Here is a 70281-nt window from a genome sequence, read left to right as displayed (position 1 = left end):
GTCTCCTGCATTGCAGGCGGATTCTTTACCAACTGAGATATGAGGGAAGTCCTCTGTGTCCTTTATATAAATGGAATTCCACAGTATGTGCTTTTGTGCCTGGTTCTTTTGCTCAGCAATATCTTGCAGCCCCTCCATTCTCCTTGCTGTGCAGTATTCCACGGTAGCACTTTACTACACTTTATCCATTCCCATCACCTCTTTTGGGCTTCCCTGGTGGCTCAGATGGTAAAGAATCTGCCTGCAATATAGGAGACCCAGGTTCAATCCCTGGGTCAGGAAAATCCCCTGGAGAAGGAAATGGCAACCCACTCCAGTATTCTTGCCTGGAGAATCCTCATGGGCAGAGGAGCCTGGCAGGCTGTGGTCCACGGGGTCATAAAGAGTTGGACACGACTGAGTGACTAACAACATCATCTCTTGAACTGAGTAGGAATGTCTCTCCCTGGCCTTTAAGGCCCTCCGTATCAGGCCTTCCTTCACTTTCCTCTATTTCCTGCACGTGCCCCCACTCTAGCCAGACTGGACCCCTCTGGTTGTTTCACTGAGCGCTCTTCTAGGCAGTGTGGAAACAAAAGTGGAGATGACGCGGTTCCTACCCTGGAGGAGTTCACTCTCAATAGAATGTGAGCTGTTCCCTTGACTTTCCAGACCTTTGCTCCTGCTGCTTCCTTGTTCTGGAAGGCTCTTGTCCCTCAGCCTTTGTCCCATGTGTACCTCAAGGTACACATCTCAAATGCCAGATGCTGTGTGATGACCTGGGGGGTCTTGTTTGAAGAGTCTGCCCTCTCTCTGATCTCTCAGCACACTATTCTGAACCCTCCTGTAGCACTACCTGGAGGTTACTTGGCATTTTGGGAACTTACCCGTTTCCTTGTGCTTGACTGTCCTTTTTTTGAGGTGGGGCTGTATTTATCTTTTTAAAATCAATCCCTCATATCTTATATAGTGACTTACACCTAATTTGTGCTCAGCAGTTGTCAAGTTGAATTGAAGGAAAAGAAGGGAAGCAAAATTGTTGAAACTTGGAAGGCAGGGGCCTCCTGGGCAGGCAGGGCAGCTGTAGCCACGAGGCTATGTTGCAGAACCCTGGCCTTGGAGCCACACGACCTGGGGCTCCTCTCCTTTATTTACTCACTTCATGAACTTGGGCAAATGGTCAACCTTTTGAAAGGTCGGTTTCTTCCTGTGTAAAACGGGGCACAGTCATTGCTGTTTCACGGGGTTGGAGAATGAGGTAATATCTGTGGACCTGCTTTATGAGCCATAAAACTCCATGGGATGTGAGGCAGTCTCAGCTGCCCAGTGGGCCGGCCCTGCGGGTGTCGTCACAGCGTCCACGGGCCTGCCGGGCCAACAGCTGCCTCACGTCTGTCTGCTCAGCTTTGTTTCCTGTGCTCTTTTGCCCCACCCGTGGCAATTTCTGGTTGCTCTTCCTCAGAAGGTTGTGGGTGCCACACCTGTCCCCCACACGTGAGACCCTCAGGGACGAGGCAGCGAGCTCTTCAACCCTGGCCTGGCCTTGGTTTTGTGAAATGATTGCCAAGTGAATGACAAGCTTCACTTGGCTACAGCACTCGCTGTCTCGTGAGCTGATCATTCCCTAGGCTCCTTGCTTCTGGCCCTGGATCCTGACTTGAAGGAGAATCACACCGGAAAGGGTCCTTGGCAGGAGGCCTCTGGCTGTCTGCCCGCTACGACAGGTGTGTCTCAGGTCATCGGCCGACAGACAGCTCAGGACCTGCTTTACCTCCACCCCGTGCCCCTTGTTGTTTTCCAGAGAAATGTTTTTGAAAAGACCAGACAACATTCCAGAATTTGCCGCAGGTGAGTAAGGCAGCATCCCTTTGGGGTGAGTGATCAACGCGCACCAGGAGTGTTCCTGTGAACTGCGACTTGGACAAGGCAGAGCCTGGGCTACCACTTCACCCGATGTCTCCCAAGGGAGCTTTCTTCAAAACGCTCTTTCCTCCATATTATTTCCTCAGAATGAGGACAGATAAGAAATGAGGCAGAACTTCCTCGTGGTAAAGATGGTTAAGAATGTTGAGATTCCCAAAAGGACAGACAGGCAGCTCTTTTCCCGGGAATCTTAAAGCAGGGTTCTCAGCCCAGGCTGTGCATTAAAGTCACCTGGGGAGCTTTTAAAAAATACCGATGCCCGGGCCCACCCCAGGGTTTTATTTAATTAGTCTGGGGTGGGGCCTGGCATCCACTGTTTTAAAGGCTCCCCAGGTGATTCTAATGGGCTCCGCTGCCCTGAGAGGGCTTGAGGTCAATGGTATTTAAAGGGAAGGGGTTAGGCCGACTGATTTCTTAGGTCCGTTTAGCCCTGGGAGTCTGTTACAGCCTCACAAGGTTCCTGATTGAATCTAAGTACGTCTTTGCTGCCACAGCAGATGCTGCCTCTGATTCACATTATGCCGGGTGTATAAAAATCCTCCTTTGTCGTCATCCTGCGAGAGCCTGGCCCTCCTTGGAGAGGATATTCTCAGAGAGGGCGTGATGTCTCAGACAGGAGCCGGCAGGCCGAGTGGAGACAAGAATAACACTTGGTATTTATTTGGGCCCCAAGATGGGCCTGGAGCAGAAAGCCAGAGACTCGTCAACCCTCTGACGGCTTCCTGTGCGTCAGCAAGCTGATAAGCCAGTGGCAGGGTGGTGTGGTGGGGACCGGGGCCACCCCGTGTCCCCCTTCCCGGGAACACTGGAGCTGGAGGCTCAGAAGTGCTGGGGGTCGGGGCAGTGCAGATGGTGACCCTGGAATTTGCTGTGACATCTCATATTACATCGTAAAACTGGACTGCAGGAACAGTCCTGCCAAGACAGAGCTGTCCCTAACTTTTTAGCAGAGTGAGCTGTCTCTCCCCTCGTCTACTTCCCCTTAGATTTAGATGATTTCTTCTTTTTGATTCTCATCCCAGACTATTTCACGGATCCAAGACTTCCCAACAAGATTCACATGCAGCTAATTAAGGAGAAGAAAGCGGCTTAATTAGCAAAATCACGATGCTCAGCTGTTGAGAGAGACCAGAAAGAATCCAGCCTTTGGTGGGTGTTAACCTCACTTACAGACAGAGGCTTCTTCACTCCTGTGAAATAAGCACTGGCTCCTCGGCCTGGGGTGTGAAAGAAACCAAACAGTCTGCAGAGAAGTTTCTGCAAGTGTTGAGTCTTCCTGACACCACCTTGGGGAATTAGGGGCTGTGAAGAGAGGCCCAGGGTTTGTCTGGCGTATCTGTGGCAGAGACATCCGTCTTCTTAATCTAGTGACGTGGTTGAGAGTGGAAGTTGGAGTAGTTCTGGAGGAAAGAGAGGCAGGGAAGCGGGGGTGGGATCTGTTGCCACAGGCTTCCTGCGAGCTCCTGTAGTGGCCTTTCCTTGTGTCCTTGGTGGTGGGAGTGGAAGGGCTTCCCCGCTGCTTCTGGAAGGGGTGGAGGCCGCTTCCCTCGCAGCATTTGGATTGGGCATGCCCCCACCCCCATCGTCAAACCAGGCTACCCTGTGAGGGCCAGCACACATTTTCCAGGCAGGCTTTCTGAAATGATGTGGAAGGTTGGGAGTTTTAAATGTGAGGTGGGCAGAAGCCACACTCCTGATTTAGCAGCACCATTTCTTTTTTTTGCAGGTCATCTGAAAGCCAGAGAGCTGTGTTGCCCTCAGTGTGGGTTTCCAGGCTGCCCTGGGCTGCGCCTGCTGTTGCAAAGGCTTTTAAAGATACTCATTAAAAGCAGACCTTCCTGTGCTCTCTGCTTTATTTCAGTCAGGAGGAGGAAGACATCCTTCATGGGAGGCTGCTCTACCCCTCCTCTGACCTGGGAGGTAGCAGGGCCTGTCTCTGTGTCCATGGCAGAGGCCTCTCAGTTCAGCCAGTGGGCTGGCTGCCCGCGTGTGCTCCCTGCCCCTCCAGACCCTCCCTCCCAGGGCCAAGACTAGACAGAAGAACAGTGGCGAGTATCTGGAGAGGACCACAGCTGGCCGTGGTGGTACTCAAATGAGCGGAGTCCCCGCTTCCGAGGTGGCTTTTGTTTTTTATCTTACCTCCGGGGTTACTGTACCGAGAGTACAGGTGATGATTAACTTTTATTTCCATAGAAGCAATAATCAGAGGAATTGGGTTGGAAGAACAGCAAGAGTGAATGAGATTAGACATAGAAAACCCACTCAGGCTCATGCATAAGAGCGAGGGACTCAAGAGGCGGTGGACTTTGGTTTTGGGGATTTTTAGGAACAAGCTGCCCAGCCATTTCGTTTTCAGTGTTAGAGGCAGAAGAGTGGGCCCGCTGGCCCTATGGAGTCCTTTCTAGGCCTAGGAGGCAGGAAAGTTTTGCACGTATGTGTCTGCGTCTCTGGCTCCACAACATACTAGCTCCGCTGTGGGAAGGACCTCTCGCTTGGGTGTCACTTGTCAGCCTCACCATGGTTACAGAAACACCAAATACTAATAATACAGACTGAAGCAGGGGGCTGTATTCTTATTTGCCTTGTCTCTGCTGTCTTGTCCCCAGCTACTGAAGTAGTGGAAAAGGCAACCAAATGGGGCAGTCAGAGAACAGTTTGTCTTCCCTGGTGGCTTAGACGGTAAAGAATCTGCCTGCAAGGCGACAACGGACCTGGATTTGATCCCTGGTTGGGAAGATCCTCTGGAGAAGGGAATGGCTTCTCACTCCAGTATTCTTGTGTGGAGAATTCCGTGGAGGAGCCTGGGCTACATACAGACCATGGGGTCACAAAGAGTTGGACACGACTGACTGACTAACACAGAACTATTAAAACTGCAGATAATAAGCTATGTGATAGGAACCTGAGGAGTTATTTTAAGTGCTTTCAGAATCGCAGTTTAGCAGCCACGGATCTGATAATGAGCTGTCCCTGTTTAGAAAATCCAAACGAAGCCATCAGCCAAACACACATCCACGAAGGACCCCTGATGTGAAGTGTTACATCAGACATTCTTGGAGCCTTCTGTGGGAGAAGAGACCTGCAGCAATGTGAAGAGAGAGCAGAGTGTTGTTCAGGGCGCTCGGATGCATGATTTAATACTGCGACAGTACAACGGCCCATGCTTGGGGAGTTTCCTGGTAAGAAGAAATGCGTTCCACTGAAAATACATTTGAAAGCCATTCTGAGTGAAGAATCGGAGAAGGCAATGGCACCCCACTCCAGTACTTTTGGCTAGAAAATCCCATGGACGGAGGAGCCTGGTAGGCTGCAGTCCATGGGGTCACTAGAGTCGGACACGACTGAGCGGCTTCACTTTCACTTTCCACTTTCATGCATTGGAGAAGGAAATGGCAACCCACTCCAGTGTTCTTGCCTGGAGAATCCCAGGGATGGGAGGCCTGGTGGGCTGCCGTCTATGGGGTCGCACAGAGTCGGACACGACTGAAGCGACACAGCAGCAGAGGCAGAGTGAAGAATGCACTTAACACAGGTCATAGTGTGAGACCTGTGCCAGGTCCTGGGGGTAAGGCGGCGATCGCCCTCCCTGTAAACAGCTCAGGGTCTGGGAGACTGGCCGCTTTACTCCCTAAACCTCAGCTGTCTACCTACCTCACCTTTTAGATCAAAAACTCCACCAGGGCAGAGGGACCACACCTAAAAGGCGATCTTGTTCACTGTCGAGTTTCTGACTTCCTATCACTGTGTCTGAATACAGCAAGTGCTTAGTGTGTGTTTGTGGAGAGCATGAATGCTTGTATAGTTGAGTGACCAATCTTGTTGTATACCTATGATGGAAGCAGGGGCGTCATGCCCGAGGCGGCAGAAGAAAGAACACCCGGTCTGCCTGTGGAGTGAGGGAAGCCTCAGGGAAGCTGGCCTGTGATGGGTAAGAAGGGGTTTGCCAGGCAGGCGTGAGGGAAGAGGCCTGGGGCAGTCAGGGTATCTCGGTGCTTCTGTTCTGCTCAGCAGGGTGCTGGTGGCCTGCTGATGCTCATCACCCCTTTCTTCCTTGCTTCCAAAGCAGAAGAGGGCAAAAGAGGAGGGCAGGGGAGCAGCTTTGGCTCAGTCCCCAAGCAGTGTCTTCTGGCCCCTTCCTCCCTGACTCATTTTCCACACATCGCAGCTAGAATGATCTTTTAAGAAACTTAAATAAGTGTTACTTTCCTGCCTAAAACCCTTTGGTGGTCTTCCATGCACTTAAAATCCAGCTGCGTTTCCCAGCTACGAAGCTTCACAAGTCCCTCCACCTTCTAACACGTCTCCCGCTCTGCTCCCTTCCTCCCGCCGCACTGGGCTCCCGCCACACCGTCGTTCCTCTCCTCCTCGAACACGCCAAGGTTGTTCCCACTGTAAGGCCTTTGACCTCTGCCTGGATTTCCCTTCCCCAGAACCTCATAGAACTAGTGATGCAAGCTGGGGTGCTTTGTGCTGGAGGGAAGAGTCTGCTGAACAGGCAGGCCACGCTTTGCTCACGGAGGGCAGCTGCCAGAGCTGGTCCAGGGGCCGCCCCACTGCGGCTCCCCCCACGGTCACAGGAAAAGCAGGAGGACCTGAAAGGGACTTGCTGGTGGTACTTGCCTGTCTTTTCAGAAAAGCAGAAGCTTCCTCAGGACCCCCTTCACCGCCCGCCCCCCCCACCTTTCATTACCATCTTGGCCAGAACTGTGTACGTGGCTCCCTCTTGAAGGGTGGCTGGGAAGCAGGGTTTAGCTAGTGAACACTGCCCTTAGTAGCTTCTTGTCACTTCCTCAGAGAGTCTTTTCCTGGGGATCCAACTGAAGTAGCTCCCCCAGACATTTAAAAGTCTTTAATTAAGAAAGTATCACATCACTGTTTGTTTTCTTTTCAGGACCTACCACTGTCTGATACTATCTTTTCGGCTCGTTTTCTTGCTGCTGTTTGTGGCCCAGGAACGTGAGCCCGGGGGAGCAGGCCTTGCCTGTCGTGCTGGTCACTCCAGGGCCAGCACCCGCAGCACTTGCTTGGATGGGTGGATGGTGGTTAGAAGCCTGACTATGTCCCATGAAGGCTTGATTGAGGCAGTGGCATGAAGAGAAATGAATCCTAGTTGTCTTTAGGGGGAGGAATTGCCTGGGCTTGTGATTTGAATGGGGTGGAGTTATAAGGGGGGGTGTGTGGTAGATTCTAGACTAACTTCCAGGTTTCTTGTGTGGACAAGGAGAGGGGTGAGAGGATCATTTACTTATGCAGAAGGGCTGTATAAGGGGCAAAGGAAATGGCGAGATGGATTTCTTTTTGGCTGTGCTGCGTGGCTTGTGGGATCACAGTTGCCTCGCTAGGGATTGAACCCGGGCCATGGCAGAGAAAGTACTGAATCCTAACTGTTAGACCACCAGGGAACTCCCCAGGAGTTAAGACCAAAAGGTTTCCACCGATGTGTAACTGGGTAATAACCATGGGTAATACCGATGGTTAGCTTCAGTGGGGTTGACAGGAGTTTGACTGCCGTGGACGTAGTAGCGATTGTGAGCTGAGGATGTGGAAGTGGATGTATGCTCCCTATGGACACGACCTCCTAGGAACATGGCCGGGAGGAGAATGGAGGAAGCGCAGTAGGTGGAGAGGCAGTGTCAAGGATGGGCTTTTGTAACGGGAGATGCTGAGCATCCAGGGATCTGACGTCTTCCATTGCTGCAGGTCTGTTTTAGGCTAAAAAATGTTCGGAGCATCTTGGAAACGTCAGATGGGCCCTGACATCCAGAAGTAATGGGGACTAATGGGCAGGCCTGACTTTGCCATCATGTGACCCAGAGCGAACTCCGTGTCGGTTTTCTCATCCTCATAATTGGATCAGAAGCTCTCATGGGCTTGCTCTCCTCACCTGGTGGGAAGGCAGGGCTGGGCCAGAAAGCTTGGGCTCTCATCTCACTGGATGGGCCTCTGCTGCCCTCTCCTGGGCGAGACGCCGCTCGGAGAATGCCCGCTCCAGGCCCAAGTAGTGAGCAAGAGGAAGGGGAACTGGGCTAGGAGTTGGGACCGTGTTCACACATTCCCAGATCCCTATAATAGAAAGTTTTTCAGAAGTTGCGAAATCCAGGGCCTTATCTCCAGCAGAGCTGCTTCATGAGCTCCTTTGACATCTCCTTAAAAGTGTCAGAATGAAAGGTTGCAAGGTTTTTATTCATTTATTTGTTCACTTACTATTCAACAAATACTGCCGCTGCTGCTGCTAAATCGCTTCAGTCGTGTCCGACTCTCTGCGACCCCACACACAGCAGCCTACCAGGCTCCCCCATTCCTGGGATTCTCCAGGCAAGAACACTGGAGTGGGTTCAACAAATACTAGGGCATATTATATAATCAGGATGCAAAGTTTTGGAAATAAGACACACTCTTTCCTCAAGGAACCCATAGTCTAGAGAGTGCCCATGGATTCGTGGATAATTATAATCAGTTTCAAAAGTGAAATGATAAGAGAAAAGGGCAAGCCGCTGCAAGCAAACCGTTGGCAAGGAGGGGTACCGTGGCCAGAAAACATTTCCCAGCATGTGGAGCTACATGCTAACAGATGATCAGGTATCGACAGGCACCAAGTTGCTGCGCAATATCATATCTCCCCATTATTAAACCTGAAGGGCAAGTCTTGTTTCTTCCAAGCAGACTTCTTCCTGAATTCTTTCCTCACTCTTATCTCTGTGCTTAACAGTCTTGTAGGCCCTCGGTTTTCCATATCTGTAAAAAGTGGGACGTGCTACTAGATTTGACCTTTGAGCACAGTTGTCATCATGAATCTGAGTTCTATGGATGCTAACATTTGCTTTGTAGAAACAACTTGGGAGCATGCTAGCACATTCATTATAGACATACAAACCCAGAAATTTTTCAGCATCCACGGGAGGCTTCTGCTTTACCAGAAAGAACCAAATGTGCTTTGCATACAGTAGCTTTTCACTAAATGCTTGTTGACAAAAAACAGGCTGTTGGCACTGATAAAGTATTCCTGTTGTCCCCTTGGGTGCTGAGTTTCTTCATCTCTAAGGGGGATAGCATGTCTCTTGTGGACTTGTGTGGGGTGCTGTTGCACTTGCGGGCAGCGTGCCCATGGTAGGGCTCTGTAGGTAGCAGTGCTTGTTTCAGTGAGGTGGTAAATTGAACCTGGGACAGGGCATGGTTACTGAGAAGAGTCTCCAGGGGAAGAGGGAGTAAACTAAAATGCAAGTTGATATGTTGCAGTTTAGGGCTATGTGTGGGAGACTGAAGACTCACAGCTTTCTGGAGAAAGCTTCTTCAGGGCCCCACACAACAGCAGTAGTCATACTTTGGACCCATCTCACACAGGCCCCGGCTGGCCTGGAATCTAAGACAGGCCCTTCAGGAGCAGGACTTCACAAGGTGGCCTATACTTTGGTCACTGAGCTGGAGAAGTGACAGCATAGAGCACTCGAAGAATTACAGTGATAAGTGCATCTCTGGGAACTGGAAGAACAAAACCCAGATGGTTGTCTGGTAGCTGTACTCAGTTCAATTGTTTAGTTGTATCCAACTCTTTGTGACCCCATGATCTGCAGCATGACAGGGTTCCCTGTCCATCACCAACTCCTGGAGCTTGCTCAAACTCATGTCCATCCAGTCGGTGGCCATGCAACCATCTCATCCTCTGTCGTCCCCTTCTCCTGCCTTCAGTCTTTCCCAGCATCAGGCTCTTTTCCAATGAGTCAGTTCTTCACATCGGTTGGCCAAAGTATTGCAGTTTCAGCTTCAGCATCAGTCCTTCCAAAGAATATTCAGGACTAATTTCCTTTACGACTGCCTGGTTTGATCTTGCAGTCCAAGGGAAAGAGTCTTCTCCAACGCCACAGTTCAAAAGCATCAATTCTTCAGTGCTCAACTTTCTTTTATAGTTCAACTCTTCACATCCTTACATGACTACTGGAAAAACCATAGCTTTGACTAGACGAACCTTTGTTGGTAAAGTAATGTCTCTGCTTTTTAATATGCTGTCTAGGTTGGTCATAGCTTTTCTTCCAAGGAGCAAGCATCTTTTAATTTCATGGCTGCAGTCACCATCTGCGGTGATTTGGGAGCTCAAGGAAATAAAGCCTGTCACCATTTCCATTGTTTCCCCATCTATTTGCCATGAAGTGATGGGACTGGATGCCATGATCTGTTTTCCAAATGTTGAGTTTTAAGCCAACTTTTTCATTCTCCTTTCACTTTCATCAAGAAGCTCTTCAGCTGCTCTTCGCTTTCTACCATTAGGGTGGTGTCATCTGCATATCTGAGATTATTGATATTTCTCCTATCAATCTTGATTTCAGCTTGTGCTTCATCCAGCCTGGCATTTCACATGATATACTCTGCATATAAGTTAAATAAGGTTTATTGACTACCCCAAAGCCTTTGACTGTGTGGATCACAACAAACTGTGGAAAATTCAAGAGATGGGAATACCAGACCACCTAAGCTGCCTTCTGAAAAATCTGTATGCAGTTCAAGAAGCAACAGTTAGAACTGGACATGGAACAACGGACTCGTTCAAAATTGGGAATGGAGTACAACAAGGCTGTATACTGTCACCCTGCTTATTCAACTTATATGCAGAATACATCATGTGAAATGCCAGGCTGGATGAAGCAAAAGCTGGAATCAAGATTGACGGGAGAAATACCAATAACCTCAGATATGCAGATGATACTACCCTTATGGCAGAAAGCAAAGAAGAACTAAAGGGCCTCTTGATGAAAATGAAAGGAGAGTGAAAAAGTTGGCTTAAAGCTCAACATTCAGAAAACAAAGATCACGGCATCTGGTCCCATCACAAGTAGATGGGGAAACAATGGAAACAGTGACAAACTTTATTTTGTTGGGCTCCAAAATCACTGAAGCCATGAAGTTAAAAGCCTTGCTCCTTGGAAGAAAAGCTATGACCAACCTAGACAGCATATTAAAAAGTAGAGACATTACTTTGCCAACAAAGGTCTGTCTAGTCAAAGCTATGGTTTTTCCAGTAGTCATGTATGGATGTGAGAGTTGGACTATAAAGAAAGCTGGGCGCCGAAAGAATTGATTCTTTCAACTATGGTGTTGGAGAAGACTCTTGAATGTCCCTTGGACTGCAAGGAGATCCATCCAGTCCATCCTAAAGGAAATCAGTTCTGAATATTCATTGGAAGGACTGATGCTGAAGCTGAAACTCCAATACTTTGGCCAACTGATGCCAAGAACTGACTCATTGGAAAAGAGTCTGATGCTAGGAAAGACTGAAGGCAGGAGAAGAAGGGGACGACAGAGGATGAGATGATTGGATGGCATCACCGATTCAATGGAGATGAGTTTGAGTAAATTCCGGGAGTTGGTGATGGACAGGGAGGCCTGGTGTGCTATAGTCCATGGGGTCGCAATGAATCGGACACGACTGAGTGACTGAACTGAACTGGTGTACTCTTTTCCCAATTTGGAACCAGTCTGTTGTTCCAAGTCCAGTTCTAACTGTTGCTTCTTGACCTGCATACAGATTTCTCAGGAAGTAGGACAGGTGGTCTGGTATTCCCATCTCTTGAATAATTTTCCACAGTTTGTTGTGATTCACACAGTCAAAGGCTTTGGCATAGTCAATAAAGCAGAAGTAGATGTTTTTCTCGAACTCTCTTGCTTTTTTGATGATCCAGCAGATGTTGGCAGTTTGATCTCTGGTTCCTCTGCCTTTTCTAAATCCAGCTTGGACATCTGGAAGTTCATGGTTCATGTACTGTTCTTGGGGCCTGGCTTGGAGAATTTTGAGCATTACTTTGCTAGTGTGTGAGATGAGTGCAGTTGTGCAATAGTTTGAGCATTTTGTGGCATTGCCTTTCTTTGGAATTGGAATGAAATTGGGATTGGAATTGCCTTTCTTTGGGGTTAGAATGAAAACTGACTTTTTCCAGTCCTGTGGCCACTGCTGACTTTTCCAAATTTGCTGGCATATTGAGTGCAGCACTTTCACAGCATCATCTTTCAGGATTTGAAATAGCTCAACTGGAATTCCATCTTTGTTCTATCCAGCTTTGTTCATAGTGATGCTTCCTAAGGCCCACTTGACTTCACACTCCAGGATGTCTGTCTCTAGGTGAGTGATCACACTGTTGCGGTTATCTGGGTCATGAAGATCTTTTTCATACAGTTCTGTGTATTGTTGCCACCTCTTCTTAATATCTTCTGCTTCTGTTAGGTCCATACCATTTCTATCCTTTATCGAGCCCATCTTTGCATGAAATGTTCCCTTGGTATCTCTAGTTTTCTTGAAGAGATCTCTAGTCTTTCCCATTCTATTGTTTTCTTCTATTTCTTTGCGTTGGTCACTGAGGAAGGCTTTCTTATCTCTCCTTGCTATTCTTTGGAACTCTGCATTCAGATGGGTATGTTTCCTTTCAACAGTGTGAAAAGCTAGTTGTAGGGTTTACATCAATTAAGCTGTAGGGTACATCAGTTAAGATGTACCTGAGAACAAAATCTGATGGAAAGAGGCTAAATGGGTTACTGTGTTTTGTTTCCACACTTTAGAGAAATGAAAACTAAAGGGAAGGACTGAATCATAGAATTTCTTCAAGCAGAAATTGCTTTGGAGATCAGCCAGTCTTACTTCACAGATGGAAAAACGTACCCACACATGACAGTGTGGCACGGGGGCTAGCCCTCTCCTGATTCAAAATCTAATGTGATTCCAGTATTTCACACTGGAGAAAACTACCTAGACTCGTTTAGTTTGGAGAACAATAACTAGATGGCAGTTCAGGAACAAGGACGTGCTATGTGTCCATGGATAATTAACTTACTCTAACTGTAGGTGAGGTCAGAATCCATTCATTTATCAACAGACATTTTGAGCGTGCACCAGCTCTCTCTCATTCAAGGTCACTTCCGTCTCCATGCTTTTCATTTTTCAGTTCTGTATATCATCTTGCACTAGATGTTATGGGAAGGCCTATCGAGTGTAAAGAAAGGTAGCTCACCCCTTAGAGAGAGGGCAGGATTCACAGTGTATTCTTTTTTTTTTGGCTGAGGCACGTGGAAACGTGCTAGTTCTCTTACCAGGGATCAAACCTGCTCCCCATGCAGTAGAAGCATGGAGGCTTAACCACTGAACCCCAGCATGTAGTCTTCTGTGTCCAGCTTACTTCGCATAGCGTATATTTAAATCCATCTGTATTCATTAGTTTGTTCCTTTATCTGCTAGATAGTAGTCTCTTCTTTATGCACCAGTTGATGGCTGTTTGGGTTATTTCCATTTGGGGAAATAAAGCTTTGATGAACATTAAATTAATATTATTAGTAACTTTTCATTTCTCCTTAGTAACTGTCTAGGAATGGGACTGCTGAGTTAAATGTAAGTGTATATTTAAGGTAGTAAAGAATTGCCAAGTTCTTTTTCATAGTGGCTACCCCATTCTGCATATATATTGTGGCTCAGCGGGTAAAGAATCTGCCTGCAATGCAGGAGACCTGGATTTGATCCTTAGGTTGGGAAGATTCCCTGGAGAAGGGAAAGGCTACCCACTGCAGTATTCTGGCCTGGAGAATGCCATGGACTGTATAGTCCATGGGGTTGCAAAGAGTCGGACACGACTGAGTGACTTCACTTACAGCATTTTACATTCTTAGCAGCACTGTATGACCAGTTTCTCTGTATCCTCACCAGCATTTGGTATTGTCACAATTTTTTACTTTAACCATTCTGATAGGTGCATAGTAATATTTCCTTGTGGTTTTCATTTGCACTTCTCTGGCTAATTGTGTTGAACATCTTTTCATGTGCTTCCTGTCCCTCGTTATTTCCTTTTTAGTGAAGTATATGTTCATGCCTTTTGCCCATTTTCTGACTGCATTGCCTGTGTCTTTTTTTTACTGAGAGCTAGTTTACTTAGATATGTAGATAGATGATTTGCAAACATTGTTTCCCAGTAGTCTGTCTTTTCATTCTCTTCACATGAGCTTTCAAAGGAGCACACACTTTTAACATTGATGAGATCCAAATTCTTGATTTTTCCTTTTGTAGAGCATGTTTTTGTTGTCAAATTTAAGAACTCTTTGTCTAATCCTAGATCTTAAAGATTTTGTCCTTTAAAAAGTTCTATAATTTTACAATTTACACTTAAGTCTGTGGCCATTTTGATGTTTGAATAAGGCGTTACACTTAGGTTGAATTTCGTTTTTGGCCTATGCTTGTCTAATTGCTCCAGCATCATTTGTTGAAAAAGCTATCTTTCCTCCATTGAGTCACTTTGGTATCTTTGTCCAAAAAAGGAGTAGAACATATCTGTGTGGGTCTGTTTCTGACATCTCTATATTTTTCCTCTTATTGATGTGTCTGTCTCTCTATCTATAATACACAGCATTGATTATTGTTGCTATATTATTAATAAAGTTGGGTAGATTTATTACACTTCATTGTGGTTTTTTTCTAAAATTATTTTAGTTCTAGTTCCTTTGCCTTCCATATAAATTTTGGAACAATACTATATTTGTCAACAAAAAAATGTTAGGATTTTGATAGTAAATTTCATTAAACCTGCGTATCAATTTTGGGGGAAGAATTGACACCTTTACTAAGTTGAGTCTTCTGATCCATGAACATAGAATGTTTCTCTCTATTTAGATCTTTATTTCAATGACATTGTATAGTTTGTATTTGTTTTGTTATTTATACCTAAAAGCATGTTTTGAGCAATGATAAGTAGTATTTTTAATTTTGGTGTCCACATAGGGGTGTGTGTGTATTAATGCATTGTTGACCAGAGACATTAATACATCTTTTGTTACCCAAATGTTATTGACTGGAGACATCTCAGTATTCACTTACATGATAATTCCCTGGCCACAGGCATTAGTTTCTGCAGAAATCCCCCAGTCAATAATGTGTTAATTTGCTTCTAGGAGTTTTTTGGTAGATTCACTAAGATTTTCTATGTAGAAAATTTGGGGACATCCGCAAATGGGGACAGTTTTACTTTTCTTTTCAAATCTGTTTGCCTTTTAATTGCCCTTTCTTGCCTTATTGCCCTGTCTAGAACTACTAGCACTATTTTGAATAAGAGGGATGAGAGCAGATATACTTGCTTTGTTCCTGATTTTAGGGGAAAAGCACTCACTGAGACTTTCAGCATTGAGTATAGTGTTAGCTGCAGGCTTTGCAGATGTTCTTGTCAAGTTTGAGAGATTTCCGAATTCCTATTTTCCAGAGTCTTCTATTTTTTTTTTAAAATCACGAGTGGGTGTTGAATTTTGTCAAATGATTCTTTGAATCAATTGATATAATCATGTGATTTTCTTCTTCAGAGTCTTAATATGGTGGATTACATGGGTTGATTTTTGAATATTGAACCGTACTTGCCTCCCAGGAATAAACTCCACTTGGGCATGGTATATAAATCTTTCCATACATTGCTAAACTGTATTTGCTGATGCTTTGTTAAGGATTTTTAGATTTATATTCATGGGGGATATTTGTTTGTACTTATCTTTTTTTTTTTTTTGTACGGTTGTAGTCTGTCCCCTCTCCCCATCCCTGGGTAATATAGCTTCATAAAATGAATTGGGAAGTATTCTCTCCTCTGCTACTTTGTGAAAATGATTATATAGAATTGGTGTTAATTCTTAAACATTTTGTAGAATTCTCCAGAGAAAATATATGGGCCTCAAGAGGTTTATGCTTTTTTGGTGGTTGGGGAGAAGGGGACACTTTAAAATTACTCAGTTTTCTTAATTGTTATCAGTTCACTTCAGTCCCTCAGTCATGTCTGACTCTTTGCAACCCCATAGACTGTAACACGCCAGGCCTCCCTGTCCATCACCAACTCCTGGAATTTACTCAAACTCATGTCCATTGAGTTCGTGATACCATCTAACCATCTCATCCTCTGTCGTCCCCTTCTCCTCCTGCCTTCAATCTTTCCCAGCATCAGGGTCTTTTCAAATGAGTCAGCTCTTTGCATCAGATGGCCAAAGTATTGGAGTTTCAGCTTCAACATCAGTCCTTCCAATGAACATTCAGGACTGATTTCCTTTAGGATGGACTGGTTTGATCTCCTTGCAGTCCAAGGGAATCTCGAGAGTCTTCTCCAACACCACAGTTCAAAAGCATCAATTCTTCGGCGCTCAGCTTTCCTTATAGTCCAACTCACATCCATACATGACTACTGGAAAAACCATAGCCTTGACTAGACGAACCTTTGTTGGCAAAGTAATGTCTCTGCTTTTGCATATGCTGTCTAGGTTGGGCATAACTTTTCTTCCAAGGAATAAGTGTCTTTTAATTTCATGGCTGCAGTCACCATCTGTAGTGATTTTGGAGCCCCCAAAATAAAGTCTGCCACTGTTTCCACTGTTTCTCCATCTATTTGCCATGAAGTGATGGGACTGGTTGCCGTGATCTTTGTTTTCTGAATGTTGAGCTTTAAGCCAACTTTTTCACTCTCCTCTTTCACGTTCATCAAGAGGCTCTTTAGTTCTTCTTTGCTTTCTGCCATAAGGGTGGTGTCATCTGCATATCTGAGGTTATTGATATTTCTCCCAGCAATCTTTGATTCCAGCTTGTGCTTCTTCCAGGCATGCGTTTCTCATGATGTACTCTGCATAGAAGTTAAATAAGCAGGGAGACGATATACAGCCTTGACGTACTGCTTTTCCTATTTGGATCCAGTCTGTTGTTCCATGTCCAGTTCTAACTGTTGCTTCCTGACCTGCATACAGATTTCTCAAGAGGCAGGTCAGGTGGTCTGGTATTCCCATCTCTTTCAGAATTTTCCACAGTTTATTGTGATCCACACAGTCAAAGGCTTTGGCATAGTCAATAAAGCAGAAATAGGTGTTTTTCTGGAACTCTCTTGCTTTTTCGATGATTCAACGGATGTTGGCAATTTGATCTCTGGTTCCTCTGCCTTTTCTAAAACCAGCTTGAACATCAGGAAGTTCACGGTTCACGTATTGCTGAAGCCTGGCTTGAAGAATTTTGAGCATTACTTTACTAGCTTGTGAGATGAGTGCAATTGTGTGGTAGTTTGAGCATTCTTTGGCATTGCCTTTCTTTGGGATTGGAATGAAAACTGACCTTTTCCAGTCCTGTGGCCACTGCTGAGTTGTCCAAATTTGCTGGCATATTGAGTGCAGCACTTTCACAGCATCATCTTTTAGGATTTGAAATAGCTCAACTGGAATTCCATCACCTCCACTAGCTCTGTTCGTAGTGATGCTTCCTAAGGCCCACTTGACTTCACATTCCAGGATGTCTGGCTCTAGATGAGTGATCACACCATCGTGATTATCTGGGTCGTGAAGATCTTTTTTGTAGCATTTTTCTGTGTATTCTTGCCACCTGTTCTTAATATCTTCTGCTTCTGTTAGGTCCATACCATTTCTGTCCTTTATTGAGCCCATCTTTGCATGAAATGTTTGCTTCGTATCTCTAATTTTCTTGAAGAGACCTCTAGTCTTTTCCATTCTATTATTTTCCTCTATTTCTTTGCACTGATCACTGAGGAAGGCTTTCTTATCTCTCCTTGTTATTCTTTGGAACTCTGCATTCAAATGGATATATCTTTCCTTTTCTCCTTAATTGTTATAGGTTTGTTCAAATGATGTATTTCATATTGGGTTGTTTGTAATGTTTTTCCCAAGGATTTAATCTGTTTTGTCCAAGTTCTCAATTTTATGTGTATAGAGTTCATAGTATTCCTTTATCTCTTTAGCATTTGTGGGGGTTTTAGGGATCTGCCGTGTTTCATTCCTATGTTTTAATTTTGTCTTTTTCTTGTCACTCTTCCCAGGGGGTTGTCAATTTTATTGATTTTTTTCCTCTCAAAGAACCAGCTCTTTGTTTCATTAATATTCTCTATTGTCTTTCTTTTATAAGTTTCATTGATTTCTGTTCTGTTTCCTTATTTTTTTTTTTTTGTTTCCTTGCTCATACTTGTTATGGGTTTAGTTTGATCTTTTTCTAGGTTCTTGTGGTGAGAGTTTAGATGACTGATTTTAGATGTTTCTTTTCTAATGTATGCATTTAGAGCTATAATTTCCCCTCAGTACTGCTTTAGCTGTGTGCCACAAATTTTAATATGTTGCATTTTCATTTTTATTTAGTTCGATATATTAGAAATTTTTTTTTTCTTTGAGACTTCATTAAGCCATAAGTCAGTTTCCAAGTATTTGGAGATTTTCCTCTTATCCTTCTGTTATTGATTTCTAGTTTGATTTCAGTTCTTTTAAACTGGTTGAGACTGGTTTTATAGTCCAGGATATGGCCTATTTTTTATACATAAAAAATATGTATTCTGCTCTTGTTGGGTAGAGTGTTCTGTAAATGTTGATAAAGTCCTGTTGGTTGATGGTGGTGTTAAATTTTTCTGTATCTTTGCTGACTTTCTGGTTGTTCTATCAGTTACTGAATTACTGAAGTCTCCAAATATAATTCTGGATTTGTCTTCTTTTTAGTTCAGTTTATTTTTGCTTCAGTTGTTTTTCACCTCTTTGTTTGGGGCATATACATTTAGGATTGCCATGTTTTTCTTGGTAGACTGGTCTTTGTATTATTATATAGTGATCTTCTTCAGTTCAGTTCAGTTGCTCAGTCGTGTCCAACTCTTTGCGACCCCATGAATCGCAGCACGCCAGGCCTCCCTGTCCGTCACCATCTCCCTGAGTTCACTCAGACTCACGTCCATTGAGTCAGTGATGCCATCCAGCCATCTCATCCTCTGTCGTCCCCTTCTCCTCCTGCCCCCAATCCCTCCCAGCATCAGAGTCTTTTCCAATGAGTCAACTCTTCACATGAGGTGGCCAAAGTACTGGAGTTTCAGCTTTAGCATCATTCCTTCCAAAGAACTCCCAGGGCTGATCTCCTTCAGAATGGACTGGTTGGATCTCCTCGCAGTCCAAGGGACTCTCAAGAGTCTTCTCCAACACCACAGTTCAAAAGCATCAATTCTTCGGCGCTCAGCCTTCTTCACAGTCCAACTCTCACATCCATACATGACCACAGGGAAAACCATAGCCTTGACTAGACGGACCTTTGTTGGCAAAGTAATGTCTCTGCTTTTGAATATGCTGTCTAGGTTGGGCATAACTTTTCTTCCAAGGAGTAAGCGTCTTTTAATTTCATGGCTGCAGTCACCATCTGTAGTGATTTTGGAGCCCCCAAAATAAAGTCTGCCACTGTTTCCACTGTTTCTCCATCTATTTCCCATGAAGTTATGGGACCTGATGCCATGATCTTCGTTTTCTGAATGTTGAGCTTTAAGCCAACTTTTTCATTCTCCACTTTCAATTTCATCAAGAGGCTTTTTAGTTCCTCTTCACTTTCTGCCATAAGGGTGGTGTCATCTGCATATCTGAGGTTATTGATATTTCTCCCGGCAATCTTGATTCCAGCTTGTGCTTCTTCCAGTCCAGCATTTCTCATAATGTACTCTGGTAATTCTTTGTTCTGAAGTTTACTCTTTCTGATATTAATACAACCACTCCCACTTCCTATTGTTTAATATTTGCATGGTATAACTTTTCCCATCCTTTTACTTTTAACTTGACTGTATCATTATTTATATATATTATATATATATGGCTTCTCTGGTGGCTCAGACAGTAAAGAATCTGCCTGCAATACAGGAAACCCAGGTTTGATCCCTGGGTGGGGAAGATCCCCTGGAGAAGGGAATGGCAATCCATTTCAGTATTCTTGCCTAGAGAATCCCATGGACAGAGGAGCCTGGCAGGCTTCAGTCCATGGGCACAGAGTTGGACACAACTGAGAAATTAGCCAGTTAACACTTTTACTTTCACACACACATATATATATCTTTTACACACACACATATATATATCTTCTGGTTTTATTAAGATATAATTGACATACAGCACCGTGTAAGTGTAAGGTGTACAGCATAGAGGTTTGACTTACATACATCACGAAATGATTATAACAATAAATTTAGTGACAATCCATTATCTCATATACAAAATTAAAGTAATAGATACATGTTTCCTTGTGATAAGAACTCTTAGAATTTGCTCTTTTATTTATAACATACAGCAGTGTTAATTATGTTTATCGTGTGCATTACATCCCTAGTACTTATTTATAACTGGAAGCTTATACCTTTTGACTTTTCATCCAGTTCCTCTTCTGCTCATTGTATCATTATATTTCCAATGAGTTCTCAGTAGACAGTATCTATTTAGGTCATTTTTTTTTTTTCACCGACACTGTTGATTTCTGTCTTTAATTGATGTATTTAGACTGTTGCATTTAATATATTTATTGGTATGTTTAGAGCTTAAGGCTGCCATTTTTTGTTTTTATTCAGTTTCTGTATTCTTTTTCCTGCCTTTTGAGGATTACTTGGACATTTTTTAGAATTCCATTTTGTTTTTGAGTGTATCTCTTTGTATAGCTTTTTAAAAAATTGACTGCTCCAGGTATTATATATACATAATGTATCATAGCCTACTGATGTTATCCTTTACCAGTTTGAGTGAAGTATGGAAACCCTACATCTGTATAATACCCTGTTCTCTCTTGTTTATAATTCTTTAAAATATTTCCTCTACGTATCGTTAGGAGTTTCCCTGGTGGCTCAGATGGCAAAGAATCTGCCTGCTAATGGCAGGAGACCTGGGTTTGATTCGTGGATCAGGAAGATTTCCTTGGAGAAGGGCATGGCAACCCACTCCAGTATTCTTTCTTGGAGAATTCCATGGACAGAGTAGCCTGGCGGGCTGCAGTCCATGGGGTCACAAAGAGTCAAACATGAGTGAGTGACTAACATACACATATTGTTAGAAGCAGATCAGACAATGTTATAGTTTTTTCATCAACTGTCAGACATAATTTATAAAACTCAAGAGATCTATTGACTTTACCCATATTTTCACTAACCCTGTTGTTTCTTTCTTCCTGATATTCCAAGTTGTTTTATTCTTTATTGTTTCCTTTCTGTTTAGTGAATTTCCTTAGGCATTCTTTTTTGTTGTTGTTTTGATTCCCCATGGACAAAGGAACTGGGCAGGCTACAGTCCATAGCGTCGCAAAGAGTTGGACATGACTGAAGTGACTTAGCACACATGCATGCTTTTTAAAAAAAATTCATTTATCTATTTTAATTGGAGGCTAATTACTTTACAGTATTGTAGTAGTTTTTGCCATACATTGACATGGATCAGCCATGGGTGTACATGTGTCCCCCATCCTGAACCTCCCTCTCACCTCCCTCCCCATCCCATCCCTCAGGGTCATCCCAGTGCACCAGCCCTGAGGGCTCTGTCTCATGCATTGAACCTGGACTGGCGATCTGTTTCACATATGGTAATATACATGTTTCAATGCTATTCTCTCACATCATCCCACCCTCGTCTTCTCCCACAGAGTCCTAAAGTCTGTTCTTTACATCTGTGTCTCTTTTGCTATCTCGCATAGAGGGTCATCGTTATCTTTCTAAATTCCATCAGTTCAGTTTCAGTTCAATTGCTCAGTCGTGTCTGACTCTTTGCAACCCCATGAATTGCAGCACGCCAGGCCTCCCTGTCCATCACCAACCCCCAGAGTTCACTCAAACTCACGTCTGTATTGGTGTTTTTCTTTCTGATTTACTTTACCCTGTATAATAGGCTCCAATTTCACCCACCTCATTAGAACTGATTCAAATGCATTCTTTTTAATAAATGAGTAACATTCCATTGTGTATAAGTACCACAGCTTTCTTATCCATTCGTCTGCTGATGGACATCTAGGTTGCTTCCATGTCCTGGCTACTGTAAACAGTGCTGCGATGAACATTGGGGTACACGTCTCTTTCACTTCTGATTTCCTCGGTGTGTATGCCCAGCAGTGGGATTGCTGGGTCATAAGGCAGTTCTGTTTCCAGTTTTTTAAGGAATTTCCACACTGTTCCCCATAGTTAGCCATTCTTTTAGTCAGTCTACTGGTGACAAACTTTTAGTTTTCCTTTGTCTTAGAGTATCTTAATTTCCCTGTCATTCCTGAAGGATTTTTTTTTTTTCTAGGTATAGAATTCTGGTCAACAGTCCAACATTTGAAAAATACGGTATCAACTCCTTCCCACGTCTGTGGTTTCTGATGAGAAGTCCGCTGTCATTTGAATTGGGTTGTTTTTCCCTTAGCAGCAGTGTCATTTTTCTCTAGCTTTTTTCAAGACTTTTTGTCTTTAGATTTCAGATTAGTCCTGATATGTCTTGGCATGAATTTCTTGGAGTTTATCTTGTTTGGGGTTTGCTTAATTTCTTGAATCAATATGTTTATGTCTCTTAACAAATTTGGGAGGTTTTCAGCCATTACTCTGTTGTATATATTTATATTTTTAGCCCTGCTTTCTTTCTCCTCTCCTCCTGGGACTCCAATGACAGAAATATTAGATCTTTTGTTATAGTCTCACAGGCCTCTGAGGCTCTGTTCTTCCCCACGCCCCATTCTCTTTTCTCTGTGTTGTTCATAGTGGGGAGTTTCTGTTGTTCTCTTTTTCAAACCTTTCCTCTGTTCTCTTCGTTCTGCTGCTGAGTCCATCCACTGAACTTTTCATTTCCAGTATTACATTTTATAGTTTTAATACTTCCACTTAATTCTTCTTTGTATCATCTATTTCTCTAAAAGCTATTTTAATCCCATTAAAGCATATTCATAATTGTTTGTTGAAGCATTTTTCTCATGGCTGCTTTAAAATATGCCAGGTAATTCTAATATCTCTGTCATCTCAGTACTGGCATCAATTTTTCTTTTTTCATTGAAATCATTTTGGTTCATGGTATGAGGACAGGTTTTTAAAAATTGGAATCTGGACATTTTTGTATTATGAAACTCTGAATCTTAATTTAAAACTTACTTCTGTTTTAACTGACTTTCTCTTATACTGCTTTGGCACAGAAAGGGGAAACAGATCATTACTGCCAAGTATAATTTCAGATTTTACCCCTTACCTCCACTGACACCCAGGCACATGGAGCGTCTCTTTCCCATTAGGTGGGGATGTGAGTTCCAGCTTCCTACATGGTCTCCACTGATACTGCGGTGAATGAGGCCTCATTACTGCTGGGTAATGGTAAAAGTGCAAACTCTCTACTAGGCCTCCTCTGACTCAACCCTGTAGGAAGGCAGAAGCATGCCCCTTTCTGCCAGGTGGGAGTGAATCCAGGTTCCCTGATGACACCAGGGAGGGATAGGACTCATTACTGGCTGGTGGAGGGGGAGCTTGTAGCTTCTTATTTGGCCTTCTGTGGCACCTCCCTGGCAGGCGTGTTGGCCCAGGTGTTATCACCTTTATAGAGGATGAAAGGCTAGATTCCCCTCTCAGCCTTGGCGTGGTGGTGGCAGGGCCACAGTGCTGTCTGTGGTGTTTGGCTAGAGTAGAGCAGTTAATTGTCTAAAAGGTTTTTTGCTAAGGCTGCTCCTTTGCTTTGACTAGGAGCAGGCTTTTACTGAGGCTTATTATTTGTACTTTTATTTGTACCCCAATTTGGCCTTTCCAGGTTGCTGGTTCTTTAAATCTGGGATAAATGAGGCAAAAAGAAAATCCAAGGGATTCACTGCAGTGTTGTTCCTTGGGCCCCACCATTCCTAGGCAGTATGCTTGCTTCTTTCCACTTCTCAGTCGTCTTTGTTTCATGTATAATTTCTAGGACTTATAGTTGTACCAGGAGTGGTGAAAGTGTAGCTATTCTACCTTCCCCAGAAGTAGAAGTTCCATCAGTGTATTTTTCACGTTAGGTATTGTATTCTTCATCTCTGAAAGTCAAAGTCGCTCAGTTGTGTCTGACTCTTTGCAACCCCGTGGACTATACAGTCCATGGAATTCTCCAGGCCAGAATACTGGAGTGGGTAGCCATTCCCTTCTCCAGGGGACCTTCCCGAGCCAGGAATCGAGCTGGGGTCTCCTGCACTGCAGGCAGTTTCTTTACCAGCTATCAGGGAAGCCCCAATAGAAAGAAGTTCCATCAATGTATTTTTCATGTCAGGTATTGTATTCTTCATCTTTAGAAGTTCCATTTGGGTCTTATATTCTCTCTCGCGTTATAGTTTTGTTTGCCTTTACAGCCGTAAATGTCTGAAGCATATTTATAGCTGTGTTAATTCCACCATCACTGTCATTTTTAGGAAAATTTCTTTTGGTTGGGATAACATTTCCCTGACTCTCTCTGTGTCTTTTTTTATGGTAATATTTGATTTGCTGGCTCTGTGGTGAAGAATCCACCTGCCAGTCCAGGAGGTGCAAGAGACGTGAGTTTGATCCGTGTTGGGAATACCCCCAGTATTCTTGCCTGGAAAGTTCCATGGACAGAGAAGAGAAGCCTAGTGGGCTACAGTCCATGGAGTTTCAGAGTCACATATGACTGAGCGTGCATGCGTATTGACTGGGCATCAGACATTGGGAATTTTGTTTAGTGTTATATTTTATGTTTGCTGCATTTCTTTCATGAGTGTTGGTCTTGGTTCTGGCATGCTTGGTTATCAGTTTGATCCTTTCAAGGCTTGCTTTCAAGTTTTGCATGGTGGGTCCAGAGTAGCCTTTATCCTAACGCCCTTTTGAAGACTCCACCCGGTGCTCTGTGCATTGTAAGATCTACCCACACTGTCAGGAATACAAACAAAACATTCCCAGTACTGTGTGTGGGAGCTCGGAGAACTGTTTCTTACTGTCTTTTGGTGTTCCCCACCTCCCAGCCTCGGTTTCACCCCACACATCCACAGATCAGTATTCAGACCAAGGTTTGAGGGGACCCCTCTGCAGATCCTCAAAACTCTGGCCACTCCCTCATCTACAGTGTTCTGTTTCTCAATTTCTAATCAGTTTCTCTTCCATCAACCCTAAGAGACGCCTATTAATAGCAAGGAGGTGCAGCACTGGGTACATGCCCACAGGATCCATGGTCTGATCACACACCGTACCATCTAGAAGCAACACAACGATGGAGCATCTTAGAGACACCAGCTTGGAGACGACACCCTGTAATGATGAGATACCATCCTCCGGGATGGTTTATACCCTTGATCAGCCTAGAGTGCTGTCCCTAACTAAAACACACAGGTCTGGGAAACGGGGGTTGGGTGTAGGAGCAGCCCCCCTTTACCATCACTCTCAGTGACCCACCTGGAAGTTGTGCCTCCAGCTCAGGGCTCTGAATATTTAGAAGTCCTGCTTCACAGAAGGGGAATATTTTTACTAGTGGACACACTAAAAATCTCATTACATTTTAAGTTAGGGCTGTCAGCAGATTTACTTCAGATCACTACCAAAAGACAGTGAGGTTAAGGGAAGGAATCATTAACCTGGCAGGAGTAACTGACTTAACCATCAGGAGGTAAGGCTGCAATTACACAATGGGGACAAGGGAGCGTATATTTGGCACCTAAGTCATCCACTCTTGCCTGATTATTATAAATGGACAAGTGTAGTCATGGCCTGAGACAGTAACCCATTTAGGCCAACAGAAGTATAAACTGAGGGGATGTGGGGGAGAATCTAGAATGGGTAGTCCAAGAAGAAATAGGTATCAGTTGTAGACTTAAGCTACAGCAGCAGGGGCTATAGTCTGTCCCAGATCTTCCTCTTGTTTTCCCAGAACCTGCAGGATCATGTTGGGACTTGAAGCAAATGGGTCTGAAGAGCGCAATAAGTGGACTGTAGTGGACACTGGTGTGCTGCCCAGACTCCTGCCTTCAGCACTGAGGCACTCATTTCCCAGGCTGCTGAGAATGTGTACAGCTCTCATCTGTGTTCCCCCTGGGAACTGTCTGTGCCTGACATCAGTCACCACACCCAAGACCCTCCCCTGGTCAGTGTCGGGTTCTAAAGGTCTGGCCACTTGCCTCAACATGGCACACATCTTTGTAGAGCCATTCCTAGCTTCAGCCTCCTGTGGGACTAAGGCCTTTGCTGAAACTGCATCAGCTCAACTTCTGTCTCTACCTAATCTTCCTTCATTCCCCAACAGGTGTTAATCTAGAGGACTCCCCCCAGTAAACCTCACCCACATCACGGTTTTGCCAAGAACTCACCTTATGACAAGTATTTAAACACTTTTTGAGATTAGCTGTGTGGAATGTTGTCTGTTGCCCAATTTCAGAGAGCTTCAACCTGGTGATGGTGGTAGTATGCAACGATGTGGTGTTAAATGACCTTTCCATTTCAAGGATAGCAGGGATTGATGGCAAATTTGACAGTTGAACAGCAAATTTCAAAGAATACTAGTGCTCGACCTGAGTTATGGAATTCTGGAAAGTGTGACGGATACAGATACAAGTGCTGCAACCACTGATGAAAGAACCCTCACTAGAAGGATGGCTGCATGTGGATGAAAGTAGTTAATTGGCTTGGCAAGGCAGGTGAGCTGCTGCTGCTGCTAAGTCGCTTCAGTCGTGTCCGACTCTGTGCGACCCCACAGACGGCAGCCCACCAGGCTCCCCTGTCCCTGGGATTCTCCAGGCAGGAACACTGAAGTGGGTTGCCATTTCCTTCTCCAATGCATGAAAGTGAAAAGTGAAAGTGAAGTCGCTCAGTCGTGCCCAACTCTTAGCGACCTCATGGACTGCAGCCCACCAGGCTCCTCTGTCCATGGGACTCTCTAGTCAAGAGTACTGGAGTGGGGTGCCATCGCCTTCTCCAGGCAGGTGAGCTCAAACAGGATAAATCAATTTCTCTGAGCTTCTGGTAAGGGTAGCAAAGAGTCAATGGTCTCATCTTTATCCTTCCTAAAAATCTCACATTTGAGTGACTCCGGCACAATTCATTGTTAGGAAGAGTTGGTCTTTCTTCCAGGAAAGAACCTTGAACTTATGCAGAACTATCTACTTGCCTCATCTCCCAATCCATAATTACCTATGAACTAGCCCCACATCTTAACCTTTGTCTGGAAACCAGACAAATCTTTTTCAAAATTTCAAGAGTTCCCTTTTTAAACTTCTTTCATCCCAGCTTTATTTTCTCCAACAACTGTCCTTAGGCCTTATTCAGATCTCCTTAGAAAAGTAGAATCCATTGTGCTTATTTGTATTGAGGACTTTATTAGTATACCTAATAAGTTTTAAGACCATAAGGCATATCAGCTTGTTGAGTAATTTGTCCATAGCAACTGTGGGCTGTAGCCCAAAAAATGTTTTCTCTTTTTCTCCTTTTAGGAGCAAACCCCAGGGGCTTTCCAAGAGGACATTCCACTTGGAAGTCCTGTCCCCAGTCTACTCAAGTCAGTAAACAACACCTAAAAAGAGCACAACCTTTTTATTTTTTCAGAGATACAATGTTCAGTTTGGATGATGAGAATAAGCTAGCTAGCTCTACCATTTATTCCAGTGAATTCCAATGAAGGAAGAGGCTAAATAGGATCTAGACTCTTTTGGTCTGTTAATATCTAGCTTATCAAACCCACAGCCTGTACTTCTGGAGCAGGCCTCCCCAGTAAGGCCAAACGTGGTAACTGTTGAAGATGGAAAATAGGGACGATTCAACACATACATGCAGTCCGGTCTGCTGTTGCTGCCTCCATACGCTCTCTAAAATTCCGTGTTTGGTTCGAGCTAGGAGCGGTACCACAGTGCTGGTCCATCTTTGCTCCACCGTTCCTCTGATTCTGCTTCGCTGCTTTCGAGGGAGAACAGGTTCAGATCTTCTGGAAGCTGGTGGAGGCCATTCCCTTGGCAGCTTGCTGGGCTAACCAGTACTTGTATCTTTTGGTTTTGGGCCTCTCAAAGTTCACCACGGACATAGGCACCCTCACAGTGTCCAGTCCATTTACCTGCCCACAGAACAATAGGAATGCTTAGGTCAGGGGGCAAATAAGGCCAACACGACCCAATCCCAGCTTTCGACCCAGTCAGAAAAAGGAGACCGTATGTCAAACACTCACCGTCACCTCGCACCAGTACTCACCCCTCTGGGTGATGGGCTCTTCGGGCAACTTTAATGCATGTGGGGCAACCACAACGCCAAGCTGCAAAAAAAAATCACAACCAAAAGGAGCTCTTTTTACATGGCTGCCACACTGGGCAATCTGAAGAGGACTCGAGACTTCCCTGTACAGGGATGAGTAAAACTGGGGAGTTTACCCTGGCTGATCCCACGGAAAGGCACAAACCTCCATAAAGAGTGGCAGAGAAACTCAGTCCTGATTTCTCAGGGAGGTGGTTTCACAAAGAGAAACAGGGTTTGAGATCAAAATCACTTCATCCACATAAGTAAAAATTCTCCAGTGTCACAATTCCCTAGCTCTTCCTATCTAGAGAAAATAAATGTTCCCATCTTCTATCAGTTTTCAATTTCTTTGTGACCATCCTTAGTCATTTCCCTTCCACGCCTCTGCAAACCAATCCAGAACACTTTCCCTAAGATGGACAGCCACGTGTAAATTGATGAAGTTAGAACACACTCTCACACCATACACAAAATTAAACTCAAAATGGTGTAAAGACTTACACACAAGACATAACACCACAAAACTAGAAGAGAACACAGCAAAATATTCTGGCATACATTGTACCAATGATTTCCTGGGTTAGTCTCCAAGGCAACAGAAATAAAAGCAAAAGCAAGCAATGGGACCTAACCAAACTGACAAGCTTTTGCACAGCAAAGGAAACCATGAAACAAAAAGACAACCTGCAGACTGGGAGAAAGTATTTGCAAATGATGCCACTGACAAGGGCTTAATTTCCAAAATATACTAACAACTCATATACAACTCAACAACAAAAAAATCAACCCAACTGGACTTCCCTGGTGGTCCCGTGGTTAAGAATCTTGTCTGCCAATGCAGGGGACATGAGCTGAATCCCTGAAGATTTCACATGCTGTGGGGCGACTAAGCCCATGCATCCTAGGGCCCGCGCTCTGAAAAGAGAGGCCACCACAGTGAGAAGCCTGTGCGCTGCAACTAGAGAGCAGCTCCTGTGCACAGCAATGAAGACCAAGTGCAGCTAGAAATAAAGAAAAACTGAAAGAAAAGAAGCCAACCCCATCAAAAAATGGGCAGATGACCTAAACAGACATTTCTCCAAAGAAGACACACACTAGCCAACAGACACGGGAAAAGATGCTCATCACTGCTAATGATTCAGTTCAGCTCAGTCGTGTCCGACTCTTTGTGACCCCATGAATCGCAGCACGCCAGGCCTCCCTGTCCACTGAAATGCAAATCAAAAGTAAATGAGGTACCATCTCACACCATTAAAAAGTCTAAATAGACCTCCCAAGTAGTCCAGTGGTGAAGAATTCACCTGCCAATGCACGGGACGTGGGTTCAATGCCCTGGTCCAAGAAGATCTCACATGCCGAGGGGCAACTGAGCTTGCAACCTGCAACCCCAGAGGCCACACACCACAACCACTGAAGCCCATGCTCTGCAATAGGAGAAGTCACTGCAAGGAGAAGCCCGTGTACTGCAAGTATAGAGAAGCCCCAACTCACAACTAGAAAAAGCCCACATGAAGCAATGAAGGCAGTGTATCCAGAAGTGAAACAGAAGTCTACAGATAACAAATGCTGGAGAGGGTGTGGAGGAAAGGGAATCCTCTTACACTACTGGTGAGAATGTAAACTGGTGCAGCCAGTATGGAAAACAATATGGAGCTTCCTCAAAAAAAAAAAGAATCGCCATATGATCCAGCAATACCATTCCTAGGTATGCGCTTAGTCGCTCAGTTGTGCTGGACTCTGCGACCCCAGGAACTGCAGCCCACCAGGCTCCTCTGTCCATGGGGATTGTCCAGGCAAGAATACTGGAGTGGGTTGCCATGCCCTCCTCCAGGGGATCTTTGCAACTCAGGGTTCAAACCCAGGCCTCCTGCATTGCAGGCGAATTCTTTACTGTCTGAGACACCAGGGAAGCCCACTCCTGGGTTTATATCTGGACAAAACTACAATTCAAAAAGATACATGTGGGACTTCCCTTGTGATCCAGTGGTTAAGAATCCACCTGCCAATGCAGGGGGCATGGGTTTGATCCCTGGTCCGGGAAGATCCCACATGTTGCAGAGCAACCAAGCCCCTGTGCCACAGCTACTGAAGCCCCCACACCTAGAGCCCATGCTCTGCAACAAGAGGAGCCACCACAATGAGAAGCCTGCACACCACAACAGAGCCCATGCTCGCTGCGACCAGAGAAAGCCTGCGTGAAGCAGCAAAGGCCCATCGCAGTCGAGACACGGAAACAGCCTAAATGTCCATCAGCACATGAATGGGTAAAGAAATTGTGGTCCATATACACAACGGAACACGACTCACCCACAAAACGGAATGAAACCGTGCCATCTGCAGCAACAGGGATGGACCCAGAGATGACCATACTAAGTGAACTAAGTCAGAAAGACAAAGACCGTATGCTGTCACTTACATGTGGAATCTAAAATGTGACACGAATGATCTATGAAACAGAAACAGATCCACAAACGTAGAGAACAGACTTGTGACTGCCCAGGAGGAGGGCGCATCGATTTACGTATGGCTGTCCAACTTAGGGAAAGCATTCCTGGCTGGCTTGCACTGTGGGAGGGAAATGACTTGTGGTTGCCAGACTGGGGAGGGATGGATTGAGAGTCTGGGATTAGCAGACTATATATTGCAACTATACAGGATGGATAAACAGCAAGGTCCCACTGTACACAACAGGGCACTATATTCAGTATCCAGTATATTCAGAATAGAATATGAAAAAGGGCACATATATATAAAACGATCATTTTGCTGCACAGTAGAAATATGTTTTAAATCAATTAAAAAAAAAAAGCTTTCCCTAACTTCAGCTGGATGATCACACCCTTTCCTAACAGAGGGATCAATCCTAGAGTAGCTGCTGCTTCCCAGGGGTAGCTTCCATCTTAGGGCTACAGTGGTGTTTGGGAGTACTCACATTTCTGAGAAAGTGGCGGGCAACTATTTCAGGGTTTAGCTCCCATTTGACGTTGTTCTTCATTCCTACCTCCAGGTGGCAACTCCTCAGAAATTTCACTGTCTGAGAGGAATTATAAACAGAGGGTAGGTTAGAGCTGGAATCAAGGAGAGGAAACATGTTAGGAAAAGGCCAAGAGGCATGAAGTCTGAGAGTTCAGGCAAAGCACGATTCCTGCCTCGTAGCCAAGGGAGGTGAGATGATGAATAGGAAAGATAAAAATTCCTATCGTCTCATGACTGACATCATGGAAAGATGTTTCAGCAATGCTCTGGAGGGGAATGCTGCCTGTACTTGGCTCTCCCTAAGCAAGGAGACACAGGCCATGTCAAAGTTAGGCTCATCGACTGTTCATCTCAGGATGGCAAGACTTTCATAGACTGTTTTAACCCAATATTCTGGACCTTCAATCCTACCACTACACCATTAATGATTCCTCCTTGCTTACAGAATGAGGTATATTAAAAAAAAAAAAAAAAAAAAGAATGAGGTATAAATTCATCAGCTGAGGATTAAAGATGTTTTATAAATCATGCCCACCCCACTTTTCAGTCATATATTTCCTAATATACTATTCAAGTCCTCTGCTTTAACTAGGCTGGTCTACTTTCTATTTTAAAACATGCTTTAACTGAGCTATCACTTCACACCTGACATAATGGCGATCATCAAAAGAATACAAGTAACAAATGCTGGCAAGGATGTGGAGAAAAGGGAATCCTTGTACACTGTTGGTGGGAATTTAAATTTGTGCAGCCACTGTGGAAAACAGTACAGCAGTTTCTCAAAAAACTAAAAATATTAGAACTACCATATTATCCAGAAATTCCACTCCTGGGTATATATATCCAACCCCCTCCAAAACACTAATTCAAAAAGATACATGCACCCCAATGTTCATAGCCATGTTATGGACACAACCTAAGTGTCTATTATGAATGGATAAAGATATGGTATACGCAACACACACACACACACATATAGACACAATGGAACACTATGCAGCCATTTAAAAGAACAAAATTTTGCCATTTGCGGCAACAAGGATGGACTTGGAGGCCATTATGCTAGGTGAAATAAGTCAGAGAAAGAAAAATACTGTGATATCACTTATATATGTGGAATCTAAAAAACACAAATCAGTGAATATAACGAGACAAAAACCGATGCACAGGTATAGAGTGTAAGACAGGTTACAAGGATGTACTGTACAGCCTGGGGAATATAGCCAGTATTTTGTAATAACTATAAATGCAGTGTAACCTTAAAACATGCCTTAATTATCTATTCAGACTTTGTCTCCCTTAACACCTTGCCTACCTTCCTGGTCTATCCAAAGCCTATTAATCCCACAAGGCCTAATTCAATCCCATCTGAAAAAAACCCCTCCTCAATCACCCTAATCCATTTTAGTCCATGTCACTCATGATTTATTGTCTTGAGTTTATGTATCACTTTCTCTTGTGTCTGTGTTCTTTCCAGCTTGTCTGTAAACACCCCTGAAGGCAGAGTCTTCATCTCACATTTTTCCAAGGGTTCCCCCCCAGGTTGGGGCCTCCCTCAATAAGCCAGAGCACTTGACCCAACATGTCAGGATCTCCTAGGAGATCTTAATATTAGTATCAGTTACAGCAGCCACAGTACTTCCCCCTGCCCCTACCTTGTGCCTGAAATTAGGAGACTTCAAGGAAATCAAGAAGCCTTTTAGGGAGAGGTTGGTGACTTCTGTATGTGACCCATAAATAAAGATTTTCTGTTTCTACTCACCGCCTCACCTGCCTTGGTCTGGATCTTGTCTAGTTTTCCTTCTTGTCTCAGCTAGAAAAGAAAGTTACAGATTGAAAAGAGAAAAGAGTCCATAGTAACTAACAACAAATTCTTACTATACTGGGCATAGTCTGGGCTTCTGAATTCCTGTTCTTCTAGTCCCTACCTCATTTTCAAATTAAATATTAAAGGGAAAGAAGCTGTTAGAAGTAATGTTCAGGTTTTACTATCTCTTGAGTCCCTCTGCTTTCTTTTTGGGCTCACCAATTTCTCCTCTTCAAACAGCTTCTTGTTTTCAGGAGATGCATACACAGCCAGTCCTTCAGGAAGTAGTCGATTACGGCCCACAGACTTTTTCACTGAGACCAGGTCACCTCGGACTCCAAGTTCTGCCAACAGAGAACAGAGGCACAGGATCAGAATTATCTAGCAGTCCCTAAAGAGGAGATGATCAAAGAAAAAGAGACCTCTTATTCTCTCACAGTGCTTATTCCTCCCAGAAGAAATATTAGTATTCACTAGGAATAGCACGATTTCGAATTCATTTCTTTAGGGTCTGATTGAGAAACTCAATATTCCATGTACAAAGTGAAGCACTGTCCCATCACAGAGATTTCAGTATGTGGTGCCTACTGTCAGGCCTTTCTCCCCACACACTGTTAAAGATGCCGTGCTAAGTGGCTTCAGCCCTGTCCAACTCTTTGCGACCATGTGCACTGTAGCCCGCCAGGCTCCTCTCTCCATGGGGAGAATACTGGAGTGGGTTGCCGTGTCCTTCTCCAGGCGATCTTCCTGATCCAGGGATCAAACCAGTGTCTCTTAAGTCTCCTGCATTGCCATGCGGGTTCCTTACCACTAGCGCCACCCGGGAAGCCCACGCATAGGGAAACAGTCAAAATGAGGCCTTCCAAGACTCTGGAACATAAAATTAGATGATGCTGCATTCATATTCTAATTTTCTATGTAGGAAATCAATGTCACAATCACAGTACTTTTTACCCGCTTCTTCTCAGTAGTGAAAGGGCAGAAAAAAGTTGATGCCGAACAGAACCAGCCTGAGAGAAGTACCTCTCCCCGGGCCTTACCGTCCACCGACTGGGTGAGGATGAGCTCCAGGTTTTCTTTGGGCCTGTGTTTCGTATCTTCCACGAGCTTGTAGACGCGGTGTCGCCGGTGCAGGCGCGGTTTCCGGCCTTCTCCCGCTAGCGGCACCTTCCACCAGCGCTCTACAATGACTGTGCCCTGGAGGCCGGGGGAGCGAGGGTGAGCCTCCTCCACTGGCCGCCGGCACCTCAAGGAGAGCCCACCACCCTTGATTTGGGGCCCACCCGGTCTCAGCGCGCTTCTTAAAACAAGCCTCGGCCATAACTAGCTCCACCAGAGGCAAGGAGCCCCAGGACTCAGACCCAGCCCTCACCCGACTGTGAGACAGGCTGAAGTCGCGCTCCGAGCCGGGGGTGCTCCCTGAAAGTCGCGGCCGGAGGAGCTCCCGGACCCCTCCTCGCAGCAGCCGCTCAGTGAGCACCCGCAGCTGAACTCCCCGCGGGACCGCAAAAGCAGCCGCCGCCATGTTCTCGGGCGCGGAGGAACGTCCGCAAGGCGCAGGCGGCAGGAAAGGCCCCCGCGGGCTGCCCGCGGCGCGCCTGAGCCGGCGCGGCTCTGTGCGCGCTGAGCTTCCAGGAAAGCCTGGCACGGATTGAGCTGCGATTTGGGTGTCTGGAGACCAGAGATCTGGCTGGGATGGGTGCTCCACGATTCAGCATTTCCGCCACTCCCTTTTCCCAGTTTCTTCTCGGGGGAGGGACACCCATAGCCATTGACCGATAGTGGAATGACTGTTAGGTGCACTGACACCGGGAGACACCCGCTCCCTCCCTTGGCTTCACTTGTCTTTATTAGTCTCTATTACTGGGGGCTTTTTATTTAGCTCCAGTCGCTCTCTGAGGTCGCTTCCAGTTCTGACGTTCTGTGATAGCTGGATGCTGAGAGGAGAGGGTACCGCTCTCCCTTTTCCTTACTTCAAATCTATCTAAAAGTGGTGGAAGGATGGAATCCTTTGGAAAACTGCCAACCTCAGGATCGTCTCTTAATCGTTACACTATTTAGTCCTCCTATCCTGGAATAAGATACTATCTTCCTTCAGGATTACTGCAATAGTCTCCTAACAAATATTTAAATAAGTGTAAATCACGAGGGAGACAGTTCCCTCTGTGGAGGGTCTCAGTACTGGGGAGTAAACCATATAAATGGAATGAATAGGGCCTGTTTGGCAAAAGATTTATGGAAAGATGCTCTGAGCATCATGTTGCTGCTGCTAAGTCGCTTCAGTCGTGTCCAATTCTGTGCGACCCCATAGACGGCAGCCCACCAGGCTCCCCCGTCCCTGGGATTCTCCAGGCAAGAACACTGGAGTGGGTTGCCATTTCCTCCTCCAATGCATGAAAGTGAAAAGTGAAAGTGAAGTCGCTCAGTCGAGTTTGACTCTTAGCGACCCCATGGACTGCAGCCTACCAGGCTCCTCCGTCCATAGCAGGAGGAGCATTTTCATTTCCTCCATCCGTTTTCTAGGCAAGAGTACTGGAGTGGGTTGCCATTGCCTTCTCCGAGCATCATGTTATTCGACCTATAAACAGCCTTTAGCCAGCAGTCCCTCGTAATTACACTTTCTTTAGGTAGCTTCCAGGACACCCGATTTATTTTTCTCCTTCTGGTCTCAACATGCTCCCAGAAACAAGCGGGGAGCTTCACTCATTTTCTTCAGTCTCCTTTGCTGATTTCTCCTTTATTCTTTCTCTCTTAGAGTGCCCCCAGGGCTCAGTCTTTGGATCTTTTCTGAATGCCAATCTTTACTCATAATGCCAATGACATCAAATTTCTGTCTTCACCCTAGACTTCTAAACTCCACACATGACTATCCTGCTGCTTACTTCATCTTCCCCTTATACAACTGTGGACAATGCAAAGTTAACACGCTCCAAACTAAACCCATCTCTATCCTCTGCCCCATACTGCCACACCGGCAGCCTTTCTTCTCTGTCGATGGTAACTCCCTTCTTTCAGTTCTTGGACTCACCTTCTTTCCTATTTCAGGAAATCCTGTGGGTGCTACCTTTATACTATTTCCAGAATCCGACCATATCCCATCACTCCAGCTCTCCACCATGGTATAAGATACTATCTTTCTCCAGGATTACTGCAATAGTCTCCTAACAAATAATCCTTTAGAGCTCTACAGTTTATTTGCAATACACCAGTCAGAATCTTTTGAAAAACATGTCAGATCATGTCTCATCTGTCCAAAACTTGCAAAGACTTCCCCCTTTAGTCAAAGAAAAAGGCCATACAATGGTCTACGAGGCCCTGTGTGACCCGGTCCCATTAGCTGTCTTCTTCTACTCCCCCTATAGCTTACAGAGCTTACCAGGTAGCAGTAGTGGTAAAGAACCTGCCTGCCAGTGCAGGAGATATAAGAGATGGGGGTTCAATCCCTGGGTTGGGAAAATCCCCTGGAAGAGGAAATGGCAACCCCCAGTATTCTTGCCTGGACAATCCCGTGGACTGGAGGCTGTCAGGCTATGTCAGGGGGTCGCAAAGGGTCAGACAGGACCGAAGCAACTTAGCACGTAGCTTGTAACCCACAGTGGACTTGAAAACATTTGACCCGTTCTCCTTAGGGATTTGCACTAGCTGTTGCTTTCACACAGAAGCTTGTTATCCTCAGATGTTGGCTTGGCCTAACTCCCTCACCCTCTTTGAGTCTTTAAATGTCACCCTTTCAATGAGAGCTCCTTAGAGCACCCTTTTATTACTGCCACTGTCCCACCCCTTCACCCTTCTGAGCCTTCTTTCATCTTCTAACACGTGAAATAGTTCTCTTGTGTTTAGTGTTTAGGTTTGTTCTTTCAGTGTTCGAAGCTCCATGGGGCAGGGATATTTGGTTTGTTTACTGGTGTATCCCAAGCTCACAGTAGGCCCCCAATAAGTATTTGTAAATAGATGAATGAAGAACGTGCAGAGGTCTCAGACTGGTGGCGCCAGCTCCAAATTTTGCACACAATGTTGATTTTTTTAATCAATAATTTTTATTTTTTGTTAGTAGTAAAATTTCTCAAATTAAAAAAAAAATCTTTTTGAGAAACTTACCACAAAAATCTCTTTCCAGTTTCTGTTGAAAATTGTATGATCTGGTCTGCATTCCTGCATGAAAACTTGGAGCTGAGCTGTGTCCCTACACACCGCACCCCAACCCCCCAGCTTTTTTTTAAGAGTGTGTGAGCTTTTCATTTTGCTATAGTCCCACCCAGCAGCTCCACTAATTTCCCCTAGCTGTCCAGGCTCTTGGAGACACTGAGTTTGCAGTTCCTACCCCATAAGGCACTGAGAAAGTTCAACAACATGTAGAACCACTGGGTTATTAAAGGTAGGGATAATAAAAATATTGAACTGAATAGGGAACCAACCAATCAAGTCAGATACTGGATCAGGGCCTTAGAAGCCTCCTGCAGTATCAGACCCCAATCTGTTACTGAAGCGTGGGTTTGCCACACGCACACGCCAGAGGGGAGCCCATGTTCCGTGAGCACAAGTGGTCAGCCAGGGCTGTTTATCAACCACACAGAAACAAAAAGTATTTTAATTTCTGGTCAGCCATGAAGTCCATACTAGTTGAACAAGAGCTCTGGGGGCTACCTAAGGGGGTAGATGGGGTAGGGAGCACAGAGAGGAGCCCTGAAGTGACTGAAAGGCTGGCCCTTTGCCCATGTCACAGTGCTCACCGTGTCACAATGGGACCAGGGGCCTGAACCCCTGCCACCAGCCCCTGAACCTCACTTTGCCGCGGGGAGGCACTGAACTAAGAAACTGCCTTGTTACAGGTCACGCCCCTCTTTCTACTCCCTTTCTTATATCAAGAGGGGAAAAACACGGAACTACCTCTACCCGTTCTGGTCACCATACGCCTATTACCTTTACTGTTACAAGTACCGGATCACCCTCCGGGAGAAGATGCTGCCTTGCTGTAAAAGGTACTTGTTTTAATCTCTACCTGTAGTTGTTTAACTGTAAAGAAAAATAAAAGAATTTGAAAGGACTCCCTAAGTGGCAAAAGATAATAGCAAAGTAGGGTGGAAGGCTGGCATGGAACTTTGTAAACCTTTCTATCTGGCTGGCCTGGGGAAATGGAAATAGATAGGCTGGTTCACAGAAGATACAGAAGACAGTGCCAGACCTGGCCCCGTGTACCTGGAAGGTAAGTCTCTCCTCATCTCAGACTCAGAGATCAACTATTTGGGGCCTCTTTTCCCTCATCAGTATCACCACTTATAAGGAAGAGGAGGACTTGACACTCCGGCCCCGTTGCTGTCTTCAGTGCTCCTGAGTCCCTAGTAGGTCTTCAGGGTGCCAGACACACCGAGCAGGGTGATCAAGACCAGCTTAAAGAATTATATTCGGTAAGTGGACTGGGAGCTGGTGCTGGGACATGGCAGCCCATTGCTTGCTGTAATGTGGTATCTTGCAAAGGGACATGAACTAGTTGGAAAATAAATCATAGAAAGCTAGCTCATGTGACCTCCTGTGTAAAAGTGACTTGCTTTATAGGCAAGGATTCTGGTCCAGAGAACTTAAGGCAGGGTCCTAGGGCTGGTGTTGAAAAGCAGGATGGGAAAAGAAGAACTGAAAACAAAGACAGACTATATTAAGACATAAAGCTGTATTCTGGGACATAAAGCTGTTTAGATGCTAAGTTTTGGGTCCAGAATCTGGAACTCCTGCACTCGCCTTTGTATCATCATGCCTAGGTATGAGCTATCCATTTTTAGATAAGAAGTGCCAGAATTTAGAGAAAACTTATATGATGGAAAAAAGTAGAAGAGTAATATTAGTGAGACAGTAAACAGATGACACAGCTTTGTTTAAAGAATAAGCTGTTTGATGTAAATACAAGTTTCTGAACCATTAGTGCACCCCTCACTGGAGTCAGCAAATTTTTGTCAAGGAAAACTCCATGATAGGGACAGAGTTAGGTCCTAGAACTAAGAGATATTGAGTAAGGCCTGGCTCCACTTCACCTAGGCTCTCCATCAGCCCCCTCCTTGCTTCCACAGACACACCTAAACAGGTCTGAGATCTGATTTGAGGGTTAGGTGAGCACAGAAACAGGAGACTCTCAGTTTTACTCCTTTTCTAGGCTGGGAACCTGACGGTGCTGTCTACTGACCCCCTGCTTCACAAGGACCCGGTGCAGTTAGACTTCCACTTCCGCCTCACCCCCCAGACCTCTGCCCACTGGCACGGCCTTCTGTGTGACCACAGGCTCTTCCTGGACATCCCGTATCGGGCCTTGGATCAAGGCAACTGGGAAAGGTAACTGAGTCTGGATGGGGGGAATGGAGGTGAAGGGAAGAGGTAGGGGTTCACTCTGATGTCACAATCAGGTAATGGGAATGCTAGCCAGTGAGGGCTTATTCAGGGGCTGGATACATTCAAATCATTGAACCAGCCAAATCACTGAACCAGCTCCTGGTGAGCTGAGCCAGGATCTGGATTCAAGGGATAACAGCCTATAGGAGGTTGCTAAACTGATTCAGAATCACAAGGTGGAATCCATAAATAGTTGAAAGGAAGTGATCTCCAGCTGTTTGTCTTTATGGAGTGGCCCCCTTTCCCCAAGCCCCTTCCACGGTAGGGGTATGAGGCCACAGTGTATAAACCCTTAGCTTCAGAGAAAAATCCATCAAAACTAGTTTGGAACTTTCACTTCCTTGGGTCAGGAAACAATGAGCAATAAAATACCTTCTGTTGCAAATAGGCACCTTTCTCAATTTTGAGTTTGTGAAACATGCCTTAACCATTTTCCTTCTGGTCCCTAGTCTGACCGCAGCACTGCAGTATGTGGAGGAGAAGACCAATGTGGATTCCGTGTTTGTAAACATCCAAAACAACCGGAATGACAGAGGTGGGGAATCTGCTCTCTCCTTCCTGGCCCTTTGTGCTGAAGCAGCTGACAGCAATTTCCCCTTTATAGGAGACCTTCCTCCCCTCATTCTAAAGGGCATGTTCAGGCAGTTCAGGGATTCAACACCCATCCCCTTCTCCCCACCAAGGAAATTAAGGCACCTAGTATTCTGTTCATTCAAGTCATAACTGAACTGTCAGAAAGGCCCTGCACACAGATTTCAGAAGCTAAACTGAAGAAGCACTGGTGAAATTACACAGAAGCCATTCAAGGGTTGTGGCTGGTAGGATAGAAAGAGTCTCAAATGTATTAAGCACCCATAATGTGAAAGGGTCAGGTGTAAGGCCAGGAATATATTTAACCAGATGTGAGGTGCACATTACAGAAATGCTTGCTCCCTCAGGGAGCTTATACTCTGTTGGATATGAGAGACAAGCAAGAGTTTATTATACCATCACTGTGTTAGGCACTTTGTAAACATCTCATTTAAATTCTGTGATCCTCATTTTACAAACATGTAGAACACTGAAGCCAGGTTACAGTCCAGCTCTGTTTGACTCCAAAGCACATCATCCCTGTGCCTGCACCACACTGCTCCCTGCCCAGTCATTCCCCAGTGGAAGAAGCCAAATCTAGGGGAATGGTTGCATGGAGCCTCAGAGTATTCTAATGTTGTTCTCTTTTCACAGGTGCTCTGCTACGTGCCTTCAGCTACATGGGCTTTGAGGTGGTCAGACCAGACCACCCAGCCCTTCCTCCCTGGGACAATGTCATCTTTATGGTGTATCCCCTTGAAAGGGATGTTGGCCACCTGCCCAGTGAACCTCCCTGAACATGCTTATTCCTACTCTGTGAGGGGCTGGGAGCCTTGTTAAGTGAGAACCAAGCTTCCAGGATGTGACAAAACACCTTCCGTCTAGGAGTAAAGGGTAGTGCAATCCTCTTGTGTTTACTATTTCTTTGCAGGGGGAGTGGGGGAGAGGGCTGGCTGGAGTGAAAAATGAGCCTTACAGAGCTGAATTCACTGAGGGACAGACAGACATTTGATGACTGAAAAGCTCAAAGGGGTCTGAGCAAGACAGGGAAAGGACCCAGGGATTTTAAGCTTTTGCCTTCCCCCATCCCAAAACTATTCCCTTGTTTATTTTAACCATCTGAGCACCGGCCAGGAGCAGGAACCAAGCACCGGGGAATTCAGAAAGACTTAAGCTTTACTGGGATATTTTTATCCATATACTTCGGTTCAAACTGGAGACCAGTGAAGGAAATGAGAGAAGGTACATGGTTCCTGTGGCACTAGTTTAAGGGCAGGAACATTCCAGGAGGCTGCAGAAGTAGTGCTGTTAAGAATAGGGAACTCATTAGAATGGGTTAAAAGGTCTTAAAAGCCATGTTAAAGGAAAAGGCTTTCATACACAGTAACAAACTGTAGCTAAGAATGAGATACCACTCATTTTTCATAGAAGTCCTGTGAACAGTTTATATCAGGAGACCTCTTTTTAGAGTAAAGGCTGATAAACAACAAGGTCCTACTGTATGGCACAGGGAATTATACTCAATATCCTGGGATAAACCATAATGAAAAATAATACAAAAATAAAGTCACTTTGCTGTACTTTGCAGTGTTGATTGTCACAACACTGTAAATCAACTGTACTTTGATTAAATAAAATTAAAAGAAGAGAGTAAAGGCTGAGGAAACTGGGGACTAACTGGCCCCATGATCCTGTCGTAGAGTAGCTCCAATTCCAGGGCCGAGCTGGCTTCAGTGAGCAAGTGCAGCCAAGGTCTGAAATATCAAATCAACAGCATGCTTTCATTGATTCTTGTGGGACTGCCCAAGCTACCCAGAGATGCTCCTTCACTGAAGTCTTTCTGCTAATTTCTACCGAGGTTTTTCTAAGACAATCAAATTTGAAAATTGTGTTTCTGGGAAAATATAGTTGCCATGTAGTACATGGGTAGCCTTCATCAATTCCTGGATTAAGAGTCCTGCGTGTCAGAGTCTTATGTGCTAGTTTTAAGTCTTCTACTTTACCTTGCTGATGTTTAAAAAAAAAAAAGGTTAATTTACCGTTATTCTCCCACCCATTTTCAAGCACCTTCACAGTTCTCACTGGATCCTCACAATACTGTCAGAAATGGAGAGATGCTACGTACGGAAACAGGCTCCAAAGTTCACAGCAGATCTATTCCTAGAACCCAGGTTTCTGTAATTCGAATCTACCTCTTTTAGGTGAGGTTTTAGTGAATGATTAATTCTGAAGTCGCTTTAAGGAAAGAGTATGATCTGCACATGAGAGGGACAGCTGTTTCATAGGTGGTGTGAGGTGCTAGGCAATCTTACCAGATCTCAGTACAGAAGATACCCATAGGCTTGTTTCCACCTTGTGATTCAACCAGCATTTAGTTTTAGATAACTTTCTTAAGAACTTTATTCAGCAAAGAACACCCCAAATGATCTAAACAGCTCTACAAGTTCTCTATGGCTCTGTGTGTATACATATATTGATATAGATACTATACCACCAATATAGCAATATTTCCTGAGTTACCTTTCTCCTTGTCTACTTGTATTTTAACCAAAGTTTACAGGGAAATAGCTGGAGCACTGTTACAAAAATCTTGTCTCCAATAACACATTAGCAGTTGAGGCTGGGAGGCAGTATTCTCTTCTCACTTTCTGAGGCTTTTAATATAATTATGCTGATTTTTGCCTTTGCTGCCTGACTTAACTGCAATCTTTGAGTTTACCACTCAAAAGATTTCCCCTTAACCAGAGTCACCTCATGTGGTGAGTCAGTCTGCAGAATTATCACTTCCAATAACCAAACCCTGGCTGTTTCCCAGCCTCAAAGAGGACGCTGCCTAGCAGTACTGTGCATTATGACTGCCAGAGGGGAACAAGCTGGATACTAAGCAGCCTGAAAGTCATGTGGCAGTACTCACACTGCACAGGGCACAGGGGGTGGAGTTAGGGGCATGTGTCTGTCTCCCTCCACCCCACATGCTCTCTGGTAGTCCGGTGGAAGCAGAAAATGCATTTGGTTCACAGCAAGCCAGGTCATGTATATAACGAAGGAAGAACTGCATAGATCTCTATTACAGGCTCTTCTCTCCAGGCACCGAGTCTAATGCCAAACCTGCCAAAGACACACACAGAGAGACACAAAAAGCTTGAAAGGGCTCAAACTGAAAGTAAAGCTGCAGGAAGGCAGCTGCAGAAAAGTAGTAATAAGATGGGCTGCAGGGAAGAGGCAAGGCCCTGTGGTCACCTCATTACTCTCTGGTTGCTACAGAGAGAGGACAGTTCTACTCACAGCAAAGCAGATGGCCGAGGCAACTGAAGGTGACTTCAGAGTAAGTAGTCATCTTCAAGATTATCATCACCAGACATAGAGGCAGCTTCTATTCAGACATGAGGGTAAAGTTAGATACTGCCCTACTGTAGCAGGCACTGCCATTGAGGATCAGAGAAAAAAATAGGCTTTTTGGTGTTCAATGACTACTCTGGTTAGGAGATAAATCTTGACACAACTTCCCTAGTTTGGAGAGGCTGACTAAGAATTGGTAACTTCCAGAGATGCTCGAGGGAGCAAATGCTGTTTGTACCTGATAAACTGAGGCAGGACAGGGTGTTTGCTATCTCTCCAGGGCTCTTCTTGGTCTCAGTGAGCATGCTCAGTGAGACATCTGTTTCTGTGGCCTGAGGGAATAAACAGGAGAAAAAGGAAGAACGTGTTTGGCTGGTGGGAAAAGAGAAGCGACCCCATCATTTTGCTCACAGAGTCTGGTGTGGCTGCTAAGGGACACAGTGCTTCCACTGATCAACTAGTGGAGCAACTCAGAGTCCTTAAGGGTGTTCTACAAATTGCATGCATGACTAGAAGCCCTCCTGTCTTGAGGCACAAGGTTTGTCCCAAAGCAGCACCCCAAATGATGATAATGGCTCACTTACGAGGTCGTCCAACATTACTGGGACAGCTCTGTTTTTTTCCATGTCTTCTGCAAGCTCAACTGCGTATCCTTTACGAACTAATTCTAGCCCAATATCAAGATTCTGAGAAAAGAAATGAAAAGGCTTCTTGGTGTTCAAAGAAGGGCAAATCAAAGGAAGGGCAGAAGAGCTGGGATTGATACTTTAAAAAATTCCTTTGGTGGTTCAGTTAAGCAGGAGCTTATGAAGCAGGACTATTATCAAATAAGGATTTCTGAGAAAGGAAAAGAAGATGAGCCTGTAAATATACTGAAGAGACAGTGAGCAACAAGTGAACCTCAGTCTTACCTTCCCGTCGCTAGTATCATATAAATAGATCTTGGGCCAAGTTGAGATCCCAGACTGGACATAGCTAGAGATCTTGGCCACCAGGGGCTTCCAGTCAGCACAGTGAGTGAGTCTGTCAAACTCATCCAAAGCTTCCTCTTCCCACTGTTCACCTGGTTAAAAAAAATTGTAGACAGAGCCTAAGAAGGGGTCAGTGCTGACAGGGGTGGGATTATGCCCTGGAGGGAAGCTGGAACTACCTCTGTCTACTTCAGAAGGTACCTATGTCTGACTGCCAGGCAGGTTTCTGGCTGTTGCTGTCTGGCACTGGTGATGAAAAGGCGCCTGAGCCCCCAGAACTCAAAAAGCCTGGGAATGTGAGAATCCCCACCACATGCCCTGTGAAAGTTATTCTGTTTGTACGCACAGTCAATAGGTAATAGGACCAATTTACCTGAGGGGGCAATCCGTGCCAGACTACACTCTATTGCTTGAAATGGAAGGCTTAGGAAGTCACTCCTAAAGTGAAAGAAACTGAAATTAGAATCCTAGTGCTAGGAGGGCCTTCTTATATTCGTTCCTTCTAGATAGTACCAGTTAACCCAGCAGTGGAAGATAATTAACTGATCTCTAAAGAGGCTCTCTTCCAACCCTCCCCCCCACCTCCTCCCCAGTGAGAAGTGCCAACAGCTCACCACCTTATGGCCAGGACTGAGTCAACAGATGAGACTCCAGCCTGATTCCACACTGACCTGAGCACCCTGAGATCCCTCAGTGGGCAATCTCCATTATCTCCAAAGTCAACAAAGTAAAGGTCCAGGTTCCCATTCTCCAAGGTACCAAGGACCCGGGCTCGATACCAGGAACCGTTTGTAGGTAAAGGTGCTGCGACAATGTCTCCTACATGTACAGTCAAGTCTTCAGGCTACACAAGGAAATGAGGAGTCAGGAGAGGGCAGAGTTAGGAATGGATGGGCTAAAAAACTGAATACCAGAAGGAAGAAAGAACAAGCCATTGCTCCACAGGAAAGGGAAGAGAATACATCACAATGAAAAAGGTATGTCCCCCTTTCATCAAACCCCAGCCCTGTCCCTATAGCAACTCACCAGACTATTTTCGTAGTGCTGGGTCATCTCACTGACAAGCTTATCCAGCTGCAGGCTGCGGGAGCCAATGATTTGGATCCAGAAGTGGTTAGGATGTTCAGAGGCAGAGACATACACTTCTAGGAACTCATCAGCATGGAAACTGAAGTCCGGACTGGGAACTAACCACAGGCATAAGCAAGTTAAGCTACAGAATCATTATTATCTAATATGATGACCATTATCAGAATCATCTCTGGTTGAAATGGGAAGACTGCATCAGTGGGGTGAGAGGTACAAATAACAAGTGGCTAATACCATTTAAAAATGGCTGGAGGGACAAGTGGATGAATCATACAAAAACATCCTGAAGGAAAGGTACTATAAGCTATGTTCTGTTCTTTATATGTAATTGAGTAATTAGAGTTCTTCACATTCTTTGTCATCCGCCGTGTATTCAAATCAGCACCAATTATAATGAAGGGAAATCCCCATATGCTAGGGAGAAGATATGTGGACAGATGTGGGCCTGCTCCAGATTGTATTCCACCACCGATTCATTACAGACCCTGGACATGTCTATGAACCTCTTAAGGACTCTGGTCTTCCCTGCCCATCCCAGTACCTATGCATAGAAGAAAAAGCCCATAGCCTTTTCATTCTTCTTGAATGGTGAAGATTTTTAAGAACAGTAATGAGACAGGAAAAAATATTGGACTCAAAAGTATTTTACTTATTTGTATATGTTTGAAGAAAGAATACCATGTAATTCAATTATTTGATGTATTACTTGCAGACCAGTTTCCTGTGAACGAGCACATTTCTATATTGTTCTCTAATTAGCTGGTTTGTATTTAGAAAAAAATTTGTGTTCAGTATTAACCCAAGGAAAATATTACCGGAAAGTCCCATCTGTAATTAAAGAACTGTAAATGTAGTCAAGAAAACAGAAATTATTTTTTTATTGTTTCCTTATTCTGGGTTATCTAAGCCAGTATTTCTGGCTTTCCAGGTAGCAGTAGTAAAGAACCCACCTGCCAATGCAGGATTGGCAGAGGGCTCGATCCCTCGGTTGCGAAGATACCCTGGAGAAGGAAATGGCAACTTGCTAAAGTATTCTTCCTGGGAAATCTCATGAACAGAGGAGACTGGCAGGCCACGGTCCATGGGGTTGCAAACAGTCAGACACAACTGAGCATACACACATAGCCAGTATGCCTATCTTCCATATGGCTAAGGGGTCCCCTTTGTTACATACTTTCAAACATGGACATCTCTGGACTGGTCTGGACAGCAGACCTCTGAAAGCTGTCATCATTAGGTTTCTCCCAGGAACCCTCTTCTGGTCCCACAGCAGCCACGTCACCATCTCCTTTGTGGGGAGGAACTGCCAGAGGTGCAGCCTGTTTTAAGCTAGTGCCAGTGTTTTTCCATAAAGCTGGCTCTCTGGCTCCACCTGGCTCTGTCACTTCCTCTCTTCTTACGCTGATTGGCTGCTTCCGTGGAACTCTGGTTTCTGCAGAATGAGCAATTCTCTTCCTAAGTTCTTCATCTTCTGAAACTTTCTCCAGTATCAAATGCTGTGGAAAATAAGAGAAGGGATGATATCTACATGGTCAGATACTGACCCAGGATGGAGTAAAGGGTTCTTCTCACTCTCAGATACAATTCAGGTTAGCTACTTGCCTTAGCTGCTGCCACTTCCTTCTGCGTTCCTGAGATTTTTATAAGTCTTGATAGTAGCAATGTTCCTTCTGATTCTTTGTCACAGGTTATTTTGGCTCCTGAGGCCTTACAGATAGAACGAATTGTCTCGCCGCCTCTCCCTGTATTGAATAATACATAAGACCCTGTCCTTTCCTCTACTACTCCTAGTGATGCCACTATCTTGTATACACTATGAGGTGAGAGTCAGGGCTCATTTTCAAACTAAACAGAATGTAGGATAGTGAATGGAAAACAGGAGCTACTGAAATCCTTACTGTAATCAGGGGGGTACTAGATTATTTGCTCTACCCATTTTATTTAAATTCTACACACTGGCTAAGTTAATGTGGTCATGTCACTTTCATCTTCTGGCCACTAAGCAGACTTCACGTCCTCACTTCATTAGCAGACATCCCACATGAAACCACTGGACCAAGCACAGGACGCTTCTCTGCCTCTCACAGCAGCATGAGGAATGCTCTAGGAGAAGGCATAAAAAGTGCTTTCTATGGCACGGTCTTGAGAGATTTAGGATAAAATGAGCATCCTTAGCTTCCCTTTAAAAGTCTTAACATGAGGTAAATACATTTACCTGAACCCTTGTGGAACCTATTTGTAAGGTTCAGATCATACTTTAAAAATTTTTTATTATTTATTTTTGGCTGTGTTGGGTCTTAGCTGTAGCATGCAGGCATCTCTCCAGTGTGGCACACAGGCTTAGCTTCCCTGAGGCTTGTGGGATCTTAGCTCCCCGCCTAGGGATCGAACCCATGTTCCCTGCATTGGAAGGCAAATTCTTAACCACTGAACCACCAGGGAAGTTCTCTTACAACTTCTTGAGGTAATGAGTTTTGCTTTACCACTGGCTTTATAAAAAAAGTAAAGCTCTTCTCTCAATTTCCCTCAGCAAGATGAAGGGGAAGAAGGCCAGGAAAAGCCCTCTGGAAGGTGTGAAAGAAAGGAAGGCAAAGGGAACAAAAAAGGAAACAGCAGAGAAAGTTGTCCAGTGTTACCTATGATTCTGCCCACGGATCTCTGGGGGACTGAGAGCTGCTCAGACACTGGCGTATTCTCTGTCAGGATCTGATGAATCGCTGCTTTGGCCTTGCACACCTGAACAGGAAACCCACTGATAAGCAGCACCCGCTCATCTCCTATATCCTCCGTGTCCACATCGATCCGAGCACCTGTCTTCTTTCTTAGCTGCAGAGAAAAGGATATGTGGCAGTATGTTCTGGAAGAGCTCTCACCTGGGTCAGCTAAGGATACTCTAAACCTAACCCTGGAGGTGGATGGAACCGGACACAGTAATCAGTGAAATCGGGTTTTGTAAGCAGTCCTCAATTACATGTACTTACGGAAGGAGAGACAAAGATAACCCTGAACAGCAGTTAATCCAAAACAGTTTCTCTGTGTTTAGACTGGTATTTCCCCAAATTTGGATTAAACAATCAATTATTTAGTTTTCTTGACATTCCAAATGAATAATGGAAGATGGTAAAAAGAATTAGGGAGCAATTAATTACTGCCAATTAATAAGAGTTCATAATTCCATAGCAGACAGGAATGATTCAAACTATACCAGGATGAGAACCATCCAATTAAAAATCCCCATTTCAAGCTAAGTCACCCATTCTATAAGGAGTAGAGGTACTCATCTCTGGAAGGAAAATAGCAGCCAGAAACTTCCTATTTTTGTTTTGTTTTGTTTAAAATATACATAGTGTAAGTGGGTTTTACAGAATGGGGGCAGAGGATGGACAGCAGAAATCAATCCCGGGAAAGCTGTTGCCTGCTCACACACTTACTTGTTTAATATTGGCTCCTTGCCGACCAATGATGAGCTTTACAGCCTCTTGGGGGACTCGCATCTCTATCTCGATGTCATCTTCCCCAACAAATGTCAGCCGTTCTTCTGCACAGATCATCAGATCAGACTTAGACAGTACCCAAAGCTATTACTTCCCCTCCCCTGAATCAAAGCTGTCAAAGAGACATTGATGTAAAAGATAAACTGAGGATTTCAATCATAAAGAGAAGGAGAAGCAGCATCTGAGTGGGAACTAAAAGGTCCTGAAAGACCAGAAGATGGGCATTCTTTCTGGGATACCGTTTTCAAATGCTAAAATGGGAAAGCCATTAGATTCTGGGCAAACTACTTCTCCCAAGACATGACTCCTGGAGAAGAATGAAGGCCAGAAGTTGCCTGAGGAGTCCGTTAGGCTCAGAACTTCCCTCGTTTATACACAAATCATTTTCTAAGTCCTCCTCTCTAGGTCCAGGCAGTGGGGAAACTGGACCCAACAGTTAGCAGAATCCCTTACAGTGCTGGTGTTGCTGAAGGGAACAAATCAACAGAATTATAAAATGAACTCTTTATTTCACAGACTAGCTTCACATTAAGGTAGAAAAGAAAAACTTTGTTTCAAAGGTCCCTCACAGAGAGCCAATTACATCCCAACAAGTGATAACTTGAAAGAAGTTTCAAGTTAACAATGCCAGAACATAGTCTAACCATTTCGGTATGTACAGCCATGGATTCACGTACCTCTGCTTTCCCTGTATCTGCGGTATAGGATATAGGCCACTGTTGCACTGGCAGGGATCCCAAGGCCCAGTGCTATTTTTTGAATAGTGGACAAACTTGTCCAAGAAGTCCGTTCAGTGGACATTTTCGGCCGCCTCCTGAAATAAGCATATGAAGAGAAAGGAGCTTTCATACAACTTTTACGCCAGAGAGGATGGAACACATTACAATATTACAAAGAACACTACAGCCTAATTTCCCATTTCAAGAGCTGGAGCAGTCTCAAGGTGTGCTTCATGTGAAAGGTCATGAAAGGGGTACTTTTTTCAGAAAGTTAGCTGAGGGACACACACACATATGATTAAACAGAGGAGTACTACTCCCAGCCCAACCCCTGCAAAGAGGACTGTGTATTGATCAGCTTTAAAAGACAAAGGAACAAGGAATTAACTGAATCAAATATTTTAAAAAATTTACATTTCATATCAAACTATTTAAAATTCCTTACGTGTGCACTTCTATGCCTTCTGGCCTTTCTGGATGCTGTTGTCTCTGAAAGGAATGGCACTCCAGGCCCAGGTTTAGGTTTTGCTACTTCTACTTCTCTCTCTTGGAAGTGTGGTCTATTTATTCTCTGTACTCCTTATTTCTACTTACTCCTCAACTAACAGTGAAAGGGGATTCTTCCTGCTCCTTCATCAAAACTAAAACTTTCCAGGTAATTAACCTGCTGCTGCTAAGTCGCTTCAGTCGTGTCTGACTCTATGCGACCCCAGAGACGGCAGCCCACCAGGCTCCACCGTCCCTGGGATTCTCCAGGCAAGAACACTGGAGTGGGTTGCCATTTCCTTCTCCAATGCATGAAAGTGAAAAAATAAAGTGAAGTTGCTCAGTCGTATCCGACTCCTAGTGACCCCATGGACTGCAGCCTTCCAGGCTCCTCCATCCATGGGATTTTCCAGGCAAGAGTACTGGAGTGGGGTGCCATTGCCACCTAGATGGCATATATAAGCCTTATCTAATCTCACCTCTCTTCCCTCTTTCCCATGGTTTCTATTTATCTGGAGGAGTCTCCTGAGTTTTGAGCTGGTCTTCCAGTGGCCTCTATCCATTGCTATTGTCACTCTGCTCTCTTTGGGCAATTTTATCCATACTTGAAGCCTGAACTACTATCTATATGCTAATGACCCCAACACTGTACCTGAACTGATTGCTCATCAAATCTCATTTAGACCACTGTAACGGTCTTGCTATTAGTCTCTCTCTGACACTGTATCTTCATTTTCTTACCCAGCATGTCTTAATATGTCCCTCACTCTATTTCTTTATTTCATGTATCAGTACTTGCTCACCCTCCCAATTATTTTATACCATCTCTTCTCAAACCTCTAGTGCTTCCTTCTTCATTCTCCCTCTCAACTGATGTCTGCTTCCTATTTCACTGAGAAAGTAAAGCATTTGGAGAAAATATTAACTAACTTCCAAACTGATCCATCCACGTCCACCTCCTAGCATTTTATCTTCCTTCCTGTGGTCATGGATGAACTATTTTGGCTCTAGCGCTGAGTCTTTCATGTAAGTGTTGCTCTCCTTCTTTATCCTGCATCATTAATGTTTTCCTCTCTGCCGAATCTTTGCACAAGCAGACAAACACGCTATTATTTCTTTCTTAAAGAAAATTCTTTCTCAATTCCATTTATTCCTCCAAATACTACTCATTTCTTTCCTTCCTTTTGCAAGAAAACTCAGTGTCAATGCTTCTGCGCTAGATTTCTCTTCTTGAATTCACCCTTGCTGCTCTGGTGAAGGTCACCAGTGACTTGGATTTCCTGAATCCAATGGTCAAATCTCAGTCCTCCCTTTACCTCCCCCACCACCAGAGTCTGGCACAGCTGGCGACTCCCTCTCCTCTGACACTTTCTTCACTTGGCTTCACAGTACTGTTTCCTGGTTTTCCTTCTCCCTTTCTGGCGGCTCCATCAGTCTCCTTTGTTGGTTCTTGCTCCATTTTTTAACCTCTAAACACTGGAGTGACCCAGGGCTCTGTCCTTTGCCCTCTTTATTCAAGAATCATTCCGTCTTGGCTTTAAGCCCCATCTATTTGCCGACTGTTTAACTCCCAAATTCATAGATCTAGTGAGGACAGTTCTGAACTCCAGGTTTGTACATCCAACTGCTTATGAAATATCTCCTTTTGATGTTTAACAGCTATCTCAAACTTAGCAAATCCAAGTTCACTAAGCACCCCAGATCTCACTCCTTTCTTCTTTGCCCTATCAGTTAGTGGCAACTCCATTCTTTTCAGTTCCTCAGGCTAAAAATCTTATTCTTCTTTCCCTCAAACAGCACCTCTATCCTGGTCAGATTATCCAGAATCTGACCACTTTTTAACCTCTTTATTGCTATGACCAACATCTGCTCAAAACCACCATTATCTCGTCTAGATTATTAAAAAGCTTAATTACCTCCCTGCTTTTTATCATCGTCCAATTTATTCCCCATATAACAGCTGGAGTAAGTGAAAAGTGTTATTCATCTGCTCAAATCCTTCCACGGTTTTCCATTTCACTGTGTTTAAAAGCCAGTCATTATAATGACCTGCAAGGTGTTCATTTTGATTGTTTCCCCATTGGAAAGTTAACTCCCCAGAGGCAGGAATTTTTTTTTGTTCCTCAGTACTTAGCACATGGTAGCCACTTAATAAGTATTTGGTCAATAATAATCTTTGAATGAACACACTTCCTCTTAATCTTCAGCAACTCTCTTGCCTACATGTAAGCTCAGTGGTTTGAAAGGTTCTTTATAACCTAATCTCTGCCCATCATTTCCACAGCCTTATATTCTAACACTACTTCTACTGGGGAACAGGATGTGCTTTCTTAAGTATCTTTGCTCTGTCACATGTCACTTCTGTCTTCACAGTCTTACTCCTTAGCCCATCAATACACTTACAACCATTCTGCTTTTTACTTTAACAAATTACGTGTGATGAAATAAAAATTCATATTCTAAGGCAAGGATAATTTAAACATTAAAAAAATTTCCTCTGCCCTTTGGCCTTCTCTCTCCTCTCCACTGTGCACTGTGCATCTGCACCATGCGTCGACCAAACCGCCCCACTGGCAGAAGCCTGCCCGAACCATAAAGCGTAACACTCTTGGGGAGCTAGACTCAGAAACGGCCACATTCGATCCACTATACTGCCCTTATAATGTTGCTCAGACTGTATCTCATATCTGAATTAGGCTGCCAAGTTAATAATGGGAAATTGTGCCTCGAAGGCCAAACTCTCGTGTAGACAGACAGCCACCTACGGGAATACCAGCTGGGTTTATGTATGCTCGCAAATACTTAACTAAAAATTAGAGGAAACCCTACCCTGAAATGGCCAAGACTGGCTTCTCTTTCTGGCATTCCAAAACTGATTTTCTGAATGCAGTTAAAAGCTGGCAGTCTCCTGAAACTCTGCCTGCAGGGTCTACTAGAAATAGTGGAAAGAATTTTTCTCTTTTAAAAATTAGGTTAGCAGGGAGAAATATTTGTACAGGGTTAGCTTTTTAAAGCTTTGGATCCTGCTTTAAAAATCCTGATCCTTTAAAAATCCTGATTCTTTAAAAATCCTTTGGATCCTGAATTGAAAATCTTCCAAGTTAAAATTTTAGACAGCTCTCATCTTAAACCACTGTACCTATTTTAACTGATATGTAGAAGCCTCAAAACACTTCACAATTTCAAAACAGCCTCAGTGAAAGATTTGTTGTAGAAGGCTAATTAAAGATTAATGATAGGTACCTAAAAACTGCTCCCCTCTATCTTTGAATACTCATTCTAATAATCCTGTCTCTGACTTGCCTTTCCACTCTGGAGACACTATTAAATGGTTACCTTTAGAAATGGGACCACCTGAGGAATGCAAGTTGGTACAGGCACTATGGAAAACAGTATGGAGGTTCCTCAGAAAACCAGAGTTATCATATGATCCAGCAACCCCACTCCTGGGCATACACCCAGACAAAACTATAGTCAAAAAGATACACGCACCCTTATGTTCACAGCAGCACTATTCACAGAAGCCAAGACATGGAAACAACCTAGACGTCCACTGACAGACGAATGGACAAAGAAGATGAGACATATATATATATATATATACACACAGTGGAATACTACTTAGCCATAAAGAACAACAAAGTAATCTCATTTGCAGCAACATGGATGCAACTAGAGATTATCATACCAAGTGAAGTCAGAAAGAGAAAGACAAATCCGTACTTATATGTAGAAACTAAAACACAGCACAAATGAACCAATAACAAACAGAAACAGACTCACAGACACAGAGATCAGACTTGTGGCTGCCAAGGGGGAGGGAGAGGAGGGGCCAGCTGGGAATTTGCTGGTAGATGCAAACATTTAGAATGGATAAACAAGGTCCTACTATACATAGCGCAGGAAACCATAATGGAAAAGAATATAAAAAAAAAAGAAATATATATGTGTAAAACTGAGTCACTCTGCTGTAAAGCAGAGACTGGCACAGTATTGTAAATCAACTATACTTCAATTAAAAAAAAAAGAAATGGGACACCTGAGGCTGTAGACCATAGCTAAATAATTTCTTAAGCCCAGGAAGAATCCTTAAAAGTGTGTGTAAATGGATTGCCAAGATGGGTGACCACTGGCCTGACTAAAATGATCACAGCTGATATTTAGAACCTGAGAGGAATTTTACTGGGGGGAGGTGGAGTCTCTGTCCCCCAAGCTAAATGAGGGAACATAAAATTCCAGCATTGGTGAATGCATATGTCAGTCCTTGCCCTGAGGTGGCTACTCAGTTTTATGAGGAATTAAAAACCACTGTCCTTGTGTTGCAGGAAGGGGGACCACCTTCCAGGGCCCAAAAATGGGCTCCTCTCTAACACTCAGAAATGAACTGTCCGAGCAGACACATGTGCTAACCAAGCAAGAAATATTACTGGAAAGGGCTCCTGGGCAGAGAGTTGTAGGGTAAGGGAACCCAGGAAAACAGCTCTGACACATGGCTCGCAGTCTCAGGTTTTATGGTAATGGGATTAGTTTCCAGGTTGTCTTTGGCCAATCATCCTGACTCAGAGTCCTTCCTGGTGGCACATGCATTGCTCAGCCAAGACGGATGCCAATGAGAAGGATTATGGAAGGTGATTGGACACACGGTGTCTCCTTTTGTTCTTTCCCGAACTCTTCCGGTTAGTGATGGCTTATGAGTTCCGTGTTCCTTACCAGGACCTCCGGTCAAAAAATAACTCATGCAAATAGTTACTATGGTGCCTGGCCAGGGTGGGTGGTTTTCAGTCAGTGTGCTTCCCCTAACACTTGTTTTAAAAATCTAGTCTTTATAGGACCAGAGGTGTGGCCTCCAGAAATAATACAAAACTCACAGGTGGTGCCAGTGGTAAAGAACCTGCCTGCCAATGCCAGAGACTTCAGAGATAAGAGTTCTGGAGAAGGAAATGGCAACCACTCCAGTATTCTTGCCTGGGAAATCCAAGTCCCATGGACAGAGGAGCCTGGCAGGCTACAGTCCACAGGCTCACAAGGAGTTGGACATGACTTAGTGACTAAACAACAACAAAACCTTTCTTATTAAGAGGCTTGCAAGTACTGGAGAACAAAAATCTAGCCCTTAAGGAACAAAGTATCCAAGGAGGAACTTGTGTTTTTCTTCCTATGCCTTTGAGATGCAAATATTCTATTTGGTCTTTTCCAGGAGCTCTTATCTGGACCATCTTTTTTTTTTTTTTTTTGCTGCACTGTGTGGCTCGTGGAATCTATGGTCCCCAGGGATTGAACCTTGGCCCCCTGCACAGGGAGTGCAGACCACCAGGAAGTTCCCCAGACTATTTTTTTAAAACACAATTTCATGCAAATCAAAACTACAACGATGTACTACCTCACACTGTGCTAAATGGCCATCATTAAAAAGTCTACTGGATACTGAAGAGATAAGATGGTGGAGTAGAAAGACCTAAGCTTACCTCCTCTCATGAAAACACCAAAATCACAACTGCTGAACAATCATTGACAAAAAAGACTTAAACCAATAAAAAAATATATTCTACATCCAAAGACAAAGAAGAAACCACAAGACAGAGGGGCTCTTTCACGATTTAATCAAATCCCATACCCACTGGGTAGGCAACTGACAAACTGGAAAATAATTATATTGCAGGGGTTCTCCCACAGGAGTAAGAGTTCTGAGCCCCAAGTCAGGCTCCTCAACCTGGGGATCTGGCATCAGAAGCAGAAGTTCCCAAAGCATTTGGCTTTGAGGCCAGTGGGGCTTGAGTGCAGGAGCGCCACAGGACTGGGGGAAACAGACTCTACTCTTAGAGAGCACATTCAAGGTTTTACATGTATTGGGACCCAGGGCAGTGACTCCATAGAAGCCTGAGCCAGACCTACTTGGAGGTCTTGAAGGTTCTCCTGGGGAGACAGAGGTTGGCTGTGGCTCACAGTGAGGGCAAGGACAGGTGGCAGGGGACCCAGTGAATATTCAGTGTGAGCTCTCCAGGAGGTCACCATTTTGGCATTGAGACCTGGCCCCACTCAAAAGCTTACAGGTTCCAGTGCTGAGATGCCTCAGGTCAAACAACCCACAGGGACTCCCTGGTGGTACAGTGGATAGGAATCCACCTGCTAATGCAGGGGACGTGGGCAGATCCTTGGTCCGGGATCCACGGATCCCTGGTCCGAGAAGATGCCATATGCCGTGGAGCAACGAAAGCCCATGTGCCACAACTATTGAGCTCACATGCTGCAACTACTGAAGCCTATGCTCTGCAACAAGACAAGCCACTGCAACGAGCAGCTCATGTGCTGCAATGAAGAGTAGCCTGTGTGCAGCAACAAAAGACCCAGCAATGAAGACCCAGTGCAACAACAACAAAACTAACAAGGTGGGAAAGAGCCCCACCCATCAGTAGACAGGCTGCTTAAAGTTGTCCTGACCCCACAGCCACCTCTAAACACACTCCTGCTTACCAGAGGGACAAGACCCAGCTCTACCCACCAGTGGGCAGGCACCAGCCTCTCCTTCCAGGAGGCCTGCAGAAGCCCCTGGACCAACCTCACCTACAAGGGGACAGAGAACAGAAGCAAGAAGCTACAATCCTGCAGGCCAAGGAACAGAGGCTACAAACATAAAAAGTTAGACAAAAGAGAGTAATGATAGTAAACAAATTATATCAAGCATCTTTTCCAACCACAACAATCCCAAAACTACAAGGTCAGAAGTCAACTACAAGAAAAAAAAAAGGTAAGAAACAAACAACATGGAAGCTAAACAATATGTTACTAAACCAATGGATTACTGAAGAAATCAAAGACGAAATAAAAAAATACCTAGAGACAAATGAAAATGAAAACAGTGATCCAAAACCCATGGGACACAGCAGCAGTTCTGAGAGTTTACAGCAATACAATCTTACTTCAAGAGACAAGAAAAATCTCAAACAACCTAACCTTACAACTAAAGCAACTAGAGAAAAAAAACAAAATCCAAAGTTAGTAGAAGAAATCATAATGGTCAGAGCAGAAATAAATGAAACACAGATGAAGAAAACAAAAAAGATCAATGAAACTAAAAGCTGGTTCTTTGAAAAGATAAAATTGATAAATCTTTAGTCAGACTCATCAAGGAAAAAAGGGCGCAAATCAATAAAATTAGAAATGAAAAACTGATACCACAGAAATACAAAGGATCATAAGAGACTACTACAAGCAACTATACACCAATAAAATGGACAACTTAGAAGAAATGGAAAAATTCTTAGAAAGGTATAGTCTCCTTTCTTGGAAGAAAAGAAAGAAAACCAGGAAGAAAATAGAAAATATGAACAGACCAATCACAAGTACTGAAATTGAAACTGTGATTTAAAAACTTTTAACAAACAAAAGTCCAGGACCAGATGGCTTCACAAGTAAATTCTATCAAACATTTAGAGTAAACACCTATCCTTTTGAAACTGTTCCAAAACACTGCAGAGGAAGGAACACTCCAAACTCATTCTATGACACCACCATCATCCTGATGCCAAAGCCAGACAAAGATACCACCAAAAAAGAAAATTACAGGTGAATATCACTAATGAACGTAGATGCAAAAATTCTCAAATACTAACCATGTGAATCCTACAATACATTAAGAAAACATACACCGTGATCAAGTGGGATTTATTTCAGAGATGCAACGATGTTTCAATATCTGCAAATTGATCAGTGTGATATACCACATTAACAAATAGAAGAATAAAAATCATATGATCACCTTAATAGATGCAGAAAAAGCTTTTGATAAAAATTCAATACCAATTTATGATTTAAAAAAACTATCCAGAAACGGGGCATAGAGGGAACCTATGTCAACATAAGAAAGGCTATATATGACAAACTCACAGGTAACATCATACTCAATGGTGAAAAGTTGAAAGCATTTCGTCTGAGATCAGGAACAAGACAAGGGATGTCTGCTCTTGCCATTTTATTCAACATAGTTCTGGAAGTCCTAGCCATGGCAATCAGAGAATAAATAAAAGGAATCCAAATTGGAAAAGAAAAGAACTGTCATTGTTTGCAGATGACATGATATTATACACAGAAAATCCTAAAGATACTACCAGAAAACTACTAGAGCTCAATGAATCTGGTAAAGTTGCAAGATACAAAATTCATACACTCTTGCAATTCTATGGGGCTTCCCAGGTGGCGCTAGTGGTAAAGAACCCTCCTGCCAATGCAGGAGATGTAAGAGATCTTCCCTGGGTCAGTAAGATCCCCTGGAGGAGGGCATGGCAACACACTTGAGTATTCTTGCCTGGAGAATTTCATGGACAGAGAAGACTGGTGGGTTACAGTCCATGGGATCGCAAAGAGTCGGACATGACTGAAGCATGAAAGATTAGAAAGAGAAATTAAAGAGACAATCCCATTTATCATCAAAAAGAATAAAATATCAATACTTAGAAATAAATCTATCCATGGAGGCAAAAGACCTGTAATCTGAAAACTATAAACTGCTGATGAAAGAAATCAAAGATGACAAGCAGATGGAAAGACATACCGTGTTCTTGGATTGGAAAAATCAATATCGTCAAATTGAGTATGCTACCCAAAGAAATCTACAGATTTAATACAATCCCTATCAAATTACCAACGACATTTTTCACAGAATTAACAGCAAAAATTTTTTAAATTTTTATGGAAACACTAAAGACCCTGAATAGGCAAAGCAATTCTAAGAAAGAAAAGAGCTGGAGGAATCAGGCTCCCTAACTTCAGATTATACCACAAATAGCTCATGCAGCTCAATTAAAGAAACAAAACAACCCTATCAAAAACTGGGCAAAAGATCTAAATAGACATTTCTCCAAAGAAGACAGATGGTCAAAAAATACATGAAAATATGCTCATCATACTGTTAATTATTAGAGAAATGCAAATCAAAACTACTATGAGGTATCATCTCACACTGGTTAGAATGACCATTACCAAAAAGTCTACAAACAATAAATGCTAGACAAGGTGTAGAGAAAACGGAACCTGCCTGCACTGTTGGTGGGAGTGTAAACTGATACAGGCACTATGGAGAACAGAATGGGGGTTCCTTAAAAAACTAAAAGTACAACTACCATATGATTCAGCAATCCCATTCCTGGGCATATATTTGAGAAAACCATATTCAAAAAGATACATGCACCTCTATGTTCATGGCAGCACTACTCACATTAGCCAACTTACATGCCCATTGACAGAGGAGTAGTGAAAGAAGATGTGGTACAAGTATTCCTCTACCACAAATATTACTCAGCCATAAAAAAGAATGTAACTTGCAGGAACACGTATGGATTTAGAGATCATCATACTAAATAAGTCCGAAAGACAAATATTGTATGATATCACTTACATGTAGAATCTAAAATATGACACAAATGAACTTATTTACAAAACAGAAACAGACTCACAGACATGGAAAACAAACCTATGGTTACCTAAGGGGAAAGGGAATGGAGAAGGGATAAATTAGGAGTTTGGGATTAGCAGATACAAACTACTGTATATAAAGTAGATAAACAACATCCTACTGTATAGCACATGTGTAGCATATTCAATATCCTGTAATAAACCATAATGGAAAATATGAAAAATAATATGTGTATATATGCATAGCAGAATCACTTTGCTGTACACCAGCAACTAACTTAACATTGTAAATCAATTACACTTCAATTTAAAAAATAAAATGCAAATTTCAGGAAGCATGTAGGTCATTTGGAACTTGTCAATGACAAAATCTTGACTATCTTCTCCATTAAATATTAGTAGAAAGGGTTTAGCCATCTAAAAAGGTGACTGATTTGTTCCATCTGCCAGAAACCCAATTTGAATTTGCTTGTAACTGATGGGTTTAATATTACTGTCCCTGATTCATGGCTGAAATTTTGGAATGAAAACTATAGGGTGTCTGTTATGTATCTGTGTTGTAGCTGTGCTGCTGCTGCTAAGTCGCTTCAGTCGTGTCCGACTCTGTGCGACCCCATAGACGGCAGCCTACCAGGCTCCCCAGTCCCTGGGATTTTCCAGGCAAGAGTACTGGACTGGGTTGCCATTGCCTTCTCCAGTAGATGTGCTGTATTGCCAAAATTAATTTGTAAAAGAGCTGTATGTAATTGGCTTAAAGGAAATAAAACATCTATATAAATACTCAGAAATTTCACACGATCTTGTTAGCAGATAGGATAAGAGATCCCTGGACACTGTTTTCTTGACAGTAGAGAAGCCATTTTTAGCCTAAATCATTTTGTAATCTAAGCCTGGCCACAATGCTTGTCCTTGAACAGGTCTCAGGACAGTAACAAATGATTTTAAGGGAACAAAGAATCCAGAAAACAATGGCTTATCAGGCAAGAGAAGTAACAACAGCAAAGGTATTATTAGTTGTTAACAGAACTCCAGGTTCTATTTCAGTCTTAAAGATTAGCCTGAAGCACTGAACCACCAGACCAACTGACACCTAAGGGATGATGCTGTCTTTTCCTGACTCTCCTGACTTCAATCAACTAAAGAGAGGACTCTCAATCACCCAAGACCCTTCATGAATATGCATGTGCCCTTACACAGACCCACCACTTTTGCTATTTGAGGAGACATGTTTGGAGACAGATCCTCAGTGTTCTCTTTACTTGCTGCAAGCAATGAATCCTTTTTTCTCCCAGTCTTTGACTTGGTTTTATGGCTTGATACCCACCAAGAGGTGAAGCCAATTTTCTGGTAACATCTGGGAAATACTCAATACTGAATCAATATCTGGTATTAAAGTTAGCTTAAGTTTGCTGAATTAGTAATATGTATCTCTTTAGAATCATCAACATAATGGATAATATTTTTATTGTACCTAGATTTACTAGAAATCAAACAAGACCTTAAATCTGTTGCAAAATTTGCCGGCAAGAAAATAACTTGATATGATGAAACGTTTAAGTAAATAGAGGTAAATGAAATAAGAGCCTTTAGGTAAACTCTTTCAGACTAATTATGTTTTGGGAATGTCTATCCAAAATGCTCTCCATATTTTGGTAACTTGAAATTTTAGCATTTTGCTAAATTAAGTTAAATGCTGAAAGTCTAATGAATAGATAATTACCAAATAAAATGAGATACTATAGCACTAGTGAATATAGGTTTCCTTTTACAAAGAAACTAAAGATATTTGGAACTATTTAATAGGTTTGGTGCCATGCTAACACATTTTCTATTAAAAAGCACATGTTTTCTAGAAACCATAAATAGTATTTATGTACTATTTATAAGCATAAATAGTATATATTTACATACTATATATAAGCTTGCCAATCTACAGAATGCTAATGTAAAACAGTTAATAATTGCTTACTTGTTAGTTTTCATTAGAGTTTTAGGACCTGAGAATTCTAATTAATATACGCAATTTAAGCTACTAGAATAAGGGAAACATTGCAGTATACGAGGAAAGAAATGTTTTCAGAAAAAAGAAGGTATGAGGAACAGAAATACATTTCTATATTTGCCTTTGAGATCTTTTATTGTCACTTTGGTTCGGTGACCAAGAATCATTCCACGTATAATCCTATTTGACCAAGTGTTTTAAAGCTTTTTGATATGTTTAATTTTTTTTTTTTTTTTTTAACTTTTTGGCCACAAGGAGCAGCATGTGGGATCCCTTCCTGGACCAGGGATGGAACTGGCACTCCCTGCATTGGAAGCTCAGAGTCTTAATCACTGACAGGGAAGTCTCAAAACTTTTTGGTATTTTTGACAAACTTCCCAAAGTTCAAATTCTAAATAAAGTTCATCTTACCTCTAATTAACTTTGAGGTTTTCCAAGGGTCTCTAGAACACCTCAAAATGTTTTTCTCTATCTCAGAGAAGACAGAATGACCCTAGTACGACTCTGTACTAAGCTGGGTTTTATTGCTATGGGTTTCTACAGTACTCCAAACATCCCTTCATAGCATTTGCATTGCTTATAATCATTGATTAATGGCTATGTCTGTAGTGAGAATGAATTGAAGGCAACAACAGGCGGTGTAGGGAGACCAATTCAGAGGCTAGTCCAGGTGTCAATGATGGAGATGGAGAGAAGCAGACAGGCGGTTCAGAGGGCTTTCAAAGGAAGAATACACAAGACCCAGCAATTGATTTATGGGAAAGTCAGAGGGTGAGCCAAGGAGCTGGCTATCACGTTTCTCATTTGAGCACCGGGTAGATGGTAGTGTCTGAGATAGAATATTGATGATCTGTTGTGGGGGATGAATGTCTGTGACATGGATGAATTTACTGGGTGACTTCCATTTGAAACAAAACCTAAATTTTACGAACATCTCTTCAAATACTACAAATGAGGTTTGTGCTAAAATATCAGCTGATATCTCAAAGAATATCTACTTGATTAATATTAATCAAGTATAGTTGTTTACAATTTACATATCCTTTCACATTGCTAAGTTTCTCTTAAAAATTAAAAGTGGAAAATATGATGGAAATAAGAATAATTCTACAGTGAAAAAAAGAAAGTGAAAGTGAAGTCGCATCTGACTCTTTGCGACCCCATGGGCTATAGCCTACCAGGCTCCTCAGTCCATGGGATTTTCCAGGCAAGAATACTGCAGTGGGGTGCCATTTCCTTTGCTAGGGGATCTTTCTGACCCAGGGATCAAACACCGGGTCTCTGGCATTGTAGGCAGACGCTTTACCATCTGAGTTACCAGGGATTGCGCCAATTCTACAGTACTAAATGCTAACTTGTGCTTGACTTTATTACTTCAAGTTGAATGTAAAGAGGAGACTAGAACTTAAGATCATAGAAAGTGAAAGAAAGTGAAGTCGCTCAGTCATGTCCGACTCTGCGACTCCATGGACTGTAGCCTACCAGGCTCCTCAGTCCATGGGATTTTCCAGGCAAGAATACTGGAGTGGGTTGCCATTTCCTTCTCCAGGGGATCTTCCTGACCCAGGGATCGAATTCCGGGTCTCCGGCATCGTAGGCAGACGCTTTACCATCTGAGCTACACAGAAGACATGTGGGTCATCTCAGGTTGAGAAAAGTAGGTAGGCAACGCTTTTCAGTAAAAGCTAACGATATTTGTATTAAAACAGTTGCTAACAACTATCTGATATGCATTTCAAAACACAAAGTGAACTTCATGGGAGCCAGGATCTGATATATCACTCCAGGATCTCCTAACAGCCAGAAACCTACAAGGTACCTAAAACATGGTGATCGGTTTGTTGAATTGAAGCAGCTCATTCAATGTTCTCATTCTTGCTACATTTATTTTTAAACCAGTGAGTGAAAAAAGCCTCCACCCATTTCTCTCAGCTGAGGAAAGAGTAGCTGTGACACAGAAGTCTTGAGCCAAAACCCACGATTCTATGCGCGTTAAAAACTAAAGAGGGAAACTGGAAAAACAAATACTGAAGACCATTAAAGAAAAAGCTTTGGGAAATAAGAGGTAAACTGATAATCACTGGCTTGGGGCAAACCCTCTCGCACGGTGCAAGGGTCTGCTGTGACTACCTTGGGACGAGCGCCCTTTCTCTGGAAACAGTTACTAGCCCCGGGGTGGGAGAAAGCCGCCCCCAAAAAGCGCCTCACGACCCCAGGCTCAGAAGCTAGCTCCCGGGCCCCACACCCTCGTCTCGCCCGGGGGCGCCTTTCTTCTCTCAACCCCACATTCCCCGCCTTCTTGTTGCTAGTGGTGTCCCTGGCTCTCGCCTCCCCGACTCCCCAAACCTCCGCTCCTGGTCCCCGCCTTTACCGCTCCTGGAGTTAGCCTTCGCGCGCTTTGCCTCGCACCTCACCCCTGGGGCCGTGGCCGCCTCTCAGCAGCAGCACCACTCCGAGGCCCGCCAGCCTCGCTTCAGCCGCCACTTCCCCGCCCCCTCAGCTAGCCCGCACCAATCAGTGCCCGGCTTGCAAGCCCGCCCAATCAACCTCCTCCTCGAAACCAATCCTCGCGGGAGCTGCCCCTGAGCGACGGCGCTGTGCTGCGTGCTGGTACCCAATTACCCGGATGGAAATCTAAGCCGGGCCCACCAGGTTAGCCAATAGACTGCAGGGAAAGCCGACGACGTTGAGATTGCACCTGCTGAGTATTAAACAGCCAATTAGAGGCTCAAGGAGTACTCCCAGCCCATCTCCAGGCCAATTACCTAGGAGGCTTCCACTGAGGTGGGGGTGGGGGTGGGGTTGTAAATCAGCGCTCCAGAGGTGCAAGTGGGTGGAATCACTCAACCGCATCACTGTTCGCACAAAATTAGTGCCTTTGTAGAAAGCCAGTGCCACTCTACAACCCAGTGACCATTGGGGAAGCCGCCTCCTGACGGGCGATTCTTTGCCTCGATCGGTCTGCATACCATGACAGAGACTCAGGAGACATTAAAAACGCTCCCCCCCCCCCCCCCCCCCCGCCTCATCCCGCGGGAAGACATTAAAAAGGCTTTGTAGAGATGTAGAAAAAACCAAGCGGAAGGAATTGCGCCGCAGAGCGTGAGGAGCTCTATTTCTCTTTCGAGGAGTGAACAGACGAGGAGGACTGACACCACACAGCAGGAGAGATGAAGTACCCAAGTTCGGAGCAACCCGTGGTAAGGGAGCTGTGGGTAGTTCGGGCATCAGGGGCCCACCCTTCCCTGGGGATTAAAGGGATACCAGCCAAGTCTACTGGCTCGAAGGCACAAGCTGCGGGTAGGGGGGCCGTTTCTGTGGGGGCGAGGAAGGGGATGCAGACGGCAGTTTGCTTTGAAAGAGTGTATTCCAGTCGCCGTCTGGGTACTTGGACCGTTATGGACGGTTGGGCCCTGCTACCCACTCAGAGCGGCGGAGAGCCTCGCGAGATGGCCCCGATCCTTCCCCGCCTCCAGTCCCCGCCCGGCACTAGGGGCTCAGGGGTTGAGCGCTCCATGTAATGTGGGAATCGTGCGCACCAGCTTCTGTTACAATGCCTGGCACATGATAAGCATGCAGTAAATGTTTGTAAAATAAATGCAAGATTATATGTTTAGTCAACTAAGGAGATGCCATTGAGCCTCAGTTTTCCGTTTTGTATTAATTTAAAAAATATGTGTTTTGAATAAGTAATACATGTACATTCTATCAAGGAATGAACAGGTTTCTCATCCTTAAAGAAGCAACCAGTTTTACCAGATTCTTGTGGATTTTCCACAAGATTTCTATAATATGCATACATTAAATTTATATATATTATCCAGTTGGTAACATGTTATATATGACTATTTTGCAATTTCTTTTTGCATGGTCCAGATATCTTTCTGTAGCAGTACACATGTATCTGCCTAATAGTTAAGTTTCACAGTAAGCTTGAGGCATGTATTAAGGTTTATTCAATCAGTCCTTTAACATTATATTGACACCCAAGTATATTTTGTTTGTCTCTTGTATATATGTACAGTAAACATTTAGGGCTGCAAACATTTAAGTCTGACCATTGTGTGTATTTTTTTTTTAATTTGGCTATATACAATTTCACAAATTCTCTTTCTTCCACAAAGATTTTTCTCATTTGCATTCCATCAACAACATTTGAAAAAGATTTTGGTAAGTATAGTATTGCCAAATTGCCTTCCACAGAAGTTTTACCAGTTTTCTCTGCCATCAGCAAGCTTATACAGCCTATTATAAGACTTCTGGATTTTTGACAATCTGATAGTGTAAATGGCATCTTACTGCAATTTTAATTTTCATTTCTTTTATAAGGTTGAGCATCTCTTAGTATGTTTAAGTGGCAATTATATTTTTCTGTAAATTGTCTGTTCATATACTTTGGATATCTGATAAGGGTTGGATAAAAGCTTCCCAGGTGGCGCTAGTGGTAAAGAACCCCTCTGCCAGTGTAGGACAAGTAAGAGGTCTGAGTTTGATCCCTGGGTTCAGGAAGATCCCCCAATCCCCCAGAGAACAGAATGGCTACCCACTCCTGTATTCTTGACTGGAGAATTCCATGGACAGAGGAGCTTGGGTGGGCTACAGTCCATAGGGTCATAACGAGTTGGATGCAACTGAGGTGACGTAGCACACAAAACAAAATTGGATCTCTATTTCACATCTTAACACCAAAATAAATTCCAGGTGAACTAAATACTTACATATAAAAAAAGGACATTATAAAAGTATTTAAAGAAAACATAGGGTGACTTTTTAATTATCTTAGATAGTAGGAGGCTTTTCTAAATATGATATGAAACCTAGAAGTTATCAAAGAAAATGCTGACAAATTCAGCTCCATAAAAATAAAAAATACTTGCATAACAAAAAAAGTCACAATAAAAAGAAGACGACATAGGACAAATTGTGATTGGGTGAATTGTGATTTCTTTATTCTTATCTCCAGTTCTAAAGAGTCCATTTTATTTCCTTGAAGAGTATTCTGAACAAGGTGTAGGTGGCAGTAGGTAAAACTAGTTAAAGTGTGGGTGGCCCAGAATTCAGTGGGCAGCTGTTTCTACTCCACAAGGCAAAGCAGGGAAGTAGACTGTAGCTAGAGGGCTGGACAGGGAGGGGTTCCCTATACAGTAGTTCCAGAACCTGCTGCTTACAGAGTTCCCTTCTTGGACAACATGCAAACCATTCAAATGATGCTCTCTCTGAGGTTTTGGAAAACAACACAGTGGCTCTGCCCATTGTAGGATTCGCCCCATCACTCAAGGGTCTTCACCAGAAACCAGCAACTGGGAGCATGGGTCTTAGTATCAGAAATTATGCTGGTGCTACTCTTCTGTCTTTAGGTTAGATTAATGAGTTGTGGCAGGCGTCCTAGGAGAGAGACACTCTCCTCAGCCTCTTTGGCCACCGCCATCCAGCTCGAAGTCTTCCTCCTTAATCCCCCTTTACAAAGCAGTTTGGGGGAAGAGGATTCAGGAGTTCCTTATCTCACACACCCTCCAGCCTGCATCACCACCACACTGACTTCTTAGAGCAAAAGTCCTACCCAAAGCCTCCTGCATCTCGCTGAGAGATAGATGCTGCGGGGAGAATGGTGGCAGGGAGGGGAGTAGAGCAGCTGGAGGCAACAGTATGTTTTCTTATAGGATCTGTCCTATCACTTGCTCTTATGCAATTAGCTACTTCACACCGTAGCCCTTCCTAGCCTTTTCTCTTTGCCTCTAATGGACCTGGAGAGCGCAGGCAGCCTAAGCCTTCACCTTTCTCCCTGCCACCCGAGGCTTCTCCCAGCAGAGGTTCTATAAGCATTTTTGTCCATTGTGTGTACCGAGTATTCTCACAGGGGTCTGTAACTCTCAAAGTTAAGGATCATTGTCTTGCAGCATGCTCTTCCTTTGAATCAGGGAAACAGCCCAGCAAAGGACATAGGGAAATTAGAGTATCTCAGGAACCAAAATAGGGAGTGTGGAAGTGCTGCCAGAATGTCTTTGGATCCAAACTTCTCTCAGCTTAGATGAGATCATGTCTGAAATGAAAGAGAGGAGGGGTAGAGAGAGGATTGGGCAGGATGATCTCAGGAAGGTTCTCTCAAGCAGGAGTAGGCAGGTGAATAGAGCTGAATTTTTCTCGAGAGTAATGCAGTTCACCAATCATCCCACCATACTGGAAATTCCTGAGCCGGTGCTCTATAACCTAAGAGGTTGTTGAGGTTAGAACTCTGAAAAGCACCTGTGAAATCTGAAGCCTCCATTTTTAATCACAAGAGGTGTTGCTGGCATCCAGGCATTTCATCTGACTTCTGGAATTTCTGCTGCTTTCTGCTGGTCCTTGGAGCAGAGGCAAGGACATTGGGAGAGGAGACTGAGAAAAAAAGATTAAAAACCAACAACTGATCCTCTGCTTCCTGAATCAGGTGCATTAGAGTTACTGAAAGGTGAGGATCAACAACTGACCCCAGTTTTCCTTAAGAGTTGGTCAGAGTAGGTGGGGCGGAGGATGTCCCCTGGATTTTACCTTTCTCACAGGTCAGTTCCTGCAGCCGAGAGACCCTGGGGAAGCGGGTAATGAGAGCAGACAGTGACTGGAGCTGTACGACAATGGCATGGAAAGCCTTTGGCTTTTGAATCAGACAGCCCTAAGTTCAGAAGCAGCTCCCTTACTAATTAGCTCTGTGTACTCCAGCATGTTACTTAATCTACCTGACCTTTAGTTCCATCAGCCAAGATTCCCTATTTTATAGAGTTGAGGATTAAATTAGAAATCCTACATATAACCACTGACATAAAATAAGTGTTATTTCTTTTCTATCTCCACGGCTGTCGCCCCAGGTGAGGGCTGGCACTGGATTGCCTGTGATGTGGACCATAACATTTCTGCACATACACACATACCACCTGCCCATGTCTTTGGTTGTCGTCACACACTTGGCCACACACAGACACATACCACTACCACCCCCCGCCTCCAGCTAAAGCAGCCTTTCCAGACAGGTGAGGTAAGCAGTTGGCTTACTGATGATGGTACCAACTGTGGTACAAGTGCTCATCCCAGTAACCTTGTTACAGTAATTAGTGTCACTCATTGAAGGTGTTCTGGAAAGGCATTTCAGAGCCCCACAGGCATTTCCTCTAGGTTGAATGTGTTTTGGGGGGGATACTTTTCTTACCTGTGCTGGAGAGGCCCTAGTCTACAGCTAGAGTATAACATCTGGAGCTATGCTGTCTAATATAGTAGCCACTGGCTACATGTAGCTATCGAACACTTGAAAGATAGCTGGTGTGACTCAGGAGTGGGATTTAAAATTGATTTCATTTCAGTTGATTTAAGTGTTAAAACCAATATTTAGCTGTGGAAAACTACAGCGAGCTACATGTGGGATCTTAGTTCCCTAACCAGGGATTGGAACCATGCACCCCTACAGTGGATGCACAGAGTCTTAACCACTGGACTACCAGGGAAGTCCCTAGAAAACTTTTAATATAGTTGGAACAACTTGGATGTATGAGTTGATTTTTTCAACAGTGAATTTTATGAAACCTAAATACAGATCAGATATTGCTGGTGAAAATTTAGTTACTAAACTGGAATGTGCTGTAAGTGTTAAGGATATACTAAGTTTCAAAGGCCTAGTATGAAAAAATAATGTGAAATATTTTATCACTCATTTTTATATTGATAACATGTTGAAATGATCAGAGTTTGGGTACACTGGGTTAAATAAACTACAGTCTTAAAATTAATTGTATCTGTTGCTTTTTTTTTTTTTTCAATGTGATACCAGAAAATTTGAAATCACCTAAGTGACTCGTGGGATTTCCCTGGTAGCTGAACTGATAAAGAATCCACCTGCAATGTGGGAGACATGGGTTTGATCCCTGGGTTGGGAAGATCCCCTGGAGGAGGGCATGGCAACCCACTCCAGTATTCTTGTCTGGAGAATCCCCATGGACATAGCAGCCTGGGGGGCTACAGTCTCTGGGGTTGAAAAGAGTTGGACACGACTGAGTGACTAAGCGCAGCACCCCGCAACCCCGCAAGTGACTTGCAGCCTGTCTCTCCTGGGCTGCTCTGGAGGCTGTGGGGCGCAGGCAGCAGCAGCTCCTGATCTAGATACACGTCGTCTGTTCCCCACTGCCTCAGGGAGGGGGTGCTTCCCAGAGGAGATTTCTCTGAACTGCAGTGCTGCTTCTGCCCTTTTCTGCATTGCAATGTGCACAGTTGAAACGAGAACTTCTGGCACCTGTCCGCCAAGTCCCAGTCTAACAAGCAGCTGGTGGAAGAGGGGCGTGCCCCAGGGGAACCTTTCTGATGTCTGGAGAGGAGAGGTTGCTGCAAGGCTAAGAGAACTGTCTGTGCATGGTGGGGGGCAGGGTTGGAGGCTCCAGGGTACTCAAGATTGCCTGATTCCCCAGCCTCACTCTCCAAACTGCTGGGTTTCACATTCACCTCTGCGTCCTCTCCACCCCACCCCCACATTCCCACCTCTGCCCAGCTGAAGAGTTTGCCTACTGGTGAAGTCTGGCTACCTCCATATGGCGTCAGCTTCTCTCACCTGTCAGGGATAGTTTGGGCTGGGAGTCTTCTAATGAGTAGAGTCTCCCCAGAGCAAGGACTATGACTGCAGGAATGGCTCAGAAGCTGATGATGCTTGCGGATTGTTGGGTGAGGGATGGGTGGGGGCCCAGAAGATGGAGGGGAATTGAGGATGCTGTGCAGATGCTGCTGCAGAGAGAGAGAGAGGGAGGGAGAAAGAGAGGTTCCTGGGACCTCGTGACTCTCCACTTCTCGGTCCCTCCTCCCAGCTCCTTTCCTCTCCTTTCACTCCTCCCCTTCCTATGATGCTGAGACTGCTTCTACCTCTCTTGAGCTCTCAGCATCTCCACTTTTTCCGGCACTGCTTTGCCCTGTCTTTGAAGCACACTCAGAGGCAGTCAGCATCTTCTCCTCCTACTCCACCTCAGCATTTGGGGTCTCCATGAGGACAGCGGAAAGGCATGTAGTTCCTGCTGCTCCTTCTTCCCTCCACTTTGCACTAGAGCTCACAGTGCCCCTCCCATCTTGCTCCTCCAAACCTAGTCCTGTTGTGTTCTGGGTCTCTCTCCTTTGACAGCTGCAGATTGTCTTTTTGTTACCATTTTGTGGAGGTTCTCTTGCTTTCCACTAAGGGCACTAGGGATCTGCACAACAGT

At 44.1% G+C, this 70281-nt stretch overlaps 4 protein-coding genes across 9 annotated transcripts in view; 2 read left to right on the top strand and 2 right to left on the bottom strand.

The window, feature by feature from the left end:
* RIIAD1 (regulatory subunit of type II PKA R-subunit (RIIa) domain containing 1) overlaps positions 1-3746 on the top strand; it is a 7367-nt gene extending 3621 nt beyond the window's left edge. Inside the window, exons 3-5 of the mRNA XM_027533445.1 lie at positions 1781-1827; positions 2925-3051; positions 3629-3746. Coding sequence (XP_027389246.1) covers positions 1781-1827; positions 2925-2995 — 118 coding nt within the window. The 3' untranslated portion in view covers positions 2996-3051; positions 3629-3746. The remainder of the gene's footprint in view (positions 1-1780; positions 1828-2924; positions 3052-3628) is intronic.
* Positions 3747-27136: 23390 nt separating this feature from the next.
* On the bottom strand, positions 27137-34245 carry MRPL9 (mitochondrial ribosomal protein L9). 2 transcript variants are annotated; one of them, XM_027533419.1, is made up of 7 exons: positions 33998-34245; positions 33666-33822; positions 32845-32969; positions 32581-32631; positions 30775-30876; positions 27778-27861; positions 27137-27666 (listed from the first exon to the last, which is right to left on the bottom strand). In XM_027533419.1, the coding sequence occupies exons 1-7, from the start codon at positions 34148-34150 to the stop codon at positions 27532-27534; spliced, it is 807 nt and encodes a 268-aa protein (XP_027389220.1). In that variant the 5' UTR covers positions 34151-34245; the 3' UTR covers positions 27137-27531. The 2 variants fall into 2 exon arrangements, with proteins under 2 accessions (XP_027389220.1, XP_027389230.1); XM_027533429.1 differs by having other exon boundaries at positions 27801-27861.
* On the top strand, positions 34149-40478 carry OAZ3 (ornithine decarboxylase antizyme 3). Its single transcript, XM_027526165.1, is given in 7 exon segments — positions 34149-34241; positions 37438-37604; positions 37891-37954; positions 37956-38030; positions 38768-38943; positions 39450-39535; positions 40225-40478. Coding segments are annotated over 7 exon segments (804 nt in total). The 3' UTR covers positions 40368-40478.
* A 1467-nt stretch (positions 40479-41945) lies between these two features.
* TDRKH (tudor and KH domain containing) lies at positions 41946-63578 on the bottom strand. Of its 5 annotated transcripts, none has more exons than XM_027533379.1 (15): positions 63488-63572; positions 49141-49277; positions 48401-48507; positions 47606-47795; positions 46572-46711; positions 46144-46465; positions 45920-45970; positions 44907-45067; positions 44552-44724; positions 44254-44318; positions 43821-43972; positions 43494-43595; positions 43148-43241; positions 42856-42943; positions 41946-42678 (listed from the first exon to the last, which is right to left on the bottom strand). In XM_027533379.1, the coding sequence occupies exons 2-14, from the start codon at positions 49262-49264 to the stop codon at positions 42891-42893; spliced, it is 1734 nt and encodes a 577-aa protein (XP_027389180.1). In that variant the 5' UTR covers positions 49265-49277; positions 63488-63572; the 3' UTR covers positions 41946-42678; positions 42856-42890. The 5 variants fall into 5 exon arrangements, with proteins under 5 accessions (XP_027389180.1, XP_027389178.1, XP_027389189.1 ...); XM_027533377.1 differs by having other exon boundaries at positions 63450-63564; XM_027533388.1 differs by having other exon boundaries at positions 63493-63559.
* Between the last annotated feature and the right edge of the window lie 6703 nt (positions 63579-70281).

Source organism: Bos indicus x Bos taurus, chromosome 3 (assembly GCF_003369695.1).
Source record: "Bos indicus x Bos taurus breed Angus x Brahman F1 hybrid chromosome 3, Bos_hybrid_MaternalHap_v2.0, whole genome shotgun sequence".
NCBI classification, from domain to species: domain Eukaryota; kingdom Metazoa; phylum Chordata; class Mammalia; order Artiodactyla; family Bovidae; genus Bos; species Bos indicus x Bos taurus.
This window is presented reverse-complemented; position numbering and strand designations above follow the sequence as displayed.

What these genes read in the sequence shown, in the direction of transcription:
- MRPL9 (XM_027533419.1), bottom strand. Translation starts at nt 34,150, where the DNA reads ATGGCGGCGGCTGCTTTTGCGGTCCCGCGGGGAGTTCAGCTGCGGGTG. An exon ending in AGACCAAGGCAGGTGAGGCG is followed by an intron (nt 30,877 to 32,580) that starts GTGAGTAGAAAC and finishes AATTCCTCTCAG; the next exon opens with ACAGTGAAATTTCTGAGGAG. An exon ending in AGTACTGGTGCGAGGTGACG is followed by an intron (nt 27,667 to 27,777) that starts GTGAGTGTTTGA and finishes TTCTGTGGGCAG; the next exon opens with GTAAATGGACTGGACACTGT.
- TDRKH (XM_027533379.1), bottom strand. Translation starts at nt 49,264, where the DNA reads ATGTCCACTGAACGGACTTCTTGGACAAGTTTGTCCACTATTCAAAAA. An exon ending in CAGATACAGGGAAAGCAGAG is followed by an intron (nt 48,508 to 49,140) that starts GTACGTGAATCC and finishes TGATCTGTGCAG; the next exon opens with AAGAACGGCTGACATTTGTT. An exon ending in CAGTAATGTTGGACGACCTC is followed by an intron (nt 43,242 to 43,493) that starts GTAAGTGAGCCA and finishes TTATTCCCTCAG; the next exon opens with GCCACAGAAACAGATGTCTC.